The sequence below is a fragment of the Meles meles genome, chromosome 7, assembly GCF_922984935.1.
Source record: "Meles meles chromosome 7, mMelMel3.1 paternal haplotype, whole genome shotgun sequence".
NCBI lineage: Eukaryota > Metazoa > Chordata > Mammalia > Carnivora > Mustelidae > Meles > Meles meles.
The window spans coordinates 64,058,863-64,124,863 of record NC_060072.1 but is presented as its reverse complement, the minus strand read 5'-3'; the positions used below and the strand labels follow the sequence as shown (position 1 = coordinate 64,124,863).

At 43.8% G+C, this 66,001-nt stretch overlaps 1 protein-coding gene across 1 annotated transcript; it reads left to right on the top strand.

The window, feature by feature from the left end:
* The first annotated feature begins 13,079 nt into the window (after positions 1–13,079).
* LOC123947060 (cationic amino acid transporter 3-like) lies at positions 13,080–57,441 on the top strand. Its single transcript, XM_046013019.1, has 2 exons — positions 13,080–13,107; positions 55,572–57,441. Exon 2 carries the CDS (start codon positions 55,608–55,610, stop codon positions 57,372–57,374), a length of 1,767 nt encoding a protein of 588 aa, XP_045868975.1. The 5' UTR covers positions 13,080–13,107; positions 55,572–55,607; the 3' UTR covers positions 57,375–57,441.
* Positions 57,442–66,001: the final 8,560 nt, after the last annotated feature.

The following is a 66,001-nucleotide window of genomic DNA, read 5'->3' as shown; positions in this document are numbered from 1 at the left end:
AGGGGTGGGGGGTGGGAGGTTGGGGGAACCAGGTGGTGGGTATTATGGAGGGCATGTATTGCATGGAGCACTAGTTGTGGTGCATAAACAATGAATTCTGTTACACTGAAAAGAAATAAAATAAAAAAAAACAAGGGCAAAAAAAATTGTCTACTTTCAACTGTGTCTATAAAAGCTTACTGCCTCTTTAAAAAGGAGCATAAGGAATAACATAGAGGACATTAAGAGAAGGAAAGGAAAAGTGAATTGGGGGAAATCGTAGGGGAAGATGAACCATGAGAGACTGTGGACTCTGAGAAACAAACTGAGGGTTTTGGAGGGGAGCAAGGTGGGGGGTTGGGTGATTCTGGTAGTGGTATAAAGGAGGTCACAATTGCATGGACCACTGGGTGTGATGCATAAACAATGAATATTGGAACACTGAAAAAAATAAAATTAAATTTAAAAAAAATTTTAAAAAGAAAAATAAATAAATAAATAAATAAATAAATAAAATTAAAAATTAGTATTAAAAGAAACTTGAAGGGACACCTGGGTGGCTCTGTTGGTTGGACGGCTGCCTTTGGCTCAGGTCATGATCCCCGAGTCCTGGGATTGAGTCCTGCATTGGGCTCCCAGCTCCATGGGGAGTCTGCTTCTCCCTCTGACCTTCTCCTCGCTCATGGTCTCTCTCACCTTCTCTCTCTCAAATAAATAAATAAACTCTTTGAAACAAATAAAAGAAACTTGAGAAATGCTTTTTTTTTCTTTGGTTAAATATACACTAGGAAAGGAGGTGCCTAGTTGGGTCAGTCAGAACTTGATTCTTGATCTCAGGCTGGTGAGTTGAAGTTTCACATTGAATGTAGAACTTAATTGTGAAAATATCCAGTAGCAGAATTACTGGATCATAGTGTAATTCTGTTCTAAAATTTTTGAGGAACTGGGGCGCCTGAGTGGCTCAGTGGTTTAAGCCTCTGCCTTCGGCTCAGGTCATGATCTCAGGGTCCTGGGATCGAGCCCCGCATCGGGTTGTCGGCTCAGCTGGGAGCCTGCTTCCTCCTTTCTCTCTGCCTGCCTCTCTGCCAGCTTGTGATCTCTCTCTCTCAAATAAATGAATAAATAAAATCTTTAAAAAGAATAAAAAATAAAATTTTTGAGGAACTTGCATTGTGTTTTGCATAGTGTGTGTATCAATTGACATTTCCACTAACAATGCAGGAGAGTTCCCTTTTCTTCATATCTTCACCAACACTTGTTTTTCTTATATTTTCTATTTATATGTCTTTACAGGTATAAAGTGATATCTCATTGACATTTTAATTTGTATTTTCCTGATGATTAGTGATACTAATAGTCTTTTCATGTGTCTGTTGGTCATCTGTATGTCTTCTTTGGAAAAGTATCCATTCAGGTCTCTGCCCATTTTTTAATTGGATTATTTGGTTTCTTGCATTGAGTTGTGTAAATTCTCTATGTATTTTGAATATTAAGCCTTTATTGATATATCACTTTCAGACATCCTCTCCCATTCCATAGGTTGCTTTTTTTTTGGTTGTTGATGGTTTCCTATTCTGTGCACAAGCATTTTTTGTTACATGAATTTGCAAAGATATATGCACCCCTATGACAAACGGAGAAAGAATATGTGGTGTTATGTATATACAATGGACCATTATTCATCTGTAAAGAAGAATGGAATCTTGCCATTTATAAAAACATGGCTGGAGTGGGAGGGTATAATGTTAATTGAAATATGTCGGTCTGAGAAAAACAAATGCCATATGTTTTCACTTTAATGTAGATTTTAAGAATTAAAAAAATAAGAAGAAAAAAGTCAAAGCAAACAAGCAAATAAGTAACAAAATGAAACAAAAACAAAACACCCCAGACTCTTAAATACAGGGAACAAACTGGTGGTTACCAAAGAGGAGATGGGTAGGGGAATGCGTGATCTAAATAAAGGGAATTAAGAATACACTGATCTTGAACACTGAGAAATATGTGGAATTGTTAAGTCACTGTATTGTACACCTGGCAGTAATACAAAAGCACTGTATGTTCATTATACATTAAAAAAAAAAAAGATAACAGAAGCCTGGGTGGCTTAGTTGGTTAAGCATGTACATTTGGAAGAGGTCATGATTTCAGGGTCCTGGGATCCAGCCCTGCATCAGGATCCCTGCTAGGAGGACATATGCTTCTCTCTCTCCTTTTGCCCCTCCTTACCTTGTGCTCTCTCTCACTCTAACTCTCAAATGAATTAATAAATTTCTTTAAAAAAAGATAAGACAATGAATGCCCTTCCCTTAAGAAGCTTATATTCTGGGGTGCCTGGGTGGCTCAGTGGGTTAAGCCTCTGCCTTTGGTTCAGGTCATTTTCTCAGGGTCCTGGGATCAAGTCCTGCATTGGGCTGTCTGCTAAGCAGGGAGCCTATTTCCCCCCCTCTCTCTGCCTGTCTCATTGCCTATTTGTGATCTCTGTCTATTAAATAAATAAATAAAATCTTAAATAAAAGAAGCTTATATTCTTTTTTTTTGAAGTTTCCTTCATTTTTTTAGTATCTTTTTTAACTTTATTTTATTTTTTTCAGTGTTCCAAGATTCATTGTTTATGCACTACACACAGTGCTTCATGCAATTCATGCCTTCCTTAATACCACCAGGATCACTCAAACGCCCACCCCCCTCCTTTCCAAAACCCTCAGTTTGTTTCTCAGAGTCCACAGTCTCTCATGGTTTGTCTCCCCCTCTAATTTCCTCCAACTCACTTCTCCTCTCCTTCTCCCAATGTCCTCTGTGTTATTCCTTATGCTCCACAAGTAAGTGAAACCATATGATAGTTGACTCTCTCTGCTTGACTTATCTCACTCAGCATAATCTCCTGCACTCCCATCCATGTTGATACAAAAGTTAAAGTTGGGTATTCATCCTTTCTGAAGGAGGCATAATATTCCATGGTATATACGGACCATATCTTCTTTATCCATTCGTCTGAGGAAGGACATCTTGGTTCTTTCCACAGTTTGGCGACTGTGGCCATGGCTGCTATGAATATTGGGGTACAGATGGCCCGTCTTTTCATGGCATCTGTATCTTGGGGTAAATACCCAGTAGTGCAATTGCAGGGTCATAAGATAGCCCTACTTTTAGTTTCTTTTTTTTTTTTGACTTTTAAAAAAAAATTATTTTCAATGTAACAGTATTCATTGTTTTTGCACCACACCCAGTGCTCCATGCAGTACTTGCCCTCCCTATTACCCACCACCTGGTTCCCCCAACCTCCCACCCCCTGCCCCTTCAAAACCCTCAGGTTGTTCTTCAGAGTCCATGGTCTCTCATGGTTCATCTCCCCTTCCAATTTCCCTCAACTCCCTTCTCCTCTCCATCTCCCCATGTCCTCCATGTTCTTTGTTATCCTCCACAAATAAGTGAAACCATATGGTACTTGACTCTCTCTGCTTGACTTATTTCGCTCAGCATAATCTCTTCCAGTCCCATCCATATTGCTACAAAAGTTGGGTATTCATCCTTTCTGATGGAGGCATAATACTCCACCGTGTATATGGACCACATCTTCCTTATCCATTTGTCCGGTGAAGGGTATCTTGGTTCTTTCCACAGTTTGGCAACTGTGGCCATTGGTGCTATAAACATTGGGATAGAGATGGCTCTTCTTTTCACTACATCTGTATCTTTGGGGTAAATACCCAGTAGTGCAATTGCAGGGTCATAGGGAAGCTCTATTTTTAATTTCTTGAGGAATCTCCACACTGTTCTCCAAAGTGGCTGCACCAACTTGCATTCTCACCAACAGTGTAAGAGGGTTACCCTTTCTCCACATTCTCTCCAACACAGTTGTTTCCTGTCTTGCTAATTTTGGCCATTCTAACTGGTGGAAGGTGGTATCTCAATGTGGTTTTAATTTGAATCTCCCTGATGGCTAGTGATGATGAACAATTTTTCATGTGTCTGATAGCCATTTGTATGTCTTCATTGGAGAAGTGTCTGTTCATATCTTCTGCCCATTTTTTGATATGATTATCTGTTTTGTGTGTGTTGAGTTTGAGGAGTTCTTTATAGATCCTGGATGTCAATCTTTTGTCTGTACTGTCATTTGCAAATATCTTCTCCCATTCCGTGGGTTGCCTTTTTGTTTTGTTGACTGTTTCCTTTGCTGTGCAGAAGCTTTTGATCTTGATGAAGTCCCAAAAGTTCATTTTCGCTTTTGTTTCCTTTGCCTTTGGAGACATATCTTGAAAGAAGTTGCTGTGGCTGATATCGAAGAGGTTACTGCCTATGTTCTCCTCTAGGATTCTGATGGATTCCTGTCTCACGTTGAGGTCTTTTATCCATTTCGAGTTTATCTTTGTGTATGGTGTAAGAGAATGGTCGAGTTTCATTCTTCTACATATAGCTGACCAATTTTCCCAGCACCATTTATTGAAGAGACTGTCTTTTTTCCACTGTATATTTTTTCCTGTTTTGTTGAATATTATTTGACCATAGAGTTGATGGTCCATATCTGGGCGCTCCACTTTGTTCCACTGGTCTATGTGTCTGTTTTTATGTCAGTACCATGCTGTCTTGGTGATCACAGCTTTGTAGAAAAGCTTGAAATCAGGTAACGTGATGCCACCAGTTTTGTTTTTGTTTTTCAACATTTCCTTAGCAATTCAGTGTCTCTTCTGATTCCATACAAATTTTAGGATTATTTGCTCCAGCTCTTTGAAAAATACCAGTGGAATTTTGATCAGAATGACATTAAAAGTATAGATTTCTCTAGGCAGTATAGACATTTTAACAATGTTTATTCTTCCGATCCAAGAGCATGGAATGGTCTTCCATCTGTTTGTGTCTTCTTCAATTTCTTTCATGAGAGTTCTGTAGTTCCTCGGGTACAGATTCTTTGCCTCTTTGGTTAGGTTTATTCCCAGGTATCTTATGGTTCTTGGTGTTATAGTAAATGGAATCGATTCTCTAATTTCCCTTTCTGTATTTTCATTGTTAGTGTATAAGAAAGCCACTGATTTCTGTACATTGACTTTGTATCCTGCCATGTTACTGAATTGCTGTATGAGTTCTAGTGTTTGGGGGTGGAGTCGTTTGGGTTTTCCATATAAAGAATCATGTCATCTGTGAAGAGAGAGAGTTCGACTTCTTCATTGCCAATTTGGATACCTTTTATTTCTCTTTGTTGTCTTATTGCTGTTGCTAGGACTTCTAATGCTATGTTGAACAAGAGTGGTGAGAGTGGGCGTCCTTGTCGTGTTCCTGATCTCAACATGAAGGCTGCAAGCTTTTTCCATTGATGATGATATTAGCTGTGGGTCTTTCATAGATAGATTTTATGAAGTTCAGGAATGTTCCCTCTATCCCTATACTTTGAAGCGTTTTCATCAGGAACGGATGCTGGATTTTGTCAAATGCTTTTTCTGCATCAATTGAGAGAACCATGTGGTTCTTCTCTCTTCTCTTATTGATTTGTTCTATCACATTGATTGATTTGCGAATGTTGAACCATCCTTGTAACCCAGGGATGAATTCCACCTGGTCATGGTGGATAATCTTTTTAATGTGCTGCTGGATCCTGTTTTCTAGGATCTTGTTGAGAATCTTAGCATCCATATTCATCAGTGATATTGGTCTGAAATTCTCCTTTCTGGTAGGGTCTTTGCCTGGTTTGGGGATCAGAGTAATGCCGGCTTCATAAAAAGAGTCTGGATGTTTTCCTTCTGCTTCAATTTTTTTGGAACAGCTTCAGGAGAATTGGTGTTATTTCTTATTTGAAAGTTTGGTAGAATTCCCCAGGGAATCCGTCAGGTCCTGGGCTCTTGTTTTTTGGGAGGTTTTTGATCACTGCTTCAATCTTGTTACTAGATATCTGTCTATTCAGGTTGTCAATTTCTTCCTGGTTCAATTTTGGGAGTTTATAGTTTTCCAGGAATGCATCCATTTCATGTAGGTTGCTTAGCTTATTGGCATATAACTGTTGGTAATAATTTATGATGGTTGTTTCTACTTCCTTGGTGTTAGTTGTGATCTCTCCCTTTTCATTCATAATTTTATTAATTTGGGCTTTCTCTCTTTTCTTTTGGATTAGTGTGGCCAATTGTTTATCGATCTTATTGATTCTTTCAAAAAAACAGCTTCTAGTTTCATTGATACATTCTACTGTATCTCTGGTTTCTACCTCATTGATCTCTGCTCTAATCTTGATTATTTCTCTTCTTTCATGTGGAGTTGGTTTGATTTGTTGATTCTCCAAGTCTTTAAGGTGTAGAGACAGCTGGTGTATTCTGGATTTTTCAATTTTTTTTGGGGGGGAGCCTTGGATGGCTATGTATTTCCCCCTTAGAACCGCCTTTGCTGTATCCCATAGGTTTTGGACCGAAGTGTCTTCATTCTCATTGGTTTCCATGAATTGTTTAAGTTCATCTTTGATCTCTTGGTTGATCCAAGAATTCTTAAGGAATATCCATACTGTTTTCCAAAGTGGCTGTACCAACTTGCATTCCCACCAGCAATGTAAGAGGGTTCCCCTTTCTCCACATTCTCTCCAACACTTGTTTACTGTCTTGTTAATTTTGACCATTCTAACTGGTGTAAGATGGTATCTCAATGTGGTTTTGATTTAAATCTCCCTGATGGCTAGTGATCATGAACTTATTTTCATGTGTCTGTTAGTCATTCATATGTCTTCTTTGGAGAAGTGTCTGCTTGTGTCTTCTGCCCATTTTTTGACATGATTATCTGTTTTGTGTGTGTTAAGTTTGAGGAATTCTTTATAGATCTTGGATATCAGCCCTTTGTCTGTAGTGTCATTTGCAAATATCTTCTCCCATTCCTTAGGTTGCCTCTTTGTTTTGTTGACTGTAAGAAGCTTATATTCTAATATGAGGGTAAATCATAGCTATAACACAAAGTAGGAAGTGTTGTCACAAGGAATATACAAATCAAATGTCTTGGGAACTCAGAGTGGAGAGTGATCATTTGTGTTTGGCATAGGGGTGAGTGTTGATTAGTGAAATCAGAGAAGACTTTGTAGAGGAATAGCATTTGAGTTGGCTCTCTTCAGAGATAGGATTTCACCACACGTGTGAGGCAGGGAGAGATTACAAGCAGAGAAGTCAACATCAAGAAAAGCACAGGAAAAGGAGTCAGTGCTCAGAGCACACTGAGCAGGCTGTGTAGCTTGAGCCTTGGCTGTGTGTGTGGGGTGGTCAAAAGAGAATGCACAGGTGTACTGGAGACAACTTTTCTCTGAGCACTGCTTTGGTCCACCTGTTCAAAAAGTGCATGCTGAGATCCATGTGTCTTGGGTTCTGGTCTTATTTTCCCCACTAACTAGCAATGTGACCTTGGGCAAGCTGTTCAATTCCTTTCATGCTCTGCTTATTTATTGGTAACAGGAGATCATTTCTCAAGTTCCATTTCCTTAAAAATTTCTAGGATTTCCTCTGGTCCTTCTGTCCTGTTATTCTCTCAACTAGGTCTCTTTGGTGCACACGCTCTGAACCTGCATCTTTCTCACTTTTCATTACAACTCATTGCTGGAGCTGTAGATGTCCAATAAATACTACCCCATTCTCCCCTCCTGTTTTGGGGGCCAATTGATAATCATGACATAGAGACAGAAGATTAAATCTTCAGCTTTAGATCTACAGTGCCATTGGCTTGCTAGTCCCACATCACAAATTAGACAGAATTCTTCCTCATCACAAGTAGTGCCAAGCACCTCCTTCCTCACAACAGAGGAGAGAAACTGCTTTTATTAGCTCTTCTTCTGTATGAACAGCATACAATTCATATAGAACTGTATGAACAGTTGGACTGCTGAACTGCATGTGTCCTATGAGCAGGTTGGTTCTAGATTTAAAAAAAAATAAAAAAGAAATCACAAAAAACTGGAAGGGGCTGAACTGGGAATGATCAGTACTATCTCTTCAACCCATTAATCAATGTCAAAGTGAGATAGGGAGAGGTGGATCGAGGCCAGGAATAGTTCTTTGCGAGGGGATGCTCATCCTTAAGCTGGTGTCTCCTCACCTGGAGGGCTTATGAAAACACAGGTTACTGGGCTCCCATCCCCAGCGTTTGGAATTCAGGAGGTCTGGGTGGGGCCCAGAACTTGAGCTTCTAACAAGTTCCTAAGTGATTCTGGTGTTCTTGGTCCTGGGAAACCAAAGCTCCACTGGAAGCTCCCCACAGGTAAAGACAAAGAGAGGGAAACAAAGGTTACCTTTGATCACTTACCTTCATTTAATGAAATGCTTAGATTAATACCATCGCTTATCCTTTGACATTGGGGAAATCAGATTGAATCATTTTGGAACGTGTATGTTTATCAAATCACCACAATGTATTTTTCAAATACCTTACAATTTTATATGTCAGTTATATCTCAATAACGATGAAATAAAAAACAGAATATCACAGTTATCGGTCTTGTTGTTGCTGTTGTTTTCCTGATTATACATCGTAGTTAAAGAGTGTATCTTGTTCATTATACATTTCTTTGGTACAGAAAATTCTGCTTTCCTTCAGGCTAGCCCTGTGCTACTCCTTTAAAACTGTCTTCTGGGAGACTTCCTTGGCAAACAACATTTCTCTTCATCTAGAGCTGTTTATAGCCAACATTTAGAACTATACCCAGGCACTTCTAGTTCTCCTTTGTGTGACTATGCCTGAGTTCTGGTGAATGTCTTATATGTTCCATCACAGTGGAATCTTGCTCAGGGGGAGGAGTAGGTTCTACATTTCCTCTAAGTCCAGTAAGAACAGTGTTGCTCATTCAAAGAACTCAGGGAAAATATAACTGTGGGCAGGGGGTGGGGGTAGGGAGAATGCCCCCACAGGACTTCCCCTGGTCCTACTCCTTCTCTTCCCATGGGATATGGGCAGAGTCTAGAAAGAGTGTAATTGATAGAAGACCCAAACAGTTCTACCCCATTCCAGAGAATCCCTGAAATTGAATTGGTTCCAGGGTGGGCACAACACTGAAGATATCAGGGTTTTATGCTTGCATAGAATGGCCTGTGCTTTTCTTTTCTTTTTTTTTTTTTTAAATCCATTAAGTTTATTTATTTATTTTTTTTCCATTTTATTTATTTTTTCAGCATAACAGTATTCATTCTTTTTGCACAACACCCAGTGCTCCATGCAAAACGTGCCCTCCCCATTACCCACCACCTGTTCCCCCAACCTCCCACCCCTGACCCTTCAAAACCCTCAGGTTGTTTTTCAGAGTCCATAGTCTCTTATGGTTCGCCTCCCCTCCCCAATGTCCATAGCCCGCTCCCCCTCTCCCAATCCCACCTCCCCCCAGCAACCCCCAGTTTGTTTTGTGAGATTAAGAGTCATTTATGGTTTGTCTCCCTCCCAATCCCATGTTGTTTCATTTATTCTTCTCCTATCCCCCTACCCCCCCATGTTGCTTCTCCATGTCCTCATATCAGGGAGATCATATGATAGTTGTCTTTCTCCGATTGACTTATTTCACTAAGCATGATACCCTCTAGTTCCATCCACGTCGTCACAAATGGCAAGATTTCATTTCTTTTGATGGCTGCATAGTATTCCATTGTGTATATATACCACATCTTCTTTATCCATTCATCTGTTGATGGACATCTAGGTTCTTTCCATAGTCTGGCTATTGTAGACATTGCTGCTATAAACATTCGGGTACACGTGCCCCTTCGGATCACTATGTTTGTATCTTTAGGGTAAATACCCAGTAGTGCAATTGCTGGGTCATAGGGTAGTTCTATTTTCAACATTTTGAGGAACCTCCATGCTGTTTTCCAGAGTGGTTGCACCAGCTTGCATTCCCACCAACAGTGGAGGAGGGTTCCCCTTTCTCCACATCCTCTCCAGCATCTGTCATTTCTTGACTTGTTAATTTTAGCCATTCTGACTGGTGTGAGGTGATATCTCATTGTGGTTTTGATTTGTATTTCCCTGATGCCGAGTGACGTGGAGCACTTTTTCATGTGTCTGTTGGCCATCTGGATGTCTTCTTTGCAGAAATGTCTGTTCATGTCCTCTGCCCATTTCTTGATTGGATTGTTTGTTCTTTGGGTGTTGAGTTTGCTAAGTTCCTTATAGATTTTGGATACTAGCCCTTTATCTGATATGTCGTTTGCAAATATCTTCTCCCATTCTGTCAGCTGTCTTTTGGTTTTGTTAACTGTTTCCTTTGCTGTGCAAAAGCTTTTGATCTTGATGAAATCCCAATAGTTCATTTTTGCCCTTGCTTCCCTTGCCTTTGCCGTTGTTCCTAGGAAGATGTTGCTGCGGCTGAGGTCGAAGAGGTTGCTGCCTGCGTTCTCCTCAAGGATTTTGATGGATTCCTTTCTCACACTGAGGTCCTTCATCCATTTGGAGTCTATTTTCGTGTGTGGTGTAAGGAAGTGGTCCAATTTCATTTTTCTGCATGTGGCTGTCCAATTTTCCCAGCACCATTTATTGAAGAGGCTGTCTTTTTTCCATTGGACATTCTTTCCTGCTTTGTCGAAGATGAGTTGGCCATAGAGTTGAGGGTCGATTTCTGGGCTCTCTATTCTGTTCCACTGATCTATGTGTCTGTTTTTGTGCCAGTACCATGCTGTCTTGATGATGACAGCTTTGTAATAGAGCTTGAAGTCCGGAATTGTGATGCCACCAACTTTGGCTTTGTTCTTCAATATTCCTTTGGCTATTTGAGGTCTTTTCTGGTTCCATATAAATTTGAGGATTATTTGTTCCATTGCTTTGAAAAAAATGGATGGTATTTTGATAGGGATTGCATTAAATGTGTAGATTGCTTTAGGTCGCATGGACATTTTCACAATATTTATTCTTTCAATCCAGGAGCATGGAACATTTTTCCATTTTTTTGTGTCTTCCTCAATTTCTTTCATGAGTACTTTATAATTTTCTGTGTATAGATTCTTAGTCTCTTTGGTTAGGTTTATTCCTAGGTATCTTATAGTTTTGGGTACAATTGTGAATGGGATTGACTCCTTAATTTCTCTTTCTTCAGTCTTGTTGTTGGTGTACAGAAATGCAACTGATTTCTGTGCATTGATTTTATATCCTGACACTTTACTGAATTCCTGTACAAGTTCTAGCAGTTTTGGAGTGGAGTCTTTTGGGTTTTCCACATATAGTATCATATCATCTGCGAAGAGTGATAGTTTGACTTCTTCTTTACCAATTTGGATGCCTTTAATTTCTTTCTGTTGTCTGATTGCTGAGGCTAGGACTTCTAATACTATGTTGAATAGCAGTGGTGATCATGGACATCCCTGCCGTGTTCCTGACCTTAGCGGAAAAGCTTTCAGTTTTTCTCCATTGAGAATGATATTTGCGGTGGGTTTTTCATAGATGGCTTTGATAATATTGAGGTATGTGCCCTCTATCCCTACACTTTGAAGAGTTTTGATCAGGAAGGGATGCTGTACTTTGTCAAATGCTTTTTCAGCATCTATTGAGAGTATCATATGGTTCTTGTTCTTTCTTTTATTAATGCGTTGTATCACATTGATTGATTTGTGGATGTTGAACCAAGCCTGCAGCCCTGGAATAAATCCCACTTGATCGTGGTGAATAATCCTTTTAATGTACTGTTGAATCCTATTGGCTAGTATTTTGGCGAGAATTTTTGCATCTGTGTTCATCAAGGATATTGGTCTGTAGTTCTCTTTTTTGGTGGGATCCTTGTCTGGTTTTGGGATCAAGGTGATGCTGGCCTCATAGAATGAGTTTGGAAGTTTTCCTTCCATTTCTATTTTTTGGAACAGTTTCAGGAGAATAGGAATGAGTTCTTCTTTAAATGTTTGGTAGAATTCCCCTGGGAAGCCATCTGGCCCTGGGCTTTTGTTTGTTTGGAGATTTTTGATGACTGTTTCAATCTCCTTACTGGTTATGGGCCCGTTCAGGTTTTCTATTTCTTCCTGGTTCAGTTGTGGTAGTTTATATGTCTCTAGGAATGCATCCATTTCTTCCAGATTGTCCAATTTATTGGCGTAGAGTTGCTCATAGTATGTTCTTATAATTGTCTGTATTTCTTTGGTGTTAGTTGTGATCTCTCCTCTTTCATTCATGATTTTATTGATTTGGGTCCTTTCTCTTTTCTTTTTGATGAGTCTGGCCAGGGGTTTATCAATCCTATTGATTCTTTCAAAGAACCAGCTCCTAGTTTCATTGATTTTTTCTATTGTTTTTTTGGTTTCTATTTCATTGATTTCTGCTCTGATCTTTATGATTTCTCTTCTCCTGCTGGGTTTAGGGTTTCTTTCTTGTTCTTTCTCCAGCTCCTTTACGTGTAGGGTTAGGTTGTGTACTTGAGACCTTTCTTGTTTCTTGAGAAAGGCTTGTACCGCTATATATTTTCCTCTCAGGACTGCCTTTGCTGTGTCCCACAGATTTTGAACTGTTGTGTTTTCATTATCATTTGTTTCCATGAATTTTTTCAATTCTTCTTTAATTTCCTGGTTAGCCCATTCATTCTTTAGAAGGATGCTGTTTAGTTTCCATGTATTTGGGTTCTTTCCAGCTTTCATCTTGTGATTGAGTTCTAGCATCAGAGCATTGTGGTCTGAAAATATGCAGGGAATAATCCTAATCTTTTGATACCGGTTGAGACCTGATTTGTGACCCAGGATGTGATCTATTCTGGAGAAGGTTCCATGTGCACTAGAGAAGAATGTGTATTCTGTTGCTTTGGGATGAAATGTTCTGAATATATCTGTGATGTCCATCTGGTCCAGTGTGTCATTTAAGGCCTTTATTTCCTTGTTGATCTTTTGCTTGGATGATCTGTCCATTTCAGTGAGGGGAGTGTTAAAGTCCCCTACTATTATTGTATTATTATTGATGTGTTTCTTTGATTTTGTTATTAATTGGTTAATATAGTTGGCTGCTCCCACGTTAGGGGCATCGATATTTAAAATGGTTAGATCTTCTTGTTGGACAGACCCTTTGAGTAGGATATAGTGTCCTTCCTCATATCTTATTATAGTCTTTTGGCCTGTGCTTTTCTATTGTATTTATGTAGGAGGCCTGCCCTAGGAGGAAGAGATGAAAGATGCTTTCTTACTTGATAAATTTCTCATCTTCCCAACAGGAAGAAGGTGGTTGCAGGTAAGTCTGTTAGGGGCATGATTACCCATATACTTACCTAGTCCTTTTCTCACTTTGAGGGAGTGATGCAAAAATCTTGTGAGAACATTTAAGGTTCTTTGGGGAGAGAGAAAATTTATACCCCACATGGGGAATACATGGAATAAAATAGGAGGAATCAGTAACTAGATAGGGATTGAGGCTCATTACTCTGGAAGGGTAGGTCTGAGTAGAAACTGAAAGAGAGGTATTGGTCAAGAGATACTTCCTGGAGGAGGATGACTATGGAACAACGTGGGAAATGAAAGAGGGACAGATGAATTGGGAAAGAAATGGGGCAGTAATTGTAGGCTACACATAAGTCACATTTATGATCCTTAGAGATGGACAGGCACTTTGGAGTAGTGGTATCTATATAGTCCTTGAGGTCAGAGAGCCAAGTCCTTGTCCAAGTTGTGCTACTTGCTATGCCTGAAGCAGGAGGTATATCTTCTTTTTGTTTCCATTTTTTATTGTTATGTTCAGTTAGACAACATATAATACATAATTAGTAGTGTTCAATGATTCATTAGTTATGGGTAACACCCAGTTCTTATCACATCATGTGCCCTCCTTAATACCCATCACCCAGCTACCCCATTCTCCCCTCTGTAACCATCATTTCCTTTCCCAGAGTCCAGAGTCTCTCATGGTTTGTCTCCCTCTCTGATTTCTTCCCACTCACTTTTCCCTCCCATCCCCTGTGGTCCTTAGCGCTATTCCTTAATGTTCCACATATGAGTGAAACCATATGATAATTGTCCTCCTCTGCTTGACTTATTTCATTTAGCATAATCCCCTCCAGTTCAGTCTATGTAGATACAAATGTAGGTATTCATCCTTTCTGAGGTCTGGATAATATTCCATTGTATATATGAACCACATCTTCTTTATCCATTCACCCATTGAAACATACCTTGGCTCTATTCTTTTTTGCCAATTTAAATGCCTTTGATTTCTTTTTGTTGTTTTATTGCTGAGGCTAGGACTTCTGGTACTATATTGAACAAAAGTGATGAGAGTGGGCCTCCATGTCATGTTCTTCACCTTAGGAGATAAGTAGAAACTGTAGGAGATAAGTAGAAACTCAATTTTTCCACATTGAGAATGATATTCACTGTGGGCTTTTCATAGATGGGTTTTTATCATATTGAGGAATATTCCCTATATCCCTACATTTTGAGTTTTAATCAAGAAAAGACACTATATTTTGTCAAATGCTATTTTCTGCATCAATTAACAGGATCATATGGTTTTTGTCTCTTCTTTTATTAATATTCTCTATCATGTTGATTGATTTTGAATGTTGAACCATGCTTGCAGCCCAGGAATAAGTCTCACATGGTCATGATGAATAATCCTTTTAATGTACTATTGGATACTATTGGCTAGGATCTTGTTGAGTATTTGGCATCAAAGTTCATCAGGGATATTGGTCTGTAATTCTTTTTAATAGGGTCTTTGCCTGGTTTTGGGATCAGGGTAATGCTGGTCTTGTAGAATGAATCTGGAAGTTTTGCTTCTCTTTCTTTCTTTCCTTCCTTCTTTCCTCTTTATTTTTTCTTTTCTTTCTTTCTTTTTTTTTTTTTTGAGACAACTTCAGTAAAATAGGTATTACTTTTTCTTAAATATATGGTAGAATTCTCCCCAGAATCCACCAGACTCTGGACTCTTGTTTTTTGGGATGTTTTTGATTACTGCTCCAATTCCTTGATGGCCACTGGTGTGTTCAGATTATCTGTCTCTTCCTGTCTCAGTCTTAGTTTATAAGTTTCAAGGAATACATCAATTTCTTCCATATTGCCTAGTTTGTTGGCATGGAGCTGCTGTTAATAAGATCTAATAATTGTCTCTGTTTCCTTGGTATTAGTCATGATCTCTCCTCTTTCATTCATGATTTTATTAATTTGGGTCCTTTCTCTTTTCTTTTTGATAAGTCTGGCCAGAGGTTTATCAACCTTACTAATTCTTTCAAAGAACCAGCTTCTAGCTTCACTGAACTGTTCTGTTCTTCTAGTTTCTATTTCATTGATTTCTGCTCTAATCTTTATTATTTCTCTTCTCCTGCTTGGTTTAGGCTTTATTTACTGTTCTTTCTCTAGGTCCCTTAGGTGTAAGATTAGCTTGTGCATTTAGTATTTCTCTAATTTTTAGAGAGGCTTGGATGGCTATGCACATCCCTCCTAGGACTGCCTGTGCAGTATCCCATAGGTTTTGAATCAATGTGTTTTCATTTTCATTGGCTTCAGTGAATTGTTTTAGTTCTTCTTTAATTTCTGGGTTGACCCATTCATTCTGTAGTAGAATGTTCTTTAATCTCTGAGTGTTTGAGTTCCTTCCAAATTTCCTCTTGTGACTGAGTTTCAGTTTCAAAGCATTGTGGTCTGAGAATATGCAGAAAATAATCTCAGTCTTTTGGTATCCATTGAGACCTGATTGTGACCCAGAATGTGATCGATTCTGGAGAAAGTTCCATGTGAACTTGAGAAGAATGAGTATTCTGTTGTTTTAGCATGGAATGTTCTGTATATATCTACAAAGTCCATTTGGTCCAGTTCAATTTCTAGTTTCTTTGTTGGTCTTTTGTTTAGATAATTGGTCCATTGTTGTGAGTGGAGTGTTAAAAGTTCCTACTATAATGTATTATTATTAATATGTTTCTTTATTTTGGTTATTAATTGGTTTTTGGTTATTTGGTTATTATTTGGTAATTAATTATTAATTGGTTTCTATAATTGGCTACTCCCATGTTGAAGGCATAGGTATTTACAATTGTTTGATCTTCTTGTTGGTTACACACTCTGAGTATGATATAGTGTCCTTCTACATCTCTTACTACAGTCTTGGTTTACAATCTAATTTTTCTGATAGGAAGTTTGCTATCTCAGCTTTCTTTGGAGACCAATTAATGTGGTAAATGTTTCTTCATCTCCTCACTTTCAATGTGGTGCTGTATTTATGTTCAAACTAAATATTGAACTATTGAATTGTCTATTGTAGACAAACAAAATATTGAACTATTGAATTGTCTATTGTAGACAGTATATGGACGGCTCCTGCTTCTTTATCCAGTGTCCCAGTGTCTTTTGACTGGAGCATTCAGCCTATTTACATTCAGAGTAACTATTGAAAGATATGAATTTGGTGCCATTGCATTGCCTGTAAGGTCCCTGTTTCTGTAGCTTCTCTGTTACTTTCTTGGGTATATTACTTTTGGGGGGTGTGTCTCTTCACTTATATAATCCCCCTTAATATTTCTTGCAGGGTTGTCTTGGTGGTCATATTCTCTTACTTTCTGCCTTTCCTGGATACTCTTTACCTCCCCATCTGTTCTGAATGACAGCCTTGCTGGATAAGGTATTCTTGGCCGTATGTTCTTCTCATTTACTACCCTGAATATGTCTTGCCAACCCTTTCTGGCTTGCCATGTTTCTGTGGAACAGGTCTAATGTTATTCTGATGTTCTTCCCTCCATCTAAGGAATCTCCCTGCCCTAGCTGCTCTCAGATAGGTTCTTTGGCACTAAGATTTTCAAGGTTCAATATTACATATTGGAGTGTTGATCTATTTTTATCAATTTTGCAGGAGTCCTCTCTGCCTCTTGGACATGAATGCTTCTTTCCTCCCCTGATTAGGGAAGTTCTCACCTATGGTTTTCTCAAATATGCCTTCGATCCCCCCCTCTCTCTCCACCCCCTTGGGGATTCCCATAATTTTGACATTGGAATGCTTCATGCATCCTGAATCTCTCCAAGCCTTTTTTCATGGGCTATTAGTTGTCTGTCTCTGTTTTCCTCAACTTCCTTACTTTCCATCAGCTTATCTTCTAGGTCTCTTATTCTCTCTTCTGCTTCATTGACCTTATCTGTTACCTTATCTGTTAGAGTTTCCAGTTTAGACTGCATCTCATTGATAGCATTTTAAAGTTAGAACTGATTAGATCTCATTTCTGCCCTTAGAGATTCTATAATGTCACTTATGCTTTTTTCAAGCCTAGCTATTAACTTTATAATTTCTATTCTGAATTCTGTCTCTGACATCTTATATCCATATTGATTAGCTCTGTGGAAGAGAATATCGCCTCTATTTTGTTTTCTTTTTTTTTTTGTTTTTTAGATCAACTTTGCAGTCATCCTGCCCAGAGAGAGATGTGAGGGCAAATGAACAGAGTCCAAAATCTCAACCACAACCAAAGCAATATGCACCCTAGAAAAATCTGGAGTGGTCAGAAGCCAACACAGAAAAACAACCAAAGCCAAAATGAAATACGAGAGTAAAATAAAAAACGAAGCAATTGTGAAACATAAATTGGTATAATAAGCATGTAGTTGAAATGGGACAAAGGTAAAAAAAAAAAGCAAGAGAGAAGAAGTATAAAAAAAGAAAAAAAAGAAAAGGAGCATTTTATCTGAACAATAAATGAATCATGAGGCAACACCTGGAACTGAATATACTATCTTCTCCTGGTGTTGGAATTTTACAGTCTTGTGGGATCCATACACTTTTGTCCACCTGTTTTTCCAGTCTGTCTTCTGGGGGAGAAGTGTTATGTGCTGTTTCTCAGGTTTCCCTGCTTGGGTGATATTGTTTCCCCCCATCAGGGGGATGGGCTCAGTGCAAACTGGTCCTCTGTGCGGCTTTTGTTCCCTGGAGACTTTCTGTGCCTCCTCAGAGGGTCAGAGCAAAAATGGATGTGCCCAAACCTCTGGCCCAGAGCAGAAAGACCACAGTCTGCCCTCTTTAATAAACCCTCTGGGACAAACAGTCTCCATTTCTGGATGTGACAAAAACCACAGCCTCCTGCCTTGTGTGTGCACCGCAACTCTCTCAGTGGTAGTCCCTTGGGCTCAGGAGTGCCATCAACCTTTGTGATTCTAAAAGCACAAGCAGCTGCAGGCTCAAGTGAAAACCTGAAGTTCCGGGGTCATATCTGGGTGATGCCTTAATGTCCTTTCTGGGCCACTACTGCCTTGTGAATTTTACCCAGTCCCAGGCACAGCTGTTTCTTCCAGGTTCCAGTCCTTTATAGGCTGTTCAAGAAAGGAGCAATTGCTGACCAGCCATGCTCATGGTTTATGGCAATATGAACTGAGAGATCCTCCATGGACTCACTGACCATTACCTGTTTCCTGGCTCCATCGTTCAGGAACTCTACCAGTTAATGCACCCTCATTCCTTCTGTACCTCATCAGATTCTGAGACCACAGTGCTCCATCTGTAATTCTGTGTTTTCACTTCCAGAGCCCCTTTCAGAGAGGGATGTTTCTCACTACAGCAGCTTTCTAAGTGTTCTGGTTTTGCACTTTGGTGTTATATTACTTTCTAGGAGCCAGCTTATGGAGGCTTCCCCCACCTTCTGTTTATCTTTAAATATCTCCCCACAGATTCATGAGTCTACAGGTTGTACCTTACAAAAAGCAGTTGCTTTTCTGCTTGTAGGCATCCAGATATATATTCTTACATCTCAGACTGATCTCATGGGTCTTCAAAATAGTTTGATAGATATCCAGCAATATTCAGGGGACCAGTTGAATTGGGGTCCCCCTACTCCTCTCCCATCTTACCTCCTCACTTATCCAGAATCAGAAGATATATCTGCTAACATCTGCACTAAGGCCAGCACCTGAGATGACCTGAAGTAAGTTTTAGATCTGGCAGGGACTTCATGCTTTGGGTGCAAGGAAGTGAGGTACAAAAGGACGAACACTGTCTGGAAGAGGAAAAGGAAGAGTGAGGCCAGAAGACACATGGAGGGAAGGATTAGTGAAGCTGACTCATGAACCCGGGGAGCCCAGATTTATATCCGGGAAGACCTCATAATCTGTGAACTGTTCTACTCCTCTAGTTCCTAGCCAAATGGCCTTTCTGGAGTCTCTCCCTCACTGGGCAGCAGCATTCCTAGTTCCCTTCTGAGGCAGACAGCATAGGGCAAGTTGCTCAGGGCAGACCAGGGAACATGATGGTGCCAGAGCTGACATGAATGTAGTTAAATATGGGCAGATTTTCCCAAGAAGCTTTGTTCAAAAGATGGAGGAGGAGAGGCTGGGACATACAGGAAGTAAGCATGTACAATTTTCTTTATTGGTTCACCGGATAGGGGATAAGAGAGAAGGGGAGGCTTCAGTCAGAATCATGGTCTCCATTAACTGGTTTTCTTTTGTACATTATTTCTTTTCAACCACAATCTACATGACTGAATATAGAAATTGGATTGCTCATAACTTCCCTGGTCCTCCTTTTCATACAATATGAGTTTATCTTGCCAGCTCTCCTTGGAGCAGCTACTCCTGTGGGCCATCTCTTTCAGGGGAATGCCTTTCAAGTCAAGTCCCTTCCAGAACGGCCTCTGCCACAGCAAAGCAGTAAATGTTTTGGGCATTTCTCCCTCACACCTGAATTTCTGTTGCTTTCCTACAGAAAAGCTATCTGCCTCCTTCCCCATTCCTCTCCCTTCTTCCTCTTTTCCCTCCTCACCAGGCCTATTTATTTCTGTAGCCACCTGCAGGAGTTGGAGATAATGTTCTATATATTTCATTCCATCTACTCTTGCTTCTTCATTCCTTTGATTTTCCCCCTGAAACTCCCCCCCATCCCTCCTCTTCATTCCTCCCTACCCCTTTACTGGTCAATTATTCCTTGCCTTCTTTCTGGGCCATTTCACTTCTCTTTTTCCTCAACTTTTGTTAACTATGATTCCAACCCTGAAGAGATGGGAAGATGAGATTGAAGGGCAGCATCTGTGAGGGAGTAGAGTTTGGACAGAGCAAGAGTCATGGTGGTCAGACATCAGGAAGAACCTGGTAGGCACTAACACAGTGGTCTAAGTGCCTCCTGTCTCATCTTCCCTCATAGATGGGGCTGAGGTGTAAGGGACAGAGACTTAAATTACATTGAGGGGTCAAGAAGCCATCTTTACCTGATGTCTTCCCTCAATAATATCCTAATTATAAGGAATCACTGGCAAGTGGGAGAAGATTCATCTGTGGATATGGGCATCCACAAGTGCATCCTCTATCCATTCATAAGGAAAGTGCAGCCATCCACTACTTCCACAAGTTCATATCTAACCCCATGCATGGGATATGCTCCAGCTTTTAAGGAGAGATTTTAGTATCCCAGCCACTAACATGTTGTAGAACAACATGTTAAAGGTGATAGTTGAATTATGCAATTATAATTATACAATTATTGGGGAGTCCTGACTCTTGTTCAGTTCGTCAAGTAATCATATGCCCATGGGGTCATGTTATTATCCCCATAGTGTGTCAAGCAAGAGGATTGTTTATACATGAGCTATTGTAGCAAATTCTCTAAAGGTTACCTCAAATTGTCTAGCTAAGCAAACTACAAACATTCAAAGACAGTTCATCAGGACTAGAATTTAGCATCCACAGATGAGTGTTATGGAAACATAATTTTTCTCTCTAAAATCACCCTAATTTCCAAAGAGAACAAAATCAGAACTAATTCATTTCAGAAAACAGCTCCAATTTTAGCAGAGTTTCCCTACATATTTATATAAGATCAGGAAGAATAGTGGTTGGCCCTATAACTTTATAAACTTATAACTAAAAGTTACTTTATTGGAATGAACTTTTAATAGCCTCTTGAGGCCAGAAACCATCCAATATCAGCCATCAGGGTTGTCTGTAATACCTGGAGATTTGGGTGAATTCCTCTTCTCCAGGTCCCCCAAATATCCTGAGGTATCTTGTACCTTGCAGGAAGTGACATTCTTTCCTCACCTGGTAAGGCTGCTGGGAGCTCTCTAAACAAGGGATCTGGCCAACATTTCCAATGGGCTTTATTAGCCCCATAATGTCAATCTTAGTTCTTCAAAGCTATATGGTTCTGAGTCCATGCATATCTCTCTCAAACATGACATTCAAGTGAAAGCCTTGGCCAAATAATCAATGTTTCCAGCTTGTCCTGTGACAAGGAGAACTGATTCTTACTGAATTTCTGCAAACAATCGCAATTGCCATGAAGGAAAGAATGTTCACTGACAGTTTCTGAATCTGGACGGTTCAGTAAGAGAGGAAAGTTGAATGTTCCTATTTGTTCACAAAGCAATATTTCATTATGTTTCTGTAGGTCATAGATATCATAAGAGAAAGTTTACTTTAATCTGGAAGAGCCAATATTAGAAAGCCAGCAAAGTTGCAAAGAATAGTCATAAAACTGTAATCATGTCCCTCCATTCATTCAGACCCCTGTTACTCATTCATGTTTCTGTTTGAATGCACCTTTTCCATTAGTTCCAGAAATTCTTATTCAGTTTAGTTTTCTTATTTTAAAGATATCTAATCCCTGTATTTGTCAAAAGTCCTTTCCGTGAATCTCCTTGGAGATGAATCATATTTTGCAAGAACATCAGAGTAATATCTGTAAAAGATGAAGACTCCAGAATGTCCATGGCTGAAGATCTGATGAGAATTCACTCTAATGCAGTTAGCTGACAAGGAAAACGTTATTTCTGTGACCTACAGCATTCCAGTAATGAGAGTGTCAAGTGATGATCCTATAACAGGATGTATTAAAACTTTGGGAATTTCTTCTGTTTTCTAGAATGGCTATAGAATGTATCCCTGCACAACGAACTGAGAAAGTTTATCATCATTGCGTTTGATAATGCTTCCCATGTAATTTATCATACCAACTACACAAGCCTAATTAGTGAAAAAGATTTTTTTTTAAAGATTTATTTATTTGACAGAGAGAGATCACGAGTAAGCAGAGAGGCAGGCAGAGAGAGAGAGGAGGAAGCAGGCTCCCCGCTGAGCAGAGCCTGATGTGGGGTTCGATCCCAGGACCCTGAGATCATGACCTGAGCTGAAGGCAGAGGTTTAACCCACTGAGCCACCCAGGTGCCCCGTGAAAAAGATTTTATTGAGAATTCAAATCTTGGGAATTTTGTTCAAAACCTTAGAAAATTCTTAAGAACACATTTAAATAGGATTTAGATATAAATTAGCTATTTAACCAAGCTGGTAGTAAGATATTATACTGAACTTTGTATAGTTGTTATTAAAACTTAGCTCTTTTATTTATTTTTTAAAGATTTTTAAAATTTATTTGAGATAGAGTGTGTGTTTGCATGAGGGGTGGGGGCAGAGAGAGAGCAGGGACCAGAATCACCAGTGAGCAGCAAGCACAACCTGGATGCCAGGACTGCGAAATCATGATCTGAGCCACAGGCAGATGTTTACTTGACAGAACTGCTTAGGCACACGAACTTAGGTTTTTCACTTTTGGAAACTTAGTTCTCTTAAGTAATCAATGATAAGATAAAGAAAAAACATAGAAACTTTGGTTTCTGGAAAGACAAAACAATAGCAACAACAACAAACAAACAAAAACAAACGAAAAAACAAACCAAAACATTCCTTGAAAAGCCAATACTCAGGAGACAAGTTTTTTTTTTTTTTCCATTTTATTTATTTTTTCAGCGTAACAGTATTCATTGTTTTTGCACAACACCCAGTGCTCCATGCAAAACGTGCCCTCCCCATTACCCACCACCTGTTCCCCCAAACTCCCACCCCTGACCCTTCAAAACCCTCAGGTTGTTTTCCAGAGTCCATAGTCTCTTATGGTTCGCCTCCCCTTCCAATTTTTTTTTTTTAATAAACATATAATGTATTTTTATCCCCAGGGGTACAGGTCTGTGAATCGCCAGGTTTACACACTTCACAGCACTCACGATAGCACATACCCTCCCCAATGTCCATAGCCCCTCCCCCTATCCCAATCCCACCTCCCCCCAGCAACCCCCAGTTTGTTTTGTGAGATTAAGAGTCATTTATGGTTTGTCTCCCTCCCAATCCCATCTTGTTTCATTTATTCTTCTCCTATCCCCCTAACCCCCCATGTTGCTTCTCCATGTCCTCATATCAGGGAGATCATATGATAGTTGTCTTTCTCCGATTGACTTATTTCACTAAGCATGATACGCTCTAGTTCCATCCACGTCGTCGCAAATGGCATGATTTCATTTCTTTTGATGGCTGCATAGTATTCCATTGTGTATATATACCACATCTTCTTTATCCATTCATCTCTTGATGGACATCTAGGTTCTTTCCATAGTTTGGCTATTGTAGACATTGCGGCTATAAACATTCCGGTACACGTGCCCCTTCGGATCACTATGTTTGTATCTTTAGGGTAAATACCCAGTAGTGCAATTGCTGGGTCATAGGGTAGTTCTATTTTCAACACTTTGAGGAACCTCCATGCTGTTTTCCAGAGTGGTTGCACCAGCTTGCATTCCCACCAACAGTGGAGGAGGGTTCCCCTTTCTCCACATCCTCGCCAGCATCTGTCATTTGCTGACTTGTTAATTTTAGCCATTCTGACTGGTTTGAGGTGATATCTCATTGTGGTTTTGATTTGTATTTCCCTGATGCCGAGTGACGTAGAGCACTTTTTCATGTGTTTGTTGGCCATCTGGATGTCTTCTTTGCAGAAATGTCTGTTCATGTCCTCTGCCCATTTCTTGATTGGATTGTTTGTTCTTTGGGTGTTGAGTTTGCTAAGTTCCTTATAGATTTTGGATACTAGCCCTTTATCTGATATGTCGTTTGCAAATATCTTCTCCCATTCTGTCAGCTGTCTTTTGGTTTTGTTAACTGTTTCCTTTGCTGTGCAAAAGCTTTTGATCTTGATGAAATCCCAATAGTTCATTTTTGCCCTTGCTTCCCTTGCCTTTGCCGTTGTTCCTAAGAAGATGTTGCTGCGGCTGAGGTCGAAGACGTTGCTGCCTGCGTTCTCCTCAAGGATTTTGATGGATTCCTTTCTCACCTTGAGGTCCTTCATCCATTTGGAGTCTATTTTCGTGTGTGGTGTAAGGAAGTGGTCCAATTTCATTTTTCTGCATGTGGCTGTCCAATTTTCCCAGCACCATTTATTGAAGAGGCTGTCTTTTTTCCATTGGACATTCTTTCCTGATTTGTCGAAGATTAGTTGACCATAGAGTTGAGGGTTGATTTCTGGGCTCTCTATTCTGTTCCACTGATCTATGTGTCTGTTTTTGTGCCAGTACCATGCTGTTTTGATGATGACAGCTTTGTAATAGAGCTTGAAGTCCGGAATTGTGATGCCACCAACTTTGGCTTTCTTTTTCAATATTCCTTTGGCTATTCGAGGTCTTTTCTGGTTCCATATAAATTTTAGGATTATTTGTTCCATTTCTTTGAAAAAAATGGATGGTATTTTGATAGGGATTACATTAAATGTGTAGATTGCTTTAGGTCGCATGGACATTTTCACAATATTTATTCTTCCAATCCAGGAGCATGGAACATTTTTCCATTTCTTTGTGTCTTCCTCAGTTTCTTTCATGAGTACTTTATAATTTTCTGTGTATAGATTCTTAGCCTCTTTGGTTAGGCTTATTCCTAGGTATCTTATAGTTTGGGGTACAATTGTAAATGGGATTGACTCCTTAATTTCTCTTTCTTCTGTCTTGTTGTTGGTGTACAGAAATGCAACTGATTTCTGTGCATTGATTTTATATCCTGACACTTTACTGAATTCCTGTACAAGTTCTAGCATTTTTGGAGTGGAGTCTTTTGGGTTTTCCACATATAATATCATATCATCTGCGAAGAGTGATAGTTTGACTTCTTCTTTACCAATTTGGATGCCTTTAATTTCTTTTTGTTGTCTGATTGCTGAGGCTAGGACTTCTAGTACTATGTTGAATAGCAGTGGTGATCATGGACATCCCTGCCGTGTTCCTGACCTTAGCGGAAAAGCTTTCAGTTTTTCTCCATTGAGAATGATATTTGCGGTGGGTTTTTCATAGATGGCTTTGATAATATTGAGGTATGTGCCCTCTATCCCTACACTTTGAAGAGTTTTGATCAGGAAGGGATGCTGTACTTTGTCAAATGCTTTTTCAGCATCTATTGAGAGTATCATATGGTTCTTGTTCTTTCTTTTATTAATGTGTTGCATCACATTGATTGATTTGCGGATGTTGAACCAACCCTGCAGCCCTGGAATAAATCCCACTTGATCGTGGTGAATAATCCTTTTAATGTACTGTTGAATCCTATTGGCTAGTATTTTGGCGAGAATTTTTGCGTCTGTGTTCATCAAGGATATTGGTCTGTAGTTCTCTTTTTTGGTGGGATCCTTGTCTGGTTTTGGGATCAAGGTGATGCTGGCCTCATAAAATGAGTTTGGAAGTTTTCCTTCCATTTCTATTTTTTGGAACAGTTTCAGGAGAATAGGAATTAGTTCTTCTTTAAATGCTTGGTAGAATTCCCCTGGGAAGCCGTCTGGCCCTGGGCTTTTGTTTGTTTGGAGATTTTTGATGACTGTTTCAATCTCCTTACTGGTTATGGGCCCGTTCAGGTTTTCTATTTCTTCCTGGTTCAGTTGTGGTAGTTTATATGTCTCTAGGAATGCATCCATTTCTTCCAGATTGTCCAATTTGTTGGCGTAGAGTTGCTCATAGTATGTTCTTATAATTGTCTGTATTTCTTTGGTGTTAGTTGTGATCTCTCCTCTTTCATTCATGATTTTATTGATTTGGGTCCTTTCTCTTTTCTTTTTGATGAGTCTGGCCAGGGGTTTATCAATCTTATTGATTCTTTCAAAGAACCAGTTCCTAGTTTCATTGATTTTTTCTATTGTTTTTTGGTTTCTATTTCATTGATTTCTGCTCTGATCTTTATGATTTCTCTTCTCCTGCTGGGTTTAGGATTTCTTTCTTGTTCTTTCTCCAGCTCCTTTACGTGTAGGGTTAGGTTGTGTACTTGAGACCTTTCTTGTTTCTTGAGAAAGGCTTGTACCGCTATATATTTTCCTCTCAGGACTGCCTTTGCTGTGTCCCACAGATTTTGAACTGTTGTGTTTTCATTATCATTTGTTTCCATGAATTTTTTCAATTCTTCTTTAATTTCCTGATTGATCCATTCATTCTTTAGAAGGATGCTGTTTAGTCTCCATGTATTTGGGTTCTTTCCAGCTTTCCTCTTGTGATTGAGTTCTAGCTTCAGAGCATTGTGGTCTGAAAATATGCAGGGAATGATCCCAATCTTTTGATACCGGTTGAGACCTGATTTGTGACCCAGGATGTGATCTATTCTGGAGAAGGTTCCATGTGCACTAGAGAAGAATGTGTATTCTGTTGCTTTGGGATGAAATGTTCTGAATATATCTGTGATGTCCATCTGGTCCAGTGTGTCATTTAAGGCCTTTATTTCCTTGTTGATCTTTTGCTTGGATGATCTGTCCATTTCAGTGAGGGGAGTGTTAAAGTCCCCTACTATTATTGTATTATTATTGATGTGTTTCTTTGATTTTGTTATTAATTGGTTAATATAGTTGGCTGCTCCCACGTTAGGGGCATAGATATTTAAAATTGTTAGATCTTCTTGTCGGACAGACCCTTTGAGTAGGATATAGTGTCCTTCCTCATCTCTTATTATAGTCTTTGGCTTAAAATCTAATTGATCTGATATAAGGATTGCCACCCCAGCTTTCTTCTGATGCCCATTAGCATGGTAAATTGTTTTCCACCCCCTCACTTTAAATCTGGAGGTGTCTTCGCGTCTAAAATGAGTTTCTTGTAGGCAACATACTGATGGGTTTTGTTTTTTTATCCATTCTGATACCCTGTGTCTTTTGATTGGGGCATTTAGCCCATTAACATTCAGGGTAACTATTGAGAGATATGAATTTAGTGCCATTAGTAGCTTGTAAGGTGACTGTTCCTGTATATTGTCTCTGTACCTTTCTGATCTACTACTTTTAGGCTCTCTCTTTGCTTAGAGGACCCCTTTCAATATTTCCTGTAGAGCTGGTTTGGTGTTTGCAAATTCTTTCAGTTTTTGTTTGTCCTGGAAGCTTTTTATCTCTCCTTCTATTTTCAATGATAGCCTAGCTGGATAGAGTATTCTTGGCTGCATGTTTTTCTCGTTGAGTGCTCTGAATATATCATGCCAGCTCTTCCTGGCCTGCCAGGTCTCTGTGGATAAGTCTGCTGCCAATCTAATATTTTTACCATTGTATGTTACAGACTTCTTTTCCCGGGCTGCTTTCAGGATTTTCTCTTTGTCACTAAGACGTGTAAATTTTACTATTAGGTGACGGGGTGTGGACCTATTCTTGTTGACTTTGAGGGGGGTTCTCTGCATCTCCTGGATTTTGATGCTTGTTCCCTTTGCCATATTAGCGAAATTCTCTCCAATGATTCTCTCAATGATTGCTCCCCTCTCTGTTTCTTCTTCTTCTGGGATTCCAATTATTCTAATGTTGTTTCGTCTTATGGTGTCACTTATCTCTCGAATTCTCCCCTCATGGTCCAGTAGCTGTTTGTCCCTCTTTTGCTCGGCTTCCTTATTCTCTGTCATTTGGTCTTCTATATCACTAATTCTTTCTTCTGCCTCATTTATCCTAGCAGTGAGAGCCTCCATTTTTGATTGCACCTCATTAATAGCTTTTTTGATTTCAACTTGGTTAGATTTTAGTTCTTTAATTTCTCCAGAAAGGGCTTTAATATCTCCAGAGCGGGTTTCTCTAATATCTTCCATGCCTTTTTCGAGCCCGGCTAGAATGTTCAGAATCGTCATTCTGAACTCTTGATCTGACATATTACCAATGTCTGTGTTGATTAGGTCCCTAGCCTTCGGTACTGTCTCTTGTTCTTTTGTTTGTGGTGATTTTTTCCGCCTTGTCATTTTGTCCAGATAAGAGGATATGAAGGAGCAAATAAACTACTAAAAGGGTGGCAAAGACCCCAGAAAAATGCACTGTAACCAAGTCAGAAGAGACCCCTAATTGGGGGGAGAAAGGGGATAAAAACAGGTTCTGAAAAAAAAAAAAAGAAAAAAAGAAAAAAAAAAAGAAAAAAATTTAAAAAATAAAACAAATAAAGAAAAAATATAAAAAGAAAGAAAATATATATATATTTAGATAAACTAGTCAAAAAAACGTTAAAAAAGAAAAGGGTAAAAGTTTTAAAAAATTTAGCAGAAGAAGAAAAAAGAAAAAAGAAAAAAAAATTGAAAAAAGAAAAAAAAATTGAAGTAGCCACAAGACTAAAGAATTATGGGGAGAAAGCCATGAGTTCCGTGCTTTGCTTTCTCCTCCTCTGGAATCTCTGCTGTCTTAGGAATTGAACCTACTTTCCTTGATAGATGAACTTCGTCCTGGCTGGATATTTTGTTGATCTTCTGGGGGAGGGGCCTTTTGTAGTGACTCTCAAGTGTCTTTGCCTGAGGCGGGATTGCACCGCCCTTACCGGTGGCCAGACTAAGTAATCCGCTCGGGTTCGCTTTTGGGAGCTTCTGTTCCCTGAACGATTTCCGTATAGTTCTGGAGGATGGGAATGAAAATGGCGGCCTCCTAGTCTCCGGCCTGAAGGAGCCGAGAGCCTGGGGCCCCACTCCTCAGTGCGCCTCCACAGGACAGCACCCAATCACTCCCGTATCCCCAGCCTCTAGCCGCGCTCCGAGCTCACCCAGCCCGCGACCAGTTCAAGGTAACCCCGAGCTGAGAGTTCAGTCCTCGGCTCTGTCTCTGCAGCCGGCTTCTCCGTTCTAATACCTGTGAGCTCTCCGACACTCTAACACCCCCGATCCTTCTGTGACCCTGCGGGACCTGGGGCCACGCTGACCCCGCATGGGCTTCACCCTGCTTTAGCCTCTGGAGCAATGTCCCTCAGTGGAACAGGCTTTTAAAAGTCCTGATTTTGTGCTCCATTCCTCCACCGCTTGCCGGGAGCCGGCCCCTCCCCCCCACGGTCTATCTTCCCATCGTTTTAGATTCACTTCTCCACCAGTCCTACCTTTCAGAAAGTGGTTGATTTTCTGTTTCTAGAGTTGCTGTTCTTCTTCTCTTCGCTCTCCCGTTGGATTTGTAGGTGTTTGTAATGTTTAGATAAGCTATCAAGCTGATCTCCTGCTACCTGATGTAGTTTCAGCCTGCTACTTCTCCGCCATCTTGACTCCTCCCTCAGGAGACAAGTTTTGATTGGACAGGAAGCCTGCCACCTGGGGAGAAGGCTGACTCTAGTCCAAGGGCCAAATCCCAGGTTTCTGCCTGGCGGGAGGGTCAGGGAGAGGGTGTTAAAGGAGCTTAGGGCAGTTCATCAGTAAAGGGAGTCCAGTGACCCCTAACATTTCCTGATTATATCCAGACTCCATGGTACCAGCTACAGACATTATCTCAGTTCTGGGAGGTTGTGTAATGGGGTCTGGTTCCTTGCTGCAGGGTAGGGGGTTGTGCAGGAGTCTCTGGATACTCTTTCATTATGTGCAGGAGGACTCTGTTCTGTTCTAGGAAAGCATGCGTGATCTATAGGGATACAAAGAAAGGTTAATCAGTCTTGGGGCTCAGGGTGCTGGCTAAAGCTGAAAGACTAAGAGGCTGATTTTCTCTGACATGCCTCCCTGGGGGTGATTAGCACTCCTGCCCATCTCATGCTCAGGCTCAGGGCTCCATTGGGAATATTTGGGCCATGGTCAGCTGCATTACTGTTACTTTGGAAAACTCAGTCTACAAATGGGTGAGAGGCATGATGGATCTGAAGGGGCAATGATTGGGGAAGGTGAGTCCTGTGGAGTCAGCTAATCAGAGATCAAATTTCCCCAGGTTTGCACAACAGAGGGTCTGAAGCTGAAGGAGACTGGGTTTCTGTTTTAGGAACAGCAGGACTGGAACGGTATTGGGGAGATACTCACTACAGTGGCTGTTAAATAGAAGGTGGTCACTTCCCATGGGTGGATACATTGCTCGTGGAAGCTTTACCTGTCTGTTAATCCTCAGAGAATTATTAAGTCCATTTTTTAACATCATAACTAGTGATGAAACTGAGGCTCAGAGAGGTTATGTCAATGGCCCAAAGTAACACAACATATGAAGAGACAAAGGCAGGATTTGAACTCAGGTCCTTGATTTCTGAGCTCTGGCTATTTCCACTACACTACTGGGCAGAAGTTCTTACTCTTTTTTTTTAATGATTTCATTTATTTAGGGACACCAGCATGGCTCAGTGGGTTAACCATCTGCCTTCAGTTCAGGTCATGATCTCAGGGCCCTGAGATGGGGCCCACATTAGCTCTTTGCTCAGGGGTGAGTCTGCTTCTCCTTGTCCCTCTGCCTGTATCTTCCCATCTGCTTGAGCTCTCTCTTGTACTCTCTGTGTCAATTGAATAAATTCTTAAAAAATGTATTTTATTTATTTGAGAGAGAGAGGGAGCAAGAGAGAAGGAGACAGAGAGAGAGTGCAAGAAGAGGAAGAGATGGGGAGACACCAAGAGGGAGATGCAGACTCCCCACTGAGCAGGGAAATTGATGGGGGGCTGCATTCTGAGACCATGACCTGAGCTAAAGGTAGATGCTTAACTAACTGAGGCACGAATCTGCCCTGAGTTCTTTCTCCTTCATGTGTCTGCCTCAGCTGCAGGCCTGGGGGTGGGCACAGGTTGGGGGATGGCAAGTAGGTGCTCTAAAGTGTTTGTTGTGTGAAGGGCCAAGTTATCTTTGCAGGTGGCACTCCCAGGGTGTGGGTAACAGCCCTAGAAACCCTCGTGGCAGGAGAGGAGACAGAGCAGAGGAGCTCCAGTGTGGGCCATGAAACCGGAAATAGCTTTCCTGTGGATTTCCCTGCTTTCCCCCAGGCATTCTAGATCTCTAGGATCTCTGGATCCTTAGAGGATAGTGGGGTATATGTATGCACAAGTGTGTTTGATGAGTGTGTGAGAGTGTGTATGTCTGGGTGTGCATGCCTGTCTGTTAATGAGTTTGTATGTGTCTTTGTGTTGCATACACGTAAAAATGTTTGGATGCATGGGTGTGTATGTGTGTGTTTTGAGGGCATATGTCTGTGTGTGTATGAGTGTGAGTGTGCATGGGCATGTGTGTGCTGTCCCAGGTGTGAGGATGTGTACATATGTGTGTGTGTTTGTGTGTGTGCATATGCGCTGTCCCAGGGGAGCCTGAAGATCCATAGTGGCAGATGTCTTTGAACTGTGCACACTTCCAGCAGGTTCCGGGCTGTGCTAATGGGTGGGGGGAGGGAGGAAGCCAGGAGAGGAAGGCTGTTAGTGCTGGGGTGTAGGGGATGAGGAGACTGAGCAGCGGGTGTCTCTGCCCTGCCCGCTCACAGTGGGATGGCATCAGGGTCCTGGGTCAGAGGCTGGGTGGAGACTGGGTCCTGAGGCCTGCTCTCAGGGCTGCCCTTGCAAGAGCTCAGAGGTCCTGCTCTGACATGGGAGGGTGATGTAAAGGCAGGGCCAGGGTGGGAGGGAGGCCAGACTGTGGAGTGTTTAGGCCTGCATTCCCCAGCTCTACCCCCAGGATTCAGGAATGATGTAAGCAGGCTGCAGTTCCTAACTCTAGGCTCCACCCATTCTGCCTGAGGGCCTGCAAGTCCCAGGTGTCCCTGTGTGCCCCCTTCTGAGGCTGGCATGACCAGAGTCATGCTGAAAACTTCTGTCTCTAGTCGGGACTACCCAGACAGGTGCAGAAGAAGTCCCTGTCTCCTGGAGGCGGCTGGTGAGTCCATGGGTGCATTCTTACTAAAGGTCACAGCAGCTGAGGCTCTCAGACCCCTTGTGCTGGAAAGTTCTATTTTTTTTTAATAATTTATTTATTTATTTATTTTCAGCATAACAGTATTCATTGTTTTTGCACAACACCCAATGCTCCATGCAACACATGCCCTCCCTATTACCCACCACCTGGTTTCCCCAACCTCCCACCCCTGCCCCTTCAAAACCCCCAGGTTGTTTCTCAGAGTCCATAGTCTCTCATGGTTCACCTCCCCTTCCAATTTCCCCCAACTTCCTTCTCCTCTCCATCTCCCAATGTCCTCCATGTCATTTGTTATGCTCCACAAATAAGTGAAACCATATGATACTTGACTCTCTCTGCTTGACTTATTTCACTCTGGAAAGTTCTGTTTCTAACTCATTCCTTTTGTTGCAGTTAGTGCCCAAGCCCAGGCTGAGTTTGTGAAGTTAGAGTTGCGCACCCCTCCCCCAAGGATGGAAGTGTTTCTTCTGGATAGGTAAGGGGTCAGAGTGTAGGTGATGTGGGAAAGAAAGAAGAAAAATCTTTAAACTTCCTTACTACCTATAGCCTATTGACTAGTCCTTGAAAAAGGCAGAGTAACATTCCTCTAGGGACTCAACTGACTACATGTTAATACATTGCTAAGGGCAAAAAGCAATCCTAGCCTGAGCTTGCCTCCACCCCACAGCGCCCCCCAAGTCCTGTAAGTCTACTTTAATGTATAAAAATTCCTTTGGAAATTTCCTTTATCTAGACCCCCCAAGACACATGTTAGCAGTCCTCCCCCAAGCACATGGCCTATCAATGTATATCTGAAGAGTCTCATGACTAAGATTTTTTTTAGATGGTAATAAATGATCTTTTCCCAACAATAGCTAGCCCCTCAAGGTCCTGGAAACCTTTCTTCCAGAATTCCTTAGGCTATTCCTAATCCCCCCCCAACTTGAAAGTATATAATGGGCCAGTCCTCATGATCCCATTAGAGATCTTTCTGTCCACGTGGATTGGCCCCGTGCTCTAATAAAATCACCATTATTCACCTAAGATGTCTCAATAATTCTTCTTGGCCATCAGCTTCAAACCCTAATGTCTTTCCTACATCACAGGGACACTGAGAGGATGTGGGGTAAAGCCTGGTGGGTCACAGATGGTCAGACCTTTCCTGGGCAGAAGGGCATTGGTCAGCAGGGCAGATTCTGAGAAGAGAGCTCAGAGACCACCCATTTTCCCTCTGTTTCCCCTGTCGCCCCAACAGTACCTGGGAACTGGAAACAGGGATGTGGTAGGAGAGATCAGATGAGAAAGGGGAAAGGACTTCCCTGTCTGCAGCTGGGAGGAGCCTCTGGAAACATAGGGCAAAGTGCAGATGATGAATGACCTGAAGTTCCTCCAGCAGCTCAGGAAGTCAGAGGAGAGGGGCAGGGCTGTGGGGCTCTGAGGAGCAGAGAAGGTGTGTGCTGAGAGTGGGTGTGTGCAGAGCATGGTGTGTGTGGCCTACGTGTCTGTGCTCCATGGTTGACAGTCCTCTGTGCTCCAGGTCTGGGTGTACGCATATGTCACATGGGGAAGCGGGAGCTCTGACATGGGTGTTTAACCCAGAACTTTGAGCTGGCTTTCCACTGGGGCCTACAGAGTATGCTTTCTTAGAGGAGCCGAGGTCAGCACCAATGGGAAGAACGTGGACTGGGAATCAAGAACACGTGGGTATCAGCTCTGGCTCTAGTTCTCAGCTGGGCCCCTGTGAGGCATCACCTCTGGGAGCTTGGATGTCACCTGCTGTCCAACCATAAAGAAAAGCCAGGTAGCCCTTCTGTGCCAGCATCCCCAGGGCAGGGGACCAGAAAAAGGAAGGGGGCTGGAGCAGGGGATGGCATTTCAAGGCCCAAAAGGAATAAGGGAATCCCTCCCGCCACTGGGAAGCGTGGCGGGAGGGATTCTACATTCAGAAATTCCTAGGATCTTGCAGGAGCCCCAGACCCCCCAGTCTGGACAGCCCAGCCCTGTCTCAGGGCCCAGGGCTGTCTCTGCAGGGAGCACCGTTCTCCACTGCCCTCTTGTGGCCCCGAGCCCTTCGCAGGTCACTGCTAAGAAACTTCCCTCAAGTCCTCAGGACCTTGTCCCTTACCCCCTGGTGGAAATTGCATTTATCAGGAAAAGAGATCTTTGGCCTCCTAAGTCCATCTTTCCCCCATCTCCACTGGTTTCTGGAGGCATCAGCATCTCCTGAAGGCTGCGAACGTCTTCCTGACATTTCATCCTCTTTACCATTGTCTGAAGGGTTAAGTTGTGATTTGGAGGATGTGCGGTGGAGACAAAGGGTTGAGATGAAGATATTGAGCCGAGAGCAATCTTTTCCCCTGGGGTCACTGTACAACCTCGGCTTCTAGGGTCATTGAGATTTTTGAAGGAAAGACAGCAGAGCAGGGCTACTAACACTCCTGGAGAGAATGGGTCTGGAGCAGACTGAGAATTATGAGTCTAGGCTTCTGTGAATTTGCACCTGAGCTCAGTCCATCAGCCTCAGAGGAAATGGATTGGCAGGAGCCAGGGGGGAGGAGACAGGGATGCTGGAGGGAGATGGCCTGTATGACCAGACGCTGGCAGAACTCCTTATTTCCAGCTCTGGAGTCCCCTCCCCCCACCAGGCTGCCCTTGGCCCTCCCCTTCTAGTGCTCAGTGCTCATTAGTGACTGCTGGTCTTTGGGGAGACCCCCAGGGAACCACGCTGATTGGATGGGCAAGGAAGGGGGAGAGGGTGAGGGAAGGACAACAGGTAATGAGGGAGGAGGAGGGGTGGGATGACTGAGATTTGAACAGGGGTCCCATGATCACTGAGGTGCTGGGAAGGCTTGGCAGGGGACACTGTCCTGGGGCAGATACTGAAGGGCTGAGGGTGAGTCAATGGGGGTGGGGGTGGGAAGGAATATTGAAAGGCACTGATTTCCACTGATTTAGGGGCTTATTTTGGGACACCTGGTGAAATAGGAGCCAGTGACTTTATGGAGAACTTCCTGTGTGCAAGAAAGGATTACAGGTGCCCTGAGAGGATATGGGAGGGATACACATACTTTCTGTTCCCCTTCCTGTATTTGCAATCTGTCACAGCTCCTCCCAGGCCTGGGTGCCCCATGTATGCCTGTCTGAGGGGTGCAAGGACTGTCTGGGCAGTTCTCCTGTGATGCAGAGGCAGAGCTCGCAGACTCTCTGTGGTGCACACAGCCCCCGTCACACCTCAGCAAGCACCTCCAGTGAGCCTAACCCCTGTCCTCACTCCTCTCAGAATGCCCAAGACACAGAGATAGCTGACTGAGAGGACATGGAGTGCCCTCCCAGAGTTTCCCGTGCCTCCCAGTGGATGCACTGGGGCAGGTCAGGCCAAGCCTCAGGGCCTGACCAGGCAGCATGGCAGGCAGGGAGGAGACCTGCATCTGGAGCCCTGGAGAATGTTCTGCGAGGAGCAGAGTGCTGCAGTCATCTGTCAGCCATTGACATTTTACATAAGGACTGCCAGGCATGTCCCTCCATGCCCTTATGTGCCAGTCCACTCCTGGATCCATGGGGTGGTTAGGGATTGAGGCAGGGAAAGGGAGATATGGACACGGCGACATTTCACCGCGATACACGGCGATAGGGGGAGAAAGGCCTAGTAAATTCGTGCCAAGACCAAAGATGAGAAAAACAAGATAGAGTCAGTCCATGGACCTGGAGAGTCTAATAGACCCAGACACAGTCAACAGACACAGACAGTGGTCAGTTGAACAGAGAAGGAGACAGAGACAGAGCCAGGGGAGGGGAAATAGAAGAGCATCTGGATAGCAGAGCTAAGGATCCAAGACAGACACAGAGAGACACCCAGAGGCCAGAGACAGCAGAGACAGACTCAGAGACATGAAATGGACCCAGGTTCAGGGGTGGGAAAGCCATGGACCCAGAACCCAGAGACAGATCCATGGACACGGGGCCAAGATGAGGACAGCCAGAGAAATGTGCACAGAGAGGCTCCTGTGTGTGTGTTTGTGTGTGTGAGGAACCCAGCATTTCAGAGCTCTAGTCACAAATGCAGAGTCCTCTGGTGCTGAAGGGACCCCCGTATTCCTGCATCTGCAGCCCTGCTCTGAGCAGTAGGGGGCTGGGGGGACAGAAACCAGATGCAGGTTAGAGACAGACTGAGCTGGGAAAGAAATGGCAGAGCCCAGACTGAGATCAGAGGGAGAAAACTGAGAGTGAGGAAGGAAGAAGAGAAAGGGACAGAGGACACAGAGGGACAGAGGTGGAGAAGGACACTGCTGGAGGCAGGGGTGCAGGAGAGAAAGGGGGAGGGAGGGCACAACTCACTGTAGGAGGGAGAGGGGTTAGGGGGAGACAGGGCTGTGGAGAAGCAGCTCAGGGGCAGGGGGGAGGCCAGTAGGGCTCCTGTCTCCCCAGGGAGCTGGGCTGGGCTGACACAACCTTGGGGTGAGGTGTGGAGCAGGTCATGCATTCTCAGGGTGACCTTGTCCCTCAGGGTGACCTTGGTTCTCAGGGTGACCTTGTCCCTCTCTCCTGGGTTCAGTACAGTGAGCCTGTCCCCCTGCCTGCCTCCTTCTTCCCAGTGGAGCTGACAGAGGCCCCTGCAGGAGGCTGACTCATACTGGATTCCTCGGTGGGGATCCCTTCCCAGCCTGCAGGGCTGCCCTGAGACTCTTCACCAGAGGCACACAGGTGTCTTTTAGGGCGGACCCTGTGTTCTCCCAGGCTGGAGAAGGTGGTGAGGGCCCCACTGGGAAGCACTATTTCCAGGGGAAAACCAGGTGGATGTGGGAAGACAGAGTGGAGGTCATGCCTACTCTCGCATGGTCCTAAAGGTCATTGTGAAGGTGACACTTGCAGCCTATGACAAATGGGGACCTTCCTGGGGGCTGGGGCAGCCCTGGTGTTATTTTTCTGTGTGTTTGTTACAACAAGGTAGCAGAATTCCCAGGAGCATCCCAGCCTGGTCCTGGTCGGTGGAAGCCTGGCATTTTCCTGAAATACTGGGTCCAGGCGTCCTGCCCTTGGGGAGCTCACAGTCCCTTTCCTGCCCACTCCTATGCAGAGTAACCTGGTGACACTTACCCAGCACACACCCACAGGTGCACTAGGACTAGGGCGATTTCAGAATCAGAGCCAGGGAAGGCCGCCTGGAGGAGGGGAGTCAGGAGGGGGTGTAGAAGGAGAAACCCAGCAGGGCAGGGATGGAGGAGAAGAGGAGGAGAAGCTCTCTCTGTTGTTTCTGAAGCAGGATGAGCCAACTCTAGGCCAGGCAGGAGACAGCTGAGCTGGGTGGGAATCAGCAGCTGGACTGGGGCAACAGCATGTAGGGGAGGGGAGGGAGGTAGATGCTCACAGACAGGCTGGGGATCTGAAGTTGCTGGGATTGGAACTGAGCCACTGGAGGGAGCCCTGAGATGTGTTGATGTGTCAGGCAGTGATGTGTGTGTGCACAGTCCTTTGGGGAAGTGCATGTCCAAGTGAGCAGATCCCCTGTTTGTGTCTGTGTATGTCTGTGTGTATGTGTGTGCGTGTGTTGTGTGTGATGAGGCAAGTGAGCTGAGATACAAGGGGCTTTGTGTCCCAGGCTGTTGTGTGTCCATCTGTGTGGGTGATGGCATGTTGGTCTGACTGTGCGCCTGTGGGCAGTTGTGTGTCTCATGAGTGAGTGGTGTCTCAGCTGCTTTTATGTATTTTATTTGGTTGCATGAGGTGGAAGGCAGCATGTGTGTGTGTGTGTGTGTGTGCGTGTGCTTTTGCCCATGTTGAGGGGTGGGGCCCGCCCAAGCACCCCTTGCTGACTCTCTCCCTGCTCTGGCTCCCAGTGACCATGCTGAGGTTCTGACAAGGAGGCAAACAGAAACATGACAAACTGCTTTGCCCACAGAGACCAGAATCAGTGCGAACCGTGCGCAGACGCCCGCTGGGGAAGCCCACATGAGTAGCCTGAGGACCAGCCATCTGTGGAGTCCTACAGGCACAGGCTGCTCCTAGGAGAAGGTGCCCCCACAGGCACTAACAGTCACAGAAGGACACACACTCACTGGCTCATGACCTCCCTCTCACCTTCCCTCCTCTCATCCCTGTGGTCCTGCCTTCCATGGCCTCCATATGCCTACCAGGGTGTGTGGCGATGGGGTTGGGAGGCTCACTGGGACTTGGGAGAATTGCTCCTTTTACTTGGGTGGTGTGTGTGTGTGTGAGTGAGTGAGTGAGAGAGTGTGTGTGTGTGTGTGTGTGTGTGTGTGTGTGTAGTTTGTCTGTTGTACGTGTGCTCACCCTACCTTCACTCCTTCCCCCGTCCTGACACCCTACCCGCCTTTGGGCCTGACTCCATCTCCCCATCTCTGTGTATCCTGCCTCTGACCCTGGGCTCCTCTATTGGCCTCAGGCCCACATGTCCTCCACAGGCTCCCTCCCTCCCTCCTGTTTCCATCCTTTCCCCTGGCCTTTATCTTTCCTCCCCATACTCCTGCTATCTCTCCCTCCCTGGCACCTGACACTCGGCAGCAGGCCTGGTTCCTCCACATCATTGCCCTTCTGCTCTGCCCACACCCACCTTGGCCTCCCCCTGCAAATCCTCCTCCTGCCCTCCCAGGCTCTGCCTTTGGCTTCTGCCCCCCTTCAGACTCCTCCCTGTCCTCTATGTGTTTCTGTCCAGGTTCTCGCTTTCACTGCCATTTCTCGAGCTGGGTTACAGGTGTGCTCCCTGGCCTTTGCCCTCCCCCCAGAAATGCCCCAGAAATCCAGTGTGGCCTATTTGCTTCCCTCCTTCCCCATCCTGAAGCTGCAGGCAGGGCCTTCCAGTTCCTGGGCTCTGCCAGGACTTCCCTGGTGGTGGGGGGCAGTGAGGAAGCAGGAGGTCTGGGCTGATTTGGATCCCAGACCTGTTCCTCCCTGAGTAGCCTCCTCACCTGGACTCAGTCACCTGTACCAGGTGGGGAATACCTGTCAGGGCTGCAGGAAATCCTTCACTGGGCTTCGGTGGGCATCAGCACTGTGGTGGGAAGGCCACAGCCTCGGCACCCAGTGAGCGCCCAGTAACTGAGCTTTTCGTGTCTGCCCTATCTCACTCTGCTCCTCTGGCCCTTAGCCGGGAGGCAAAATAAATGTTTAAAAGAGAGAAGAAGGAAAGTAATAGACTGTATGAGCCCAAATCAACTGAATACCAATAACTCCATATGTTTCTCTAAGTTCTAAACTCTGAACCCAGGAAACTCCGTCCACTTCCAGGAAGGTCCTATACTGACTAGATCCTCTTGTTTACCCTAATGTCTTAAACTTCTGTCTCTCTTTTTTTTTTAAAGATTTTATTTATTTATTTGACAGACAGAGATCACAAGTAGGCAGAGAGGCAGGCAGAGAGAGAGGAGGAAGCAGGCTCCCTGCGGAGCAGAGAGCCAGATGTGGGACTCGATCCCAGGACCCTGAGATCATGACCTGAGCCGAAGGCAGCGGCTTAATCCACTGAGCCACCCAGGCGCCCCTAAACTTCTGTCTCTTATCCCTGCTCTGGAACAAGTGGCTCCTTATTTTATCTAGAACCTGAACCCAAACATCCCCACCTTCTGAAGGTTGTACCCTTGTCTTCCCTGCTTCTCTCTTCTCCAATCATACCCCTTCCCCACTTTGGGTAGAATATTTGATTCTCTTCCTTCCTGGTGAGAAACAAAAACAGTAACGGTGTAGGGGGAGCTGCAGACAGTAGTGGGAGGGGTGAGGAAGGAGGGGAGCAAGGAGCATCACGGGGAAGGCTCACAGAGCTGAAAGGGCAGGGCAGGAGTACAGAGAGGAGAGGGGTGAAGGCAGTGGCTGCTTCTGTCCTCTGTCACCCCTGCCCACTGTCCAGGGGGCTTCAGCACAACCGGGAGGACAGGTATGTGGGGTCAGGTCTGCCTGGCCCCTGTCACCACTGCTGTCCTAGGACAGAGCTCAGGAGTACATTTGCTGCAGAGCTCACAGACAGGTTGATGTCCGCACCTGCGTGTGGTCGGAAACGGAAGCCGCGCTTGGCGTCTTGCCACACACGTGACATTGCACCTTCTCCCCGTGTGGTACCGTGTGTGCTGCAGTAGGTCCTTCGTAGCAAAAGCTGTCACCCATGTGACATGTGAAATCAGTCTGTGGAGGTCACTGTGGAGCATGACGGCTGAGGGGATCCTGCGAGGGAAGCTCTGGCCATACTGGGAGCGGCTGTAGGGCTTGTGCACTGCGCCTCCTGCCCTGCACGCACACGGTAGCTCACGGGGTCCTGGTGCTTGCAGTACAGTGGGTACATGGGGCACGGGCAGGGCTCCTATTCCTAGCACCACAGCTCCTGTGGATTCAGATGGAAGACACCGCCAAAGGCCTTGCTGCACCTCTCACAGGTGTGCTACCCCACGTGTGCCCTCCTGAGATGGTCCCTGTCACCTCCCACCCGCCACCTGTGGTCCCTGTGCCTCTGTGGCACCCCCCCCCCCCCAGAGTGGCTCCGCTCAGCTGGGGATGCTCAGGAGGCTCGGGGGCACTATGGTGGGCATTTTCATAGCACGCGGGAGACCTGGCCAGCCTTGTTCCTGTGTAGATGGTCTCTGCCTCCTGAGTTTGTAGCTGTTCTGGAACTCCTTGGTGCACAGGGCACACGTGTAGGGCCCCTTGCTCTTTGTCTTCTTCTTCCAAATGGTTGAGACCTCGGTCATGGCCACCATTGAGGTTGTGGCTACTAAGGCAGCAGTGATGGCTGCAGGGATGGTGGTGGCAGAGATGGACATGGCCTATACAGTGGGCGACACCACCAGTGGGGGGGGGGGGCAGAGGGCGCTTCAGAGCCGCTGGGTCCACTGTGGGGGCAACTGGGCGGGGGCACAGCAGCAAGGGCAGCAGAGGTCGCAGTGGATTCCTGGGGGACGACTGGAAGAGGGAGCAAGTCCACCTGGATGGGCAGGGGCTAGGGCACAGCTAGGGACACTGGCACCAGCTGGAATGGACACTGGGTGCAGCCCTGGGAGGCAAAGAAGGGGCATGGAGCTTAGGCCAGACTTGGACGGGGTCTGGGCCTGACCTGGAAGTGGCTAGAAGGAGTTCAGGAGGCTGCCCTCTCCACTGGGCAAGTACGGTGGACAGTAGCATGCAAGGGAACAGAGGGAACATAGCCTCGTCCACGATGGGGCATCTGGAGACAACAGGGGCTGGAGGTACGAGGCCTGCAGTGCCCAGGCTCAAGGTACCACTCCTGAACCGTTGGGCTGGGCCATGCCTAATGCAAGGCCCTAGGGCCTCCGGCTTTTAGCCCACAGCAGCTGGCCCGAAGGAGATAGGGAAAGTAGGGCCTGGGCCAGTTCTCTTCATTACCTGGTGACTGGGGGTCTTGGGCTTCCCCCAGCCTCCTGCCCTCTACCCAGCAGGGAGCGAATAGCACAGGGAGAAAGGAGAAGGGATTGATCTGGGGACCAGATGTACACATAGACATCTCCCCTGAACCTCCCCTTCTTGTCCTCGCGCAGGTGCACATCTGGGGAAATCCCAGCTGAGGAGGGGAGACAGCCCAGGAATGGTGGAACAGACACAGATCAAACACCCAGATGCCCCTTCCCTACTGTTCTGTCATGACAGCCATCCTTCCAGTCCTGCCTGCCCCTTTTGCCTCTAGGAATTCTGGCTGTATAGTCTTGGTTGGGCCACTCCTCCCCTACCCAGCACAGCAACTGGAACACAGGAGGTGCTCAGTTAGTGCCCTTGGCCCATGCCTCCTGCAGATGTGTCAGTGTGATTTGTAGGAGATTCTTCTGAGATCTGGAGCAATTCTTTCTGCTCCAAGTTCAGTGCTCTTAGTATAGTTAGTAAAGACTCTGTCTCTTTAAGGACCTGCTGCTACCCTCCTTTCCCTCCCTCCACCTCCACCCCAAGTCTTTAAGGCACATAATTGACAGTTTAGAGGGATGTCAGCAGTATCAAGGAGAGGCAGTGGTTCCCTTTTCCCTGAGATCCATGGCTTGTTGGCCCTTCACTTGTCCATTCAGCCCTGGGTCTCTAAGTAGGCTCCACCCCACCATCCACCTATGAGAAGTCCTGCCTCTGTTTGAAGATTAATGTTCAGGAAGGAGGAAGCACCTTCCTTTGGTCACTGTTTCAGGGTCTTGGGGTCCCTTCATTATGGTCCTCTAGAGCAGGAAGCTCTGCAGGCAGGGACCGCGTCTTTACTTCCTCCAGCACAAGGCTCGAGGCTCATTCAGTTAAATGCTGTGATCACTGAGTGACTCGGGAAATCCCTCGGGGGGGAAAGCTTGAGCCAGTTCCCTTTTAGTTTTACCCCTGGAGTGACTGGAAATGTGGCTGAGGCAAGGATGGGTGGTGATGGTAGAGGTACCAGTAGGATATTCTGGGAGAAGCACCTGGGTGGGGGGAGGTCCTTCTATCCTTGATTACAGGACTGCTGCATGGGCTCTTTAACTGGATCTGGGATTTGCCTCTAATCACTAAAGGCTGGGCTCTGCCAGGCTCTCCTCACTCCCCTCTTGCCAACCAACCTCCTCCATACCCAGGACCCAGGAAAGTTTGTTTACTTCTAAATTCGCATCTACTGCCAACATAGTCTCCCGCAAAGTCTATTTTAAACCCTCAGTCACCTCCTCACCCATTTAGGGCCTCACTAGTCTTCCATTGCCCACCTTTAGTCTTTAGCCAGGATTCCAGCTAAACCACCCTCTTCCTACTTACACATCCTTCCCAGGCCCCTTCTGCCCTTTGGCCCCAGCCCCCTGAGGCCCAGCCTCCTCAGTGCTCACACTCTTGAGGCCCCTCCTCTGTAAGGCCCCGCCTCTCTAGGGCCTCAACTCCTCCAGGGCACCCTGTGAGCTCCACTCCTAGTCCTGACTCTTCTTGGCCAAGCTGCTTCTTCTTCCAGGGTTTGGCTTGCACTTTCTTCCCAAGTGTTTATCCTCTGAGGCAGAAGAAGCCCAGGGGTAAGTGATTTCTCCTGCTTATAGAGTTGGCAGGAAAGTTGAGACAGAGCCAGGGAAGAAGTAGTCTGGGCTTGGTGTGCCTCTGGCTGTTTAGCCCCATGGGGTTTGAGCAGAGGGTATTTCATGGCACCAGAGCTAGACTTTGGTTGGGGAGTAGATGTAGATCAGTACCTTGTGAGTTTGGGAAGTATAGGGAGGTTTACTGGGGTCAGAGTGATACACAGGTCTAAACTCTGTTCTCCTCCAGCCCAGAAAGGTTCTCAGCTCTGATGAGAAAATGTGAGTTAAGGGAAGTTATTCCTTGGTGCTTCTCCTCCACCGTCCTTCCCACCTCTTTGCCCTGCCTATTCCTAGTCTTTCCTTTCTGTCCTGGTGCAGAGCTTGCTTTCTTCATCTTTGTCTCTCCCACAGGGCCCAGCACGTAGTAAGCTTATACATGTTTTTTTAATGAATGGAGATTTTTCCATCTGGCTCTGCTGCCTCCTTCACGTTTCACCTCATTTCTCACTGGAGCGTTTGAAAGTCTCTGTGTCCTATCTTCTGAGGGAGGACATCGGTATGCACTTTGCAGGATAGCAGGTCCAGTGTGATAAGGGGGTCCCCAATCACCAGAGAGGATTTGAGGGTCTTCTTCCCCCTCCAGGATCAAGGAGATAGGTATCTATTTTACAGCTGCTCAAGGTATCTCCCTTTCTTATCTAATTTTAAATGTTATGGTGGGGGATTGATTATGAGCCAGGTCAGGCTAGAGGCAGAAAGATTTCCCAGGTCCCCTGGGGTGTGGCTGCCTCATGGTCTTTAAAAAACTGGCTGGCCAAGAGGCAGTTTGCTGTTATCACAAAACATATTTGCAACTCTTTAACTACAAAGGCCTTTGGAGTATTAAACTCTTCTCCACCCTCCCTGTCTCCCTACTGCCATGTACGCTGTGGGCAGCACCCCAAACACCAGAAGCCCAGACAACACTAATCCATGCGTGACTCCTGTTTCCTTGGTTATATATGGTGAATGTTGATTTCTCTTACCCTCTAGCAGTTCTTGGGCTACTTCTCTCCATTATCAATTAACATATGTTATATGCTTCCAGAAGGCAGATTCATTTTAACCTTAATTAAAGCAAAATCATGTGGAAAGACCAATTTCTTCAACAAGTATATTCCAAATTGATCAGTATGATTTTGGGATGATATTCATTTGGCTTATCCTTGTCCCTTTTTTCTTTAATTGTCACAGAAATCACAAAACAGAGTGGGGATGAGAAAGAACTAGGAAGAGGGATAAAGAGTTTCCCTTAAAAAGTGGTGGCAAACTGCCTCTCTGCCTACTCGTCATCTCTGTCTGTCAAATAAATAAATTAAAAAAAAAGTGGTGGCAGAAGCTGGATGTTGTAGATTCTGTTTCCTGAGGTGGTGTGAGTCTCGTGGTTCTTGGTGGAGAAGTCGTATGGATCTCTATTTTGACAAGAGCTCAGGACTTTGAGCCAGGATACAGCTTTCATATGACTTCAATGATCTGGTATCTTTCCAACAACAAACCAAAGGAAAACCAATTAACTTTCCAAGGGAGCGAGTGGTGAAACAACTACCTAGAGTTTTGAGAGGACAAAGCACAGTTGATGAGAGAGGACAGAGACAGCCAAATCCTCACATGGGAGGACAGAAGGACACATTAAAGATATGAAGGAAGATAACCAGAGAGACTGTTCGCCTTTCCTAAGCCATGTTGTATGCAGTGTATTGCTGAGGGTGTCTATTGGGAGGAGGTATATGGAAGAAGGCACCATGGGCTCTGATCACTCATAACTGCTAGTCTAACAGTAGAGACAGAGTATAGTGATGGATGGAAACACTGGGTGAATTTCTAGATTCTGTGCTTGCAAGGAAAGGAAAAATTTGAGGGGGGAAAACAAGGTATTTAGCAAGGTTTCTTGGAAAAAATGACTTGAGGTCAGTGCTCATTGTAGACAAAGGCCTTCCTATATTACAATTGTAATGAGGTGGATAGACAGATGGATTTCCTTCTACTCATTTCTCCTGAGGACATTTATTAGATGTCTGTGTTGAAAATGTTCAGGGTAGAGAAAAGGGTGTAGAGGCGCATGGGGAAGTAAAGAGGAAATTGATTTTCACTGTTGGCATCAATGTAACACATCACTTTCCAATCCCTTAATTTCAGACCATTCCTGGCTAAAAGGCTAGTCTCTTCCTGATTGTTTTCTAGAAAATCTAATTCTGTTTATTCCTGGTAGCCCATCTAATTTCTGAAAACCTCCAGAAACATTTATCAAGTTGATCACTTTCTTTTGGCATGGCAGAAATGTTAAGAATTTCCAACACTGGGGGTGCCTGCGTGGCTCAGGCATTAAGCATTTGCCTTCGGCTCAGGTCATGTTCCCAGGGTCCTGGGATCAAGCTCCACATCGGGCTACCTGCTCAGCAGAAAGCCTGCTTGTTTTTCTCCCACTACCCCTGCTTATGTTCCTTCTCTCATTATGTATCTGTTAAATAAATAGATAAAATCTTAGGGAAAACAAAGAATTTCCAACACTGGATTCTAACTGAAACTAAACCTCTATGTTTTCAAATCATGAATGAGAAACATTGCATTCTTCATTATCCCAAAGGGACTAAGAAAAAGTACCTGTTCACAACCATCCCAGAATGATACTAGATAACTTGGAGTGTATACAGCTTCTAAAAAAGCCCTGGTTATCTGATCATTTACCCAAATATGGTACAATGATACTACTATGTGTGCATGTAGCATGGACTCCATAGGCTATGGGAAGGAAGCACATATGTTTTGGTCTATATCTGCATAGATTTTGAGCTACATTTGAGTGGATGGATTTGGTCAACATCCAGTTGGTCTGCTGTGTTATTCTGCATCAGGATGGGTTTCACTGACTTGGAATTCAACTTCTGCCTGACTGGGTGGGGATTTTAGAGGTCTAATACTGGGGGTGGTATGGTAGGTGGGTGAGTTAGAGGAGGTAGCTGTGTTTCCTCTGGGTCTAATAAGCAGATGGTTTGAGGTTTCCATGTCTTCAAGTTCAAGTCTTAGTTGCATGCAGTAATATTTATTTGCAGAATTAGGGTTTCTAGTCTCTTTGAAAGAACATGAAGCAAGCTGTACCCTAAGGAGTTTTTATTTTAGAAAGGGAGATGAAAGCTTCTTCAAAGTAACATGCAAACAGAATATAATACAAAGTAAGATCATAGGTGGGAGGATACCTGGTAAGTGATCCATTTGGTGAGGTTGTTCTCAGAAACCTCCTGGGAGATAAGCTTGGATGAAGTCCCAAAAGTTCATTTTTGCTTTTGTTTCCTTTGCCTTTGGAGACATATCTTGAAAGAAGTTGCTGTGGCTGATATCGAAGAGGTTACTGCCTATGTTCTCCTCTAGGATTCTGATGGATTCCTGTCTCACATTGAGGTCTTTTATCCATTTCGAGTTTATCTTTGTGTACGGTGTAAGAGAATGGTTGAGTTTCATTCTTCTACATATAGCTGTCCAGTTTTCCCAGCACCATTTATTGAAGAGACTGTCTTTTTTCCACTGTATATTTTTTCCTGTTTTGTCGAAGATTATTTGACCATAGAGTTGAGGGTCCATATCTGGGCTCTCTACTCTGTTCCACTGGTCTATGTGTCTGTTTTTATGCCAGTACCATGCTGTCTTGGTGATCACAGCTTTGTAGAAAAGCTTGAAATCAGGTAACGTGATGTCACCAGTTTTGTTTTTGTTTTTCAACATTTCCTTAGCAATTCGGGTCTCTTCTGATTCCATGCTAATTTTAGGATTATTTGCTCCAGCTCTTTGAAAACTACCGATGGAATTTTGATCGGAATCGCATTAAAAGTATAGATTGCTCTAGGCAGTATAGATATTTTAACAATGTTTATTCTTCCGATCCAAGAACATGGAATGGTCTTCCATCTTTTTGTGTCTTCTTCAGTTTCTTTCATGAGTGTTCTGTAGTTCCTCGAGTACAGGTCCTTTACCTCTTTGGTTAGGTTTATTCCCAGGTATATTATGGTTCTTGGTGCTCTAGTAAATGGAATCGATTCTCTAATTTCCCTTTCTGTATTTTCATTGTTAGTGTATAAGAAAGCCACTGATTTCTGTACATTGACTTTGTATCCTGCCATGTTACTGAATTGCTGTATGAGTTCTAGTAGTTTGGGGGTGGAGTCTTTGGGGTTTTCCATATAAAGAATCATGTCATCTGTGAAGAGAGAGAGTTTGACTTCTTCCTTGACAATTTGGATACATTTTATTTCTCTTTGTTGTCTGATTGCTGTTGCTAGGACTTCTAATAGTATGTTGAACAAGAGTGGTGAGAGTGGGCATCCTTGTCGTGTTCCTGATCTCAACGGGAAGGCTGCAAACTTTTTCCCATTGAGGATGATATTAGCTGTGGATCTTTCCTAGATAGATTTTATGGAGTTCAGGAATGTTCCCTCTATCCCTATACTTTGAAGCGTTTTAATCAGGAACGGATGCTGGATTTTGTCAAATGCTTTTTCTGCATCAATTGAGAGGACCATGTGGTTCTTCTCTCTTCTCTCATTGATTTGTTCTATCACATTGATTGATTTGTGAATGTTGAACCATCCTTGTAACCCAGGGATGAATCCCACCTAGTCATGGTGGATAATCTTTTTGATGTACTGTTGGATCCTGTTTGCTAGGATCTTGATGAGAATCTTAGCATCCATATTCATCAATGATATTGGCCTGAAATTCTCCTTTTTGGTAGGGTCTTTGCCTGGTTTGGGGATCAGAGTAATGCTGGCTTCATAAAAAGAGTCTGGAAGGTTTCCTTCTGTTTCCATTTTTTGAAACAGCTTCAGGAGAATTGGTGTTATTTCTTCTTTGAAAGTTTGGTAGAATTTCCCAGGGAGTCCGTCAGGTCCTGGGCTCTTGTTTTTTGGGAGGTTTTTGATCACTGCTTCAATCTTGTTACTAGATATTGGTCTATTCAGGTTGTCAATTTCTTCCTGGTTCAATTTTGGGAGTTTATAGTTTTCCAGGAATGCATCCATTTCATGTAGGTTGCTTAGCTTATTGGCATATAACTGTTGGTAATAATTTCTGATGATTGTTTCTACTTCCTTGGTGTTAGTTGTGATCTCTCCCTTTTCATTCATAATTTTATTAATTTGGGCTTTCTCTCTTTTCTTTTGGATTAGTGTGGCCAATGGTTTATCGATCTTATTGATTCTTTCAAAAAACCAGCTTCTAGTTTCATTGATATGTTCTACTCTATCTCTGGTTTCTACCTCATTGATCTCTGCTCTAATCTTGATTATTTACCTTCTTATGTGTGGAGTTGGTTTGATTTGTTGTTGATGCTCCACGTCTTTAAGGTGTAGAGACAGCTGGTGTATTCTGTATTTTTCAGTTTTTTTTGAGGGAGGCTTGGATGGCAATGTATTTCCCCCTTAGAACCGCCTTTGCTCTATCCCGTAGGTTTTGGACTGAAGTGTCTTCATTCTCATTGGTTTCCATGAATTGTTTAAGTTCTTCTTTGATCTCCTGGTTGATCCAAGCATTCTTAAGCAAGGTGGTGTTTAGCTTCCAGGTGTTTGAGTTCCTTCTGAACTTTTCCTTGTGATTGAGCTCCAATTTCAAAGCATTGTGATCTGAGAATATGCAGGGATAATGTCAGTCTTTTGGTATCAGTTGAGTCCTGCTTTGTGACCCAGTATGCGGTCTATTCTGGAGAAGGTTCCATGTGCACTTGAGAAGAATGAGTATTCTGTTGTTTTAGAGTGGACTGTTCTCTATTTATCTATGAGGTCCATCTGTGGACCTTACATTTTGACAATCGTTCTGGCGACAGGATTTCTCAGATCCTTCATGAGAGCATCCCAATTTGTATTTCCCATGTCTTTGCAGCAACTCTAGGCTTCTTTATTGTGACCCTTGTCTTCTTGCTCATAGATTTGCTGATTCAGGAAACTAGGCAGAATTTCCTGATTCTCAGCCTGTTTGCATTCATGGACATCTTCATTCTCAGTTTTGTCATCATCTCAGGCTTCATTAAGGGGGACCTGCACAACTAGAAACTCTCAAAAGAGGACAATGTATAGGTTCGACTCAATGACACATCTCACTTGAGCCCTCTGGGCTCTGGAGGATTTGTGCCTTTTGACTTCCAGGGGATTTTCCATGGATCAGCTACCTATATCTATCCTTTTGCTGGTTTCACCCTTATTATTACCAGAGTTGAAGAAGTCATGATTCCTGAACGTTACATCCCCATGGGCATTGTGATTTCACTGTTCATCTGCTTTTTGGTGTCTTTTGGTGTCTCTGCAGCACTTATACTTACAGTTTCTTACTACCAGACTTGACCTGGGAGCACCTTGCCTGAGGCATTTCTCTGCATTGGTTGGGGCTACTATGTTGTATGTCTATGTTGTGCATCCTGTCCACTTTTCACTACAACCCATAGTTGGAGGTGTAGGGGTGCAATAAATAACACCCCCATTTCCTCCTCCTGTGTTTGGAACCTATTGATAATCATGACATAGAGACAGACAATTAAATCATCAACTGTAGATCTGCAGCCTAATTGGCTTGAAGGTCAGTCTTGCATTAGTCACACAGATATATTCATTATCACCAGTCATTCTGAGCAACCTATGCCTCCCATTATAGGAGAGAAGCTGTTCTTATTATATTTTCTTGTGTATCAGTAGGTTGGAATGTGTGTGTCCTGTGGGCAGGTTGGTTCTGGTTGAAAAAAGAAAACCAACAAAAACTGGAAGGCACTGAGCAGAGCATGCTCACTGCTATCTCCTCAACTCACAATCAAGTCACATTGAGAGGGGTGGTGGTGGAGAGAGGCCAGGAATAGTGCCCTGCTCAGTGGTGCTCAAACTCCAGCAGGTGCCACCTCACTTGGAGGGCTTGTGAAAACACAGATTGCTGGGCTGCACCCCAGCATCTGTGATTCAGCAGGTCAGGATGGGGCCCAGAACTTACACTTCTAACAAGTTCCTATGTGATGCTGATACTGCTGGTCCAGGGACCACACACTGAAAAACAAAGCTCCAGAGGAAGGCCTTAATGGTGTAAAGATGGAGTGAGTGAAATAAGGGTGCATTTTTATTGTCTGGAAAATTTAAGAAGGATGAGAGTATTTATACACTTTGGGATCAGAAAGGAGCTGTGCTTGGATACAGAGGGCTGGTACAACCTCTGGAGATGTTACATTTAAAGTCTACTTTTCTGAAACGTTGAGAACTTGAAAATAATTATTGAACACCCTCATTAGCTATTCGCTCAAGTCTTTATCAAACTTCTAGCAAAGCAACTGATATCCAAATTATCTTTGAGGCTCTTTAGGGAGGAGAGGGAAGGGAGGGGCAGCTGAGGGCATTATGGAATTCATATAAGCTGCTTCATGTTCCCTGCCCCCCTCTGCATTTCTGTAAGCACCTTCCCTGTGCCAAGCACCTCCTTTGGGAGAGACTGCTTCCTAATTGAACTAACATTCAGAGACCCAGGGCCCTCATTAGGAAATGTCCTCAGGAAATGTTCTTGAAATAGATGATGAGTCTACTATTTATACCTCTGTTTGGCCCTTTAATTGTTTCTAGAATGAAAAGAAAAATTAAAAGATATCTAGGAAACTTAAGATATAGTAGTCAATCAATACATCTCTCTATATTCATTCTCTCTGTCCTAAATGCCACTTATGGTTGCTTGGTATAATTATGGGCAGATCCTTATACTGGGAAGTGAGGGTTGAAAGTGGGAGTGTGGAATTCAGAAGGAGGAGGAAGCACATAGATCCTGGCCCTGCCCTCTTGATGCTTTTGGACTGTAAAGGAATTTAAGTGACACACCAGGACACCACCAGCTGAAAATCAGTCTCAGCTGACCATCAGGAGGGCCTATTAATGCTGACAGGAAGGTGAGAAATGCTGGAGATGGGGATCATTAAGGATGGCTTAAGAAAGTATTCCAAGATGTGGAGGGAAGGTTGTAGAATAGGGCTGCGAGGAGCTAGAAGGACAAGACTGGACAGAAGGAGTGAAGAGGGTGTCCCTGGCAGGACAGGTGACTTACGCAACCCACATGCTCATCCCAGGAAGGGTACCTTAGGATGTGAGGAGCTGAGTTAGGAAGGAAGTGATAGGCCTGAGGGTAAGGGGAGAAATATAGCAGGGCTCTGACAGCTGGGACAGAGAGCTTACCCTGAATAGAAACTATTGGAATACTTGCAGATTATTCCATGGAGATAGGGTATTTCTGAATACAATGTTTGAGGACCATGATTCTCTATGTTGTTATAAGCTGGATTTGTAGTAGACTCTCTCAAGATTCCCAATCATGGCTTTGCTTTCTCTTCTGAAAGTTTGCATGTTCATTTGTTTGTTCTACCTGAGTTTGTTTGTGTCATAAAATGTGATTATTTAATTCCCAGATGTTCTGTTCTTTAGGTTGCTTCTGAGGTAACTTGTTATTTTGTCTACAGGCCCACTTTCTCTCATCTTCAGTGAAAGTGGGAAGAATACAAGGACCATCCTGCACAATCCAGTTGAGGGAAACAGAAATTATCAAGCATTACTCTTCTCTGACCCTGACTTTCAGATGGTCCTCCTCTGGGATTCAGGCTTAGGTTCCATGGATGGACTTCAGAAGAGTGTGCAACATTTTTTTGAGGTGACCAACCTCAGAAGGGTCCGTGATTCAATCAATATGAACAACCACCATTGTGTCTTTGTTGAGAGGAGATAGCTGGGGACAGTTCTCCAGAAAGAGAAACATGGTACAAACAATTAGATGCCAACTACAGGAGCCTCCAAAGATAGTTGAAGGACCTGGAGGAGAAAGAGGAATTGGAAAAAGGGAAATGGGTTAAGAGGGAACTAGTCAGAGTGGTGGCCCAACTTCCCTTATTCTGAATTCTCTTTCTAGCAGGTATTCCTTCTTTGTATTGTCCATATCCTGGCAACTATAGGATTCTGGTTCCCCTTCATGTTAAATCTACTGAATGTCTGCCATTTATCAGGCTCTGTACCAGGTCCTCTACCAATATTATCTCCCACAATTCCTGTGTTGAGCCTGTAGTGCAAAGAGTGGAGTCAGTCCCTCCCTCAGTCATGGCATGTTCGCACCATAGCATCCTGTCAGGTCCCTTTTCATAATGCATTTCATTATCCCCTTCATCCTTATCTCTATTCTCATTTGCCCTCCTCACCGGAGACACTTATTTTAGTGTATTTAACAAACTTTCTTCTGTTCCATGTTCTCTATGTGTAGGTAAATATTGTCTTCCTTTCAACAAACACAGTGCCATCTCTGTCAGGCATAGGTGTAGATGCGGGAATACAGACAGGAGCAAAATAGTAAAAAAAAAAAAATCCTATTTTCATGGATTGTACATGCTTATGGCATGAGATAAATCATGAGCAAATAAGTAAAACATATTTTACATTAAATAGTGACAAATGCTATGGAAAAATGAAGGCTAGAGAGACGAGGTCTGTTGTCTGTGGTTAGGAGCAGATTGCAGTTGTATGTGGGGTGATTCATGAAGGCTGAATTTTATTATTTCACCAAATGCAGGGAAGGGAGCCTCTGTGTGGATACTTGGGACAGAAGTTGAGCAGTTATAGGGGACAGCAAATACAAAGGCCCTGAGGTAGGGTCTTGTCTGATATATTAGGAGGCTGAATGGTTAGGAGACCAGTGACTATAGAGAAATGAGTGGGACGAGAGAAACAGAAGGCTGAGCGGCCACTGGGTCAGTGACAAATCCTGTAGGACTTTGTAGGTTACTGAAAATACAGACTTTGGTTTCTATTCTAAATTAAAAGAGAGACCAATGGAAGGTTTTGAACACAAGGGGCCGTTTTAAAAATGTACTTAGATGACATTGTGCTAGACACATCACGCTGCTTTTACTTTGGCTACCTAAATTGGTCTCTGAGATCTACCCAAGTTGTTCTCTGTAAAGGTACTTTATCAACTCTGACTGCTGTGTACATTTCATTGTGCACACGCGGCACATTTTACTTACTTACATGGCTCATTATATTCCTCTAGGAACAGAGGCTATTTTACTGTGCACATGTGGCACATTTTACTTACTTACGTGGCACATTATATTCCTCTAGGAACAGAGGCTGGCACAGCTCCCACTTCCTGCCACCACAAAGAGTCCTGTGATGAATATGGTCATATGGGCCCCTTATGGACTCAGGAGAGTTTCCTGGGGGTGTGCCCCTTGGAGGGAGAGAGATTGTGGGTTGAGAGGGAGTGTGAGTTCTTAATTCCACTGGGATTGTGCTTAGGATGGTGCCCCCATGACACTCCCACTAACAGTGTGTGAGGATTTGTATCTCCTCACTGAATTCTCATGCTCATCTAGTGAAGGTTAAGTGAGGTCCCTTGTGGTTGAGGAGACAGAGGCTTAGAGAGAGTGAGCAGATTCCCTGAGTTAATGTAGTTAAGAGAAAGGGCCAGGGCTTACATGCAGAATTTCTGACCTACTGGTCATTGCTCTTACCCTTATAGTAACCAGCATTGCCTCTTCCAGGAATAAGATGAGCCGTCCACAGGCGAACAGATCGTTATTATTATTATTGTTACCACTACTACTATTACTATTATTATTGCAATTTTGATGTTTGGTTTAATTCCCGAAGCTTAGGACCCCCATGTATTTAACACCAGGGGATGATGGTAGAGGAGCAAGCCTATGTCAGATGATGAAGGAAGGAGAGTGGGGAACCACTGAAGGGTCTGGAGCCTGGGGGTCAGTGGAGGATGACTCAATCACATTTATAGTGTAAGCTTCCATGAGCTAAGAATTGACTCTCCTTCTCTATCTTAAGTGAGTTGATAAATCATAACACTGGAACTAGTGGGTGGCAAATAAGGCGTCTAGATGGATTTGCAGTCAGAAGGTCTGGCCCATAAGTCAGTTTCCTTTCAACAATCTATAGAGAAGGTTTTCCAATTATTTTCTTGTTTTTTTTTTTAATTTAATTTTTAAAATGTAAATTCTTCTTAGTTAACATATGTGGTAATATTGATTATTGATTTCAGGAGTAGAATTTAGTGATTCATTACTTATATATAACACCCAGTTCTCACCACAGGTGTCCTCCTTAATACCCATTACTCTTTCAGCCCATACCCATCCGCTTCCCTCCACCAGCCCTCAGTGTATTCTGTATAAGACTTTCCAATTTTTATGTGATCTTTCTGTCTTTAAAAACTTCTGCAGGGGCACCTGGGTGGCTCAGTGGGTTAAGCTTCTGCCTTTGGCTCAGGTCATGATCTCAGGGTCCTGGGATCAAGCCCCACATTGGGCTCTCTGCTAGGCAGGAAGCCTGCTTCCCCTTCTCTCTCTGCCTGCCTCTCTGCCTACTTGTGATCTGTCTCTCTTGTCAAATAAATAAATAAAATCTTTAAAAAAACACACTTCTGCAAACATCTAAAATTTTCTCAAAACCAACGCCTGAGTAGGGAGGACAGTGGGGACTGCTTCCCTTTGTTTTCTCTGTACTCTGAGGTTCTTTTCTGGTCATGGCTGTGAATTGTTCATCCAAAGACTTGATCTCCTCTTGGGAAGTAGTCATTTGAATAGCAGCAGGGGATGAGGGGGAAAGAAGAACCACATGCAGGGTTCATTCATTAAGAATATATATTGACATATTCCGGCAATGTTTCACGTGAGTTAAAAATAATTCCTTGTGAAAAATTAATAGGAAGTTAAAAATGTGTGTTTTAATATAAGTTCACAGAGCGGGGCATAATCTCCAAGTCCCTGTCAGCTGACATCACAGATCATACAGGGTGTGTATGGAGCACTGTGTGGCCGGTGAGGAGACTGCCTGCAGAAGTGACCTCACCTTCTCTCCTGGAACACAGAGAGAGAGGCAGGAGAGAGAAAAAAATATTTAGGTTATGAGTCACTGAGTTAGGGGACTTACTTCTTTTCTTTCTACCCATCACACATTCATAACTGTGGACATAAAAACTGTAGTGAATCTTTCCTAGTTGCTTTGGGTGATGGGATTTGAATGTAAGAATTCACAAAACTAAATTCCTCGCTCCTCTCCCTTCTCAGTCATAGACCCTAGATTGACTACTGCCCCCATTTCTCCAGTGTTTCCTTCTCAGGCAGCCTGGTCCTCCCCTTCTTACAGGTGGTTACGAAGGCTCTGCCCTTTTCCCCTTCTTCCTCTCTGTTCACTGCACCCCTGTGGGACTAGGTGGTAAAGGGAAGGGGTTGACTATACATTCTTGGCCATCAGCACAGCTAAATGGATGATGAGGAATGAGGAGAAAGGGACCAAAGTGCCAGTTGATCTTGGCTAGCTGATGTTGGAGCTACAGGTTTATGACTGGGGTAACAAATTTATATTTTAATCTCAGATGATATTTTCAAAATGGGTCTATACTTGTAATGAGGCTGACCAGTCCATGAATTAACCTGTCATGACTCACACTGAAACAATGCTCGCACATCCTATGTGAGAATTACTCTACAATAATTCATGACCGGTTGTCTTATGGCTTAATTAGTACATCGCCCTACATGAGTTAGATAAACGCAAGTTGGAATATGTCCTGTGGTGTGCTGAAAAGCAGAATGTTGGGAACCATTGTCCTTTTTCCTGGAGGGAAAGCAGTATTGAGTTTTCTATGATGTCCTCTATGTTTCTATGATATTTGTAAAAGTTTCTATGACATTTGTGCTGCAACAAGTGACATGGGACTTCTGAGCCTTAGGTGGTTGATTGAACACCATTTTCCAGTAAATGTTTATTGTTTACTTAGGCACATGGAGGGATAGCACATAACAGAAAAAAAATATGAAGCAGCAACTCTGAAGCCTGAGCAACAGAACTCAGCAGCCCCAACTCAACTCAGCTTCACTCAGCCTCATCGAACCTGATCTCAGACTCTCCACTCCTGGGCTTTCTACAGGTCTCTGATCCTAGAGTCCTCTTCAATCCAGCTAGAATGCCATGTCAGGCACTTCGCAGAATTGGTCCAAAGCTGGTACGCAGACGAGTGCTGGAGGAAGATGTGAACGAGATGGGCCCTGCCAGAAGACGGACCACTCTGGATTTAGTGGCCCTAGGTGTGGGCTGCACAGTGGGAGTAGGTGTGTTTGTCCTGGCTGGGGAGGTGGCTAGAGATGTAGCAGGACCATCCACTGTGGTCTGCTTGTTGGGAGCCAGCCTGTCTTCTGTGTTGGCTGGGCTGTGCTATGCAGAGTTTGGTGTCCAGGTTCCCTATGCTGGCTCTTCATATCTCTACACCTATGTCACGATGGGTGAAATCTGGGCTTTCATCACTGGCTGGAACCTTATTGTCTTTTTTGTTGCTCATACAGCCACTGTGGCTCGGGCTTGGACCTTAGCTTTTGACAATCTGCTTGGGAATCAGATCTCTCAGACCCTGCATGAGAGCATCTCACCAAGTGTTCCCCAGCACCTGGGAGAAATTTTAGGCTTCATTGTTGTGGGCCTTATGTTGTTGCTAATGGAATTGCTGATTCTGAGGAATAGGTGGATTTTCCTGGTTTCCAAAGTGGTCACATTGGTGAAACTTTTGGCTCTCAGTTTTGTCATCATCTCAGGCTTCATTAAGGGAGACCTGCACAACTGGAAGCTCACAGAAGAGGACTATGTAAAGGCTGGACTCAATGACACCTCTCACTTGGGCCCTCTGGGTTCTGGAGGATTTGTGCCTTTTGGGTTCAAGGGGATTCTCCGTGGAGTAGCTACCTGTTTCTATGCATTTATTGGTTTTAGCATTATTATTACAAGAGTGGAAGAAGCCCAGAATCCTGAGCGTTCCATCCCAATGGGCATAGTGGTTTCACTGCTCATCTGCTTTTTGTTATATTTTGGTGTTACTGCAGCACTAACACTTATGGTTCCTTACTACCAGCTACGACCTGGGAGCACCTTGCCAGAGATATTTTTCCATGTTGGCTGGGTAACTGCCTACTATCTTGTAGCTTTTGTATTCCTCTGTAGTCTTTCTCTCAGCATCTTTGGCTTTATGTTCCCCATACGTAATCTGATATACATGATGGCACAGGATGGCCTCCTGTTCCCTGTCCTTGCCAGAATCCAAAGCAGCACATACATGCCCAATGTGTCCACTGTAATCTTGGGCGTTATCGTAGGGATCATGGCATTCTTCCTTGGACTCACTGATCTTCTGGATCTTATGTCAGTTGGGGCCCTGCTAGCTTACTCCCTGATGGCTCTTTGTGTTCTCATCCTCAGGTACCAGCCTGAGAGGAGGAATGGAGTAAAAAAAGCACAGGAGCAGGAAGAGAATGCAGGACCTGCAGCAGAGAAGCTAACACTACAAGGACTATTTTTTCCAGGCAGCACTGCCCCTACTTCACTCTCTGGCTGGGTTGTCATTGTTTGCTCTTCACTGCTTGTTCTGCTGCTGACACTTCTCTGCCTGGTGCTGGCCCACTGGCCAGGTCTGCTTTCTGGAGCCACAGGGCCTATCACAGTGGTTGTGCTGCTCCTGGTGCTTATCACTGGGATCACTGGTGTCATCTGGAGACAGCCACAGATTTCCACTCCCCTTCACTTTAAGGTCCCTGCTGTGCCTTTCCTCCCACTTCTGAGCATCTTTGTGAATGTTTATCTTATGATGCAGATGTCAGCTGGCACCTGGGCCCGATTTGGTGCCTGGATGCTGACTGGGTTTGCTATCTACTTTGGCTACGGGATCCAGCACAGCTTGGTCCCTTAACCCTACTTCAGTTAGGACCAAAACTGTAGACTCAGCAGTGAACTTAGCAGTGGCAGTCTGTATTTGAGTTGACATCGTAGTCCAGTCCCCTGTGATAATAGAGTACTTTTGGGCACATGGAAAGCTTGGCTTCGCTTGGGGAGTTGGTGGGAGAACACTAATACAACTCTTTTATTATGAAATGAAGAGTGTGTCTTTGTTGTTTCTCCTCTTTTCTGTCTACTTTCCAATTGTGTCTGTACTACATACTAGGTTTTAAAAGTTATTATTCAAAGAAACCAGAAAAAGTGTTTTGTTTTCTTTTGGTTTATATTCAGTAGGGAAATACTGGGTAATATGGTAGTTTTATTTTTAATTTTCTGAGGAAATTCCGTAATGATTTCCATAATGGCAGCATCAATTTGCATTCCCACTGACGGTACATGAGGGTTCATTTTTCTCTATATCCTCATCAACACTTGCTATTTCTTGCCCTCTTATTTTAGCCATTCTGTTGCATATAAAGTGATATCTCAGCGTAGTTTTAGGAAACATTCCCTGATGAATAATGATGTTGCCCATTTTTCATGTCTCTGTTAGCCATCTGGTATGTCTTCTCTGGAAAATGTTTATTCAAGCCCAAAATCCTCTTACTGGATTGCTTGGGTTTTTTTGGTGTTGAGTTGAATAAGTTCTGTATATACTTTGGGTATTAACACCTTTTTAGATATATTAAGTGTCCTGCGGGTAACTTGATTCTGGATAAAAAAAGAAACTTAACAAAAATGAAAGTGTCTGAGCTGGGCATGCTCATGGCTGCCTCTTTAACTCATTAACTGAAGTCACAGTGAAGGGGGATGAGAAGAGAGAGGCCAGGAATAGTAAGCTGCTGAGTGGTGCTCAAACTTCAGCAGGTGCCACCTCATCTGTAGGGCTTGTGAAAACGATCACTGGGCCCCACCCCAGCCTTTGGAATTCAGTGGGTCAGGGTGGCCCCAATACTTGTAGTTCTAACAAGTTCACAGGTAAGGCTGATACCCCTGGTCCAGGGAACACAATTGAAAATGAAAGCTCCACCCGAAGGTCCGGATGATGTAAAGCTTAAGTGAGGGATACAAAGGTGTGCTATGAACATTGACTTTCATTTAATGAGATATTTAGATTAGAATACCATCCATTAATCCTCTCCCAATGGGGAAATCAGTGAATCATTTCACAATGTATATGTACACCAAATCACCACAGTGTACTCATTAAGTAATTTTCCATGTCCATTATACCTCAATAAAGCTGAAATTTTAAATATGAATTACCAAAGCTGTCTGTGTATCTTTATTTTCTTTATATTGTAAATCATAGGTAATGAGTGTGTCTTTTTTTTTAAGATTTTATGTATTTATTTGACAGAGAGAGATCACAAGTAGGCAGAGAGGCAGGCAGAGAGAACATGGGAAGCAGGCTCCCACTGAGCAGAGAGTACTGATAAGTAGCCTGAGATTATTACCTGAGCCAAAGGCAGAGGCTTAACCCACTGAGCCACCCAGGTGCCCCAGGAGTGTAGCTTGTTTACTGCTGAGAGCATCCAGCTGGGAGCTGGGCTTATAATGAGCATTTAATAAATTCATGTTAAAGTGAATTGAGCCGGGGCGCCTGGGTGGCTCAGTGGGTTAAAGCCTCTGCCTTTCGCTCAGGTCATGATCCCAGGCTCCTGGGATCGAGCCCCGCATCGGGCTCTCTGCTTGGCAGGGAGCCTGCTTCCTCCTCTCTCTCTGCCTGCCTCTTTCCCTACTTGTGATCTCTATCTGTCAAATAAATAAATAAAATCTTAAAAAAAAAAAGTGAATTGAGCCTTGCACATTTCTTTGATGCAGAAAATTCTCCTTTTCAGGCTAGTGCTATGTTATTCCTTTAAAACTATCCTCTGGGAGACTTCCTTGACAAACGGCATTTCTCTCCATTCAGAACTGAATCTAGAAGTGCCTCTAGACCTGTACCAAATTATTACGAGTTTTTCCTTTGTGCGGCTATGCCTGAATTCTGGTGACTATCCTGTCTCTTCCATCAGAATGGAGTCTTACTCCAAGCAAGGAGTAGGTTCTTTCCTTCCTCTCGACCCAACCTTAAGAACAGTGTTGTTCATTCAAAGAGCAACAGGAAAAATGCAGCCCTGGAGCAGGAAAATACCCGATATGACCTCCGTTGGTCCTGCTCCATCTCTTTCTATGGACTATGGGAAGGGGCCAGAAGTAGTGAAATTGATGAAAGGCCCAACCTGCTCACTCTGACTCCAGGGAATTCCAGAAGATGAGACTGGCTCCAGTGCGGGCACAACAGGCATCTGTTTTGATGCAGTCAGTGGCTGGAACAGAAGGGCCAGTGCTTTACTGTTGCATTTATGTATGGGGCCTGCCCTGGGATGGAGGGCTAGGAAGCCACTCTTACTCAGGGCATTTCTAATTTTCCCCACAGGGAGTAGGTGACTCCAAGGAAGCCTGGTGGAGGCAGGACCACTCATATAATTACATACTCCTTTAGATGTTTCTTTGTAGGACTGGTGCAAAAACCTTGTGAGAGCATCTAAGATATCTTGGTAAAAAAGAATGTCTACCCCAAATGTGGAGGGAAATGGACTGACATAAGAGGAATTAATAACTGCACCTCCCCCGGGGGGAGGTGGGATTGGGAGAGGGGGATGGGGCTATGGACATTGGGGAGGGTATGTGCTATCGTGAGTGCTGTGAAGTGTGTAAACCTGGCGATTCACAGACCTGTACCCCTGGGGATAAAAATACATTATATGTTTATTAAAAAAAAATTTGGAAGGGGAGGCGAACCATAAGAGACTATGAACTCTGGAAAACAACCTGAGGGTTTTGAAGGGTCAGGGGTGAGAGGTTGGGGGAACAGGTGGTGGGTAATGGGGAGGGCACGTTTTGCATGGAGCACTGGGTGTTGTGCAAAAACAATGAATACTGTTACGCTAAAAAAATAAATAAAATGGGAAAAAAAAGAGGAATTAATAACTGGATAGGAGTTAAGGCATCATTCCTTTGGAAGAAAAGGTATGGGTAGAAACTGAGAAAGAGGTGTTAGTCAAGGGACACTTCCTGGAATAAGATGCTTATGGAGATATTTGGGAAATAAAAAGAGAAAGGTGAGCTGGAAGAGAAATGGGACAGTCATTCTAGGCACATGGACCTTTAAGAGTCATGAAAGAATGAGACTCTTGTGAGGGATGTTTTTTTCCACATTTGAAGGGAATATGAGCCAGGTTTGTATTGTGTGTTATATCATGGAGTGAGATTCCTGAATCAGGAAGGAAAGAGATGATTCTCATTGCCATCTGGAGGACAGACAGCAGAAGGATGTGGACAGATAGACTCGTCCTGCGAGACAGGTGTAGCACCTGCTGTATCATCTAGACCCTTGCTCTAGCAGCACGGGTGTCACCTGGGAGCTTGTAGAAATGCAAAGTCTTAGACCCCAACCCAGACCTACTGGATCAGAATCTGCGTTTTAGCAGGCTTCCAAGTAATTTGTATGTTCTTTCAGGTTTGAGAAGCATTGGCCTGAGGTGATCAGTGATAGGTGTCTGGTCTCAGAGGGACACTATGGAAGGTCTGCAAACTTTGGAACTGGGAGTACAAGAGGATGAGCCTCAGGTGGGGGAGTTGAATTTGGGGAAGAGGGAAAGTATGGGCATTGTCTTCCCTCTTGTCTCCAGGCCTCCCACACTGGTCACTATGGCAGGTTTTGGCACTCTGCCCACTTTGGGACAATGCCTATTGTGCCCTCCCAGGAATCTACTTGGTCTTCAAGGGCTCCACTGGCACAAGAATTGCATCAGTAGGGACTGCTGCCCATTCTCATATCTCTTCTTCATACAATGCCTTAAAGGGACGGGTGAGTTCATCTTAGTCATGTCCTGACTCAGGGTTGTTCTGTCCCTTAATCAAATGAGTGATAATGTGATGACACTAATCAAGAAGGCTCTGGAGGTTGGCGGGATTGAAATAGGAGTTCTTAAGTATCTGTCCTGGAAATTAGGATACTTTCATCTTTTGAAATCTACATGAAGACACCAGATGACTGCATGAGCAGTTATTCCCTGATAGGGCCCCAAATTAATGCTTTTTTAAGAGATCCTTTGATGATTTTTAATCGACTAATAACAAACTATATGAGACCTGTAATTCCAGAGACCTGCTGATAGGCAATGGAACAATGTTACCAGGTGGACATTTGGGAGGTTTCTTACACTTTTGAGGGTTAATGTACCTCATCCCGAATCAGAATGAGTGATGAAGACAGGCCAATATTGAAGGAAAACAGACTGAGTTGAACATAAGGAAAAATATTCTGAGATTAGCAAGGTGATGGGGGATATGGCTGTCTCACTTGGATGTGTTACGCCTCAAATGGGCTCCTGCCCAGAACCAGCAAAATGTATAAAATGAACTCTCCAAATTGTTGTTGCCCCAAGAAATCTCCAGTCAACTTGTTAAGTGAAAGAGTGCGGTGAATGTGTGGTGTATATAAGGTGGTGAGGCATGGGGATGATGAATGACAAAAGAAAAAAACATTAGAGCATTGAAATCTGCTAAAAATTGTAATCAAATCTCAGGTTTAGGAGAATAAGTTGCATTTTTGGGCTCAAAGAAGAGTTTTAGGATTTCGTGTTCTTCCTGTCTCCATGTATATATATTATCTCATTGATGAGATTGAAAAACACCCAAGGAAATAGAACATCTCTTTTATGTTTTATTTCTTTATATCTTCAATGCCTACAGAGTGATGATGAAAATAATAGCTACTATTTACTAAATACTATGCCCTATGCTTTGTTCCAAGCACCTTACAAGATCACCTATAATACAAAATTTGTAGGGGTTGAATATTTTTATATTCACTTTACAAAAGCTGATGGAGGAGGGAAAAAATGAAACAAGATGGGTTGGTAGGAAGACAAACCATAAGAAACTCTTAATCTCATGAAACAAACTGAGGGTTGCTGGGGGATGGGAAGGGTTAGAGATAGGGTGGCTGGCTTATGGACATTGGGGAGGCTATGTGCTATGGTGAGTGCTGTGAAATGTGTAACCCTGATAATTCACAGTCCTGTACCCCTGGGGGCAAATAATACATTATATGTTAATTAAAAAAGAAAAGCTGTAACTAAGGCTCAGAGAGATACAAAATGCAATGAAGTAATTTGTGCAAACTGAGTACGGAAGCTAAGACATGTACCAACTTTGAGCAAAGTTCATGCTGCTAACCCCTCCTTAAGCTATACTCTGCACAGAGCAGCCACTCAGTGAGGGATAGATGATCATTGAAACTTGATGGCATAGAGGTAATGGGAAGATAATGGATAATTATAAATAGTGAATAATGAATAAACGATCTCTATTTGTTTGTGCCATATGGTCAGAGTCACACTTAGTGACATATGCAAGCTTGTACTCAGACATTCTCTCACCTTTACTGTGCCCTACCCTGCAGTTAGGAGCTTGGAAAGGGGAAAGGCTGGGTATATTATATTGATAAAGCACCTCGTTGAAAGATGTGTGTGTGCCAGATATATGGACATATATCATTGAATTTGAGTGGAAATAAGCACCAAGGAATAGGGTATACTTCCTCAATAAATATGACCGTGGTTTTAGGTATGATGTGTGTGCTTCTATGTGTGTGTGCCTCTGTTTGTGTGTGCGTGAACAAATTCTGAAGGAGTTCAACAAGCTGTAATGAAGTAGCTGCCTTCTTTCCTTGACCCTGGTTTGTGTGTTTGTACCAAATCCTGATATTAACTTTTCATCTACTTTCAAGGGAACATCCATGAGTTTTCATTCTGGGAAATTCATGGCTAAGATGTTGGGATGTTTTGGACCCCCTATAAATCTGTTATAGTCAGGAGAAGTTACAGAAAAAGAGCACAGCAGCCAGAGGAAATTGCCTCTTAACTTTTCTTTCTAGCCTAATACACAGCCATCCTTGTATGTATACCACCCATGTAATCACTTCCCCTCTCCTAGAATACCTTCATGGAAGGTACTAAAAGAAGCTATTTTATTTACATCTTTGCTTCCAAATGGGACTTTCTATTTGAGCCATCCCAGAAAGTGGAGAATTAAAAATTATATTAATTGAGGAATGTAGAGTTGATATTGTGAGAAATAGGGGACTTGTGAAATGAACTTCATAGAAAACAATGAGCTTTGACAGAAGTAAGGATGGTAAGAGGAGTTGAAAGTCTCTGTTTCCTTATTTAGAACATCAGAAGCAAAACTCCTGGAAACAGGACTCAGGACAACCTGCACATGGTTTGTCAGATGTTTGGGCAGATGCACATGTTTGGGCAGACAGCCCAGGAACCCCTTTTTCCTCCTTCCAATGCCAACACTTGGGAGACTGTTTTATGAGGGATTGTTATGACAAACTTTGCATCTGACCTTCAATAACATCTCTTGTCCACTGAAGGAGGAAATACAGGTATTTATTGACAAAGAGTGTCTAAAGATCAAGGAAAATTGACTATGGAGATAGAAGGAGGAGTGCTTTCTCTCTTTCCTTCAGGTACACAAATTATCCAAATTAATTGGTGTGGTATATTCTTTGTGCTCTTCTTAGAAATGAGATTAAGAAATCCGTTCATTGTTAATAAGGAACTCAGTGGAGGGAGAGAAGAGATGAGAGACCTATAGATGGAGGCATAATGGGTACCCTGCTCCATCTGAACAGTACAGACCTTTAATAAGATCAGATGCAAGAGAAGGGGGGGAATAAATGGACCCTGGGACTCAGGTCCTGGCCCTTATTTCCCTATAGAAAGCTTCTGGCTTCTGCAGTAATACCTTGAATTTCACTGGTCCTTGTATTTCACTCTCATGATGATCAGAAGGTCAGCGTCAAATGATGCCCTAAGTCAAGAAATCCTTCCCAGTAACTATGTCTTTTCCTTGGAATTCCATACTCCCAATCTCTGACTACTGAAATCCTACACAATCATCACAGTCCAAGTTTAAATACTTCTTGCATACACTTTCCTGGATAACACACATCAGAAGCAATCTATTTCCTTCAACCACCTCTACTCCTCTGTGTCAATCTCCCATAGTTATCTCTCCACACAGTGTCTACTGTTGTAGTTACCCTGTATCTTCCTTGTTCCTTACTCAACTCTAAGCTTTTGGAGTGGGGAGACTGTGTCCTGTATATTTTTACATTCTCTCCACTGGGCCCAACAGAGAACCTAAGAATTGTTAAATAAGTTTCATGCAAAGTATATAGTTGCAGGGAGAGAGACCATGTGTAGAGATTAGAAGGAAGTGCTTTATGAATGTTGAGTAAGGATATTATTGTTAATATAGGTCAGGTCATAATACTTTCAGGTATAGATCATATTATTAGGAAATTTTTACCCAACCAGTAGATTGGTTCCTTCATTGGTCCTACTTCCATCCTCCCTTTTGCCTTGGGAAGAGGGTAATTAAGGACTCTCCCCTTTTCTCAGGATGGACCCTGGCCCCTCTTCTCCAGCTGAGGATTTGCAAGCAAAGCAGAGTTAAGAGCTTTGATTTTGCTATAGACTTGGAGACAGATGAAGATAGTGGCCTCTGAAATAATGGCCCAGGATGTGAGGAGATGGAGACAGAAGTACACAATGAGAGAGGCAAATCATTGTCACAGAGACTTCCTCTCACCCCCCCCCCCCCCAACTCAGACTCAGTGAGTTCTGGGCCCTCTTCTCTTTGGGTCAGGGTTTTTGGTCTTCAGGGAGGGGAGAGATATCCCCTGAGTGACTTTAGAGGCCCCCACCCTCTGACCCCAGTCATCCCTGGATCCCTGCTCCAACGCTGAAGACAAACCAGGCTATGAGGGGCAGGGAGTCCGCCAGTATCCCAGCGGCCTCAGCTAACTAGTTCATACCAAGGTCTTCCTTTGATCACTTTCCTGCCCCCCTCCTTCGGAACAAGTTGGTAGTATTAGTTTCTGTCTCTTGCACATCAGTGGTCACATTAGAAAAGGCCTGGGAGTGGGTAAGAAGAATCTGACACTGGTACCTGGAGCTTTTACACCTGTTCACCCTTTCCTAACACTGCTTCCTCCTGGGACATATTTTAGTCAGTAGTTCAAGCCTAATGGTTCCCCTTCTCAGGAAGACTTTGACCTTGGTAGTGTTGGGAATATTGTTCTATACAGTTTACTCCATCTCCTCATGCTTCTTCAGTCTTTTGATGCTCCCCTGGCAACTGGTCCCTCCCTCCCTCCAGGGAAGCCCAGTACCAGCACTCAGGGCCCAGGGCTTGCTCTGCAGGGATCGCCGTTCTCGGCCGCCATCTTGTGGCCACCGAGCGCTTAGCAAACCTCTGCTGAGAAGGTTCCCCTCATATCCTTGCCCCCTGGTGGAAATTGGGTGTACCACAAGAACCATTCTGAGTTCCTCCAACTTCATCTTTCCCCCCAAATCCCCTGGTTTCTGGAGGCACTCAGGACCTCCTTAAGGCTGGGAAAGTCTTCCTGAGATTTCATCCCCTTTGCCATTGTCTCAGGTTTTAGTTCTGCTTTTGGGGATGTGCGGTGTAGACAAACAGCTGAGATAAAGACACTGAGCAGCGAGAACAATTTCTCTTCCTCTTGGTCTCCAT

Coding starts and splice junctions, on each gene's coding strand:
- LOC123947060 (XM_046013019.1), top strand. CDS start 55,608: ATGCCATGTCAGGCACTTCGCAGAATTGGTCCAAAGCTGGTACGCAGA.